Source organism: Gossypium arboreum, chromosome 12 (genome assembly GCF_025698485.1).
Source record: "Gossypium arboreum isolate Shixiya-1 chromosome 12, ASM2569848v2, whole genome shotgun sequence".
NCBI lineage: Eukaryota > Viridiplantae > Streptophyta > Magnoliopsida > Malvales > Malvaceae > Gossypium > Gossypium arboreum.
The window spans coordinates 30,187,229-30,259,317 of NC_069081.1; the positions used below are offsets into that span (position 1 = coordinate 30,187,229).

A 72,089-nucleotide genomic window follows, 5' to 3' on the forward strand; every position below is an offset into this window, starting at 1 on the left:
CATCCTCCGTAAATGGCTTTAGTAACTCTTCATTCATTTCATTTGAGATTCTCTTATCAACCAAATCCAACAAACGAGCATCATCCCCAAATGCTCAAAATACCTTGAAGCATGCTGAAGCATTTCCTCATTCGTTGATACTCGACTTCCATCCTCACGTTCCAACCCCAAAATTCGATTGAGATAAAACCTCTGAACAGCGGCTTTGTGAAAGAAACTGGTATTTCGATCACCATGTTTCAACCAATTTGTCCGAGCTCGTTGTTCCCAAAAAATCTCTTCCTTGTCAATCTCCAAATTAAGATCAAGTTGAACCTCTATAATTTCTTCTAAAACCTCATCGGAAGGGTCCATGCCATAAAGCTCTTGGAGACGTTTCTCTATATCCGACTGTGAGAAACCTTCCTCTTTATTTTTTAACTTGCTCCAATGTTGTAACTGTTGTCCCATGAACTGGAGTTTATCTGGGATACTTCCATCAAAGCTATTCCAATTCGAAAGTACCACCTCTTCAAAGTTCTGTTTTAAGCACCACCTAGCCTTAAAACGAAAAATTCTGGGCATAGATCGTTGACCTTCATGATCACAACCATAAGTATCTAAAAGAATCAGACAATGATCCGAGAAAGAATGACTTAAATGCTCCAATTGGTAATAAGGAAAAAGAGACATCCATTCAAGTGTCGCAACTCCTCTGTCAAGACGTTCTCTAATGTTCGTCGATAAAAATCTCCCATGCCCCCACGTGAACCAGCTTCCAACAAACCCTACATCATTAAGTCCACAGACCTCTAACACATCTTGAAACTCAGACATTTGACGATCTGATCTAAGCCTGCCCCCCTTTTTTTTCATGAGAGTGCATGATTTCATTGAAGTATCCGACTACAAACCAAGGAAGCTTATAGTCATTGCCCAACCTTCGAAGTAATTCCCAAGACTGACTTCGATTCCTTTCCTCGGGATTTTCATAAAACCTAGTAAAATGCCAAACCTCTCCACACTCCGCATCCTACACCTCAATGTCAATATGAAAAGAAGAATAACTTTTAAGCCTAACAAGCTCATTACCTTTCCAACCAAGAGATAAACACCCTTTAGAACCAATCGCATCAATATCAATGCCATTTACAAAACCACACTTCAAACGTAATTTTTCCATTCGCTTTGAACTTAATTTTGTCTCCATAAGAAACAAAATCCAGGGATTAATGGCTCGAATTTTGTTTTTGAGCTTACTAACCGTTTGAGGTCTCCCCAAACCACGAATGTTCCAACTTAGGACCCTCATTGCGACTGGCTGCTCTGCCCTGCAGAGCCAGCCGATAAAACATTAGAATCTTCTTCATAATTGCTAGTCACAATTGCTGCGTCCCCTACTAGCCTTTGTCTTTTCTTTCCCTCGATAGCAGTGAGAGGGTCATTTTCCTCAGCTAAAGTCAAATCCATGCGCCCACTAGAATTAAAGGTACCATCTTGCACCATAATACTCATATTGCGCCGATTAACATCCCCATTAAAGGAAAGATTATGACCAGATTCATTAGCGATTGACTGGAAGTTTAACGAAGGAAAATTCGAAATTCCCCTTAAATTATGCCCAAAATCAAAGGCATTTCCCAAATTATGATCTTTGGGATTTCTTACCATAACCTCCTTCCCGCACACAGAACCATCCGCCTCCCGTAACCACCTACTCGTCGTAGAATTCCACCGTCTCCCAACTACTTGTAACGAGATATCCCACCCAAATACAATTTTAGCTGGGTCAATGCGGATACGAAACGGGCAAAAACTTTCTCCATGTCCTAATTTACCGCAGATAAAATAAAATAAACTCAGTTTTTCATACTGAAAACGAGCATATAGAGTTTTCTCTGAACCTATTTGTATCTTCTTTTTTCGCTTCAACGGAAGGGACACATCCAACTTAACACGGATACGCATAAATTTGTAAAAGCCCGTTGTCGGTATGGACGTATCATACTCAATAAACTGTCCTACAAAATCACCAAACTGTTTTGCCATAGTTGCCGTTATCATTCCTGGTGGAAGATCATGTACTTGTATCCAAAAATCAGCAAACAATAATGGGACTTCAAGAGGGTCTTCGCCCCCTTGGATTTGATGGAGAATCAACAAATGGTTATTGAAAAACCAAGGAGTACCAGATAGTACCCGCTGCACATCCACTTCATGGAAAAACTGAAAAAGAAATCTTTTATCCCTTAGATCCGAGATACAGATCTCTCCAATTGGATGCCAAAGATCAGCCATAGTATTGCGCAAAGAAGGAAAATGTACCACAATATCCGTCAGACAACACCAACTAAACAAAGCCGATAACCCCGTTCCACCACCGACGCCTCCTCAGTGAACGCCTCTTCCTCGTCGTCAAGAATATTCAGTTTAACCAAATCATCTTCCATTTCCTCAAAAACCCAACCTTAAAACCCCACCCACAAAGACCAAGAGACACACAAAAAAAGACAGACCCCACCCCAAGATCAATGAAATGGAAAGAGACAAAGACAAAAAACAAAAAGAAAAACAAGAGAACCACAGTCACCATCGTGTCAATAGACAGACTAAATTTCGTGTCAATAGACAGACAATTTTCTAATAATTTTTTTTAAAATTTTAGTCTAATACTACTTATAATATATTTTAACCTTTAAAAAACTATATATATTTTTTATTAAGTATTGAGTTACAAAGAGATTGCATTAATTATTTTTGTCAAAAAGAGAGATTCCATTTTGATCTTCCACGGTGTTAAATTTTTAATTTGACTGACAACGTTATTAGGTTTTTTTTTCTTTTTTTTTTTTGTAAATTATTATTTGAATGTCTACAACGTTATAAACAAGAGTCATTACAACTTACGAGAGACCCACTCATTGAAAATTCGACGGCGAAGATCTGAAGTGCACCAAACAGAAAATACTCTACGTAGCAGCTGATAATTTGAAAAGTGTCTATTACGAAAAGATCCCAATTCCCCAACCAGCGAGTGACCTCACCACCATCGAGAATCTATTAAAAAAAAGATAAAAATAAAAAAATTCCTCAAAATTCCAAAACCCTAAAAAATAATTTAAATCTGTGAACACACTATCGATTTGGTAAATGGCGGAAAGGGAAATCTAAGCAAAAAGCTAGTCAAAATCAACGGCTGTGATTGAAATAGGGTGCATTATTTAAATCACAAAATCCACTCGATTTTACTTCAGGTTCCTCTCTCAGCAGCCTCCACAGGGCCTTCCATTCCAAAACCCAGGCAGCAGCATGTGTGGAATACTTGCAGTCCTTGGCTGCATTGACAACTCTCAAGCTAAACGCTCCCGTGTTATTGAACTGTCTCGAAGGTGATTTTGAGAATTTAGATTTTAGCACTTTTTATTTTTATTTTGGATGAAAATGATCGTTGATTTTGATTGAAATGGAGAGCGAAGATTGAGGCATAGAGGTCCTGATTGGAGTGGACTACATTGCCATCAAAATTGTTACCTTTCTCATCAGCGTTTAGCTATTGTAGATCCGACTTCAGGCGATCAGCCCCTTTATAACGAGGATAAGACTGTTGTTGTCACGGTATACTTTCTTTCTTTTTTCGTCGAGACATTGATAATGGTTGGTACAATAATCATGAAAAATAAAATAATCTTTTATTTTAGTTTTATAATATTTTTCTATTTGTTTTAGCGTGAAATGTTTGTTTTGGATATAAAAGTGAATAATATTGTTCAATAATTAAATTTAAGATTATCATATTAATTAAAACAAAATGCAGGCATTATGTTGAATTGGTTTTTCATTTTCACATGGAAAAGTAAATGTATGATTTCAGTCATTCGTAGATTTATTACCTATTATTTTTTACTCTGTAAATAAGGGAAAAAATAAGTAGCAAATTTGACCATCACATGGAATCATTGATAGAATGCGATGTTTAGTTTTACTTTCATGTTTGGTTGATGATTATAGGTTAATGGAGAGATATATAACCATAAGCAATTGAGAGAAAAGCTGAAGTCTCATCAGTTTAGAACTGGAAGTGACTGTGAAGTAATTGCTCATCTTGTAAGTACTTAAGAGGTTGGATATTAAATTCCATTTTTAAAGCATTTTCCTTTGTTGCGTGGTTTTCACGTCTCAAAGTCCCATTTTCGTTAATGTACCAATTTGACTTCTTTTTCTAGTATGAAGAATATGGAGAAGATTTTGTGGACATGCTGGATGGAATGTTCTCATTTGTCCTTCTTGACACTCGTGACAAAAGTTTCATTGCAGCTCGAGATGCTATAGGAATTACCCCACTTTATATTGGATGGGGCCTTGATGGTATGCAGTTTTTCCTTCTTTACACTGGGTTTATTCAGTTGTATAATGTATAGCAAGAATCTACTTAGTTATTAGGCTAATTAGGTGTCTGTTTCATGAACCTGGTCTTGGCTCCAATGGTTGTCCCACTTCTTTAGGGAGTGACAGAAAATTAAACATGGTTCAACTACTTATCCCAAAAATGTTTATCCCCTTAAAAGTTTGCAGAAAAGGGAAATATTTGTCCTAGAGAATATCTTAGAAACCTTTTTCCTTGCTCTTTTGATTTTTTTCTTTGAAAGCTTGATGCCAAATATAGTTAAGAAACATGCAAATATGAGATAGCTTGTGCTGCTGCATTTATTCATGTTTGGATGGATGTGATGCTTTGGGCTTAGCTTCTTTTCCTTGATTCCATTTCTAGTTTTGGTTTATTTTTAGCCTCTCCACCTTGTTATGGATGCATACTGCTAATTAAATACTATTTTCTTCGCAGGTTCTGTATGGTTTGCTTCAGAGATGAAAGCTTTGAGTGATGATTGTGAACAATTTATGTCTTTCCTTCCAGGGCATATATATTCGAGCAAGCAAGGTCCTTTTCTTTGGATGTTAATTCCTAACCTGCTTAAAAATTAATCATAGTACTTCTTAAGGAGAATTGGAATTTTATATGGTATATGATGTTCTTCTACAAATTCTACAAATTCATTTTTGTTTCCCAGTGTTCCATTCAGTGCCTTTTATTTGTTGCATTTCCAAATGTCTGCAGGAGCGCTTAGAAGATGGTATAATCCCCCATGGTACTCAGAAAAGATCCCTTCAACTCCTTACGATCCCAAAGTTCTACGGGAGGCTTTTGAGAAGGCATTCTTTAAACCTTCAACTGGGATTCTTGTTTTGATTTTATTGGTTTGCTGTTAACTCTGTAATTGGATGTCATTACGTCTCTCCAGCAAAAAGAAAAAAAAATGGTGGAAAACATAACACTCACTTGAAACAATTTTGTGAAAGCAAGGCAGTATTGGCCAAGTAGTCACGAAGGCCTTATTACATAGCATTCTCATGCTATTGCATTCAAACATTGTTCAAAAATCATAGGAGTACCATAGGTGGGGTTAAAGTACCTGGTTCCTTTTGATTAGGTCTCTCCCTCCCCCTAATTGGCAAGTGTTAGCTTTGTTTTTAGGATCTATTTCTATGTTTCTTTTCTTGTGGCCACTTTTCATTAGGAAATATATGTTCCAAGTGAACAGCAACGGAGTTCAGTGTGTGGGATTCTTAGTTTTCTAGTTAACTTAATATATCCTTAGCTAGTAGGATATATTGCGCACATTAGTTCTTAAGATTTCAGCTTGACCTCTACTCAAGAACTGGAAGATTGAATGCTAACTGTATGGCTCTTTCTATAATTTTGTGTTCTTCTTTTCCAAGTAGTCATTTGTGTGTCTGTCTGCCTCTATTTCCTGGTACCATTCATCCTATTTAGTCATGACAGAGTTAGACAAACAAAATTGTAAACAAATTATTTTTTAAGATTCTTAGTAATGGATTTTCATTGTTTTGGTAACTCAGTTATTTGAATACTTGAAGGAGCATACATGTCTCTAGAATTTGTTATTATTCTCATGTTAAATTAATAAATGTTGGTATTACTTCTGTGATATGCCATTCATGTTTCAACACTAATTTCTGTGAATTTATTTTATATAGGCTGTGTTTAAGAGGCTCATGACAGATGTACCATTTGGAGTGCTTTTATCAGGAGGGTTGGACTCATCACTTGTCGCTGCTGTAGCTGCCCGTCAGCTAGCTAATTCAGAAGTTGCTTGCCAGTGGGGATCACAATTACATACCTTCTGCATTGGTTTGAAGGTCATAATACTCACTTTCATGTGGCACATTTATAGATTCCACATCCTCTTACTATCTTGGTTTCCTTCCTCCCTGTGTTACTTTATTACTTAATGTCTACAAAACATGCCTGTTGATTAGGTTTGTTGTTACCTTAAGCGCTATGATGTTTTTGATGTAGCTGATGGATGAATCAAATTATTCATTGAAGAATGCTATAGACTTGCATTATGAACTGCTGCTACTAGTAATATGTAAATTGTCTATGCAAAATATCTTCATCCAGTCTCCTTCTAGTTGTTAGGATAATTTCTGCAACTTCAGATAATACACTCGTATCTTTGTCTTAGTTGTGAAATATAACTTGGGTTTACCACTTCACAATTTCTTTTTACATTTTATTATTCAGGGTTCTCCTGACCTCAAAGCCGCAAAAGAGGTAGCAGATTATATTGGAACTCGTCACCATGAGTTTCATTTCACTGTCCAGGTAATTCCCTGCTTGTAATAAAGAAGGATGGCAAAATATGTTCATTTGCGTTTTTATGTTTTTCTTTCTCCCATTTTGACCCACCAGGAAGGGATAGATGCTCTGGAGGAAGTTATCTACCACATTGAAACATATGATGTGACGACTATTAGAGCCAGCACTCCCATGTTTCTTATGTCAAGAAAAATCAAATCTTTAGGAGTGAAAATGGTTCTTTCGGGGGAGGGGTCTGATGAAATCTTTGGAGGTTACTTGTATTTCCATAAAGCACCTAACAAAGAGGACTTTCATGAAGAAACATGTCGAAAGGTATTCAGGATGGTCATTGCTTTTTTTTCTAGGATTTTAGTAAATGAATTGGAGGTATCCATATATTAGGCGTGGTTATCTGACTATATGCTGTATATTTGTTTACCTTTTTAATGGTGTTCTAATTATTTCGACAGATCAAAGCTCTTCATCTTTATGATTGCTTGAGAGCAAACAAATCAACTTCAGCATGGGGACTTGAAGCTCGTGTGCCCTTTTTAGATAAAGAGTTCATCAACATTGCAATGAGTATAGATCCTGAGTGGAAAATGGTATTATGCTTCTATATCTGTCATTTACATTGTATCATTTAGTTTAATGTTGAGAAAATTGATCTGTGTCCGTCCATACTGGAATAACTTAGACAAAAGCTTTACTGCCATTACATGAGAAAGTACTGACACATAGAGGTAAATTTCTACCGAGTTTAACGTTTATTGCTTTATATCTGGTTTTAGCTGCATGGTGTCATTCCTGGTATCACCTGTCTAAGAGGATGGCATTTTACATTATAAGGGTGACGTCACTTTCAACTCTTAAATGCTATATATGTTCTAGCTTTTGGTGCTTTCATCTGGTGTGTGAGGTGATAATCTGTTTTGTAGGATCTTTTATTTAATAATGAGCTGATGCAAATAATACGTGGTGTCAGATTCTTAGCAATAGTAGTTTTCTATCTCATGTTGGTCAAAGGAATGGTTCTAAATTTTAATTATATATTTAGACCTTTTTTTCTTTTCTTTTCCCCCTCTGTGAATGAAGGTTCACTTATGGTTAGTGCCATACAAATTTGTTTCAGATAAGGCCTGATCTTGGGAGGATTGAGAAGTGGATCTTACGTAATGCATTTGACGATGATAAGAAGCCATATTTGCCTAAGGTTAGTATATCTTCTTTTGAAACACCGCTGCCATCTAGAAAAAAATTACTGGGGCTATATCATTTTCTTTCTGGTCCTCCATTCTTTGATTATATTTCTTCAATGTATTAATGTTTCAATATGATTTCTTACGGAAAACTTCCTGGAAGAATTTCTTTTTTTGAAACTTATTTTCCCTGTCTGTTTCAGCACATTTTATACAGGCAAAAAGAGCAGTTCAGTGATGGAGTTGGGTACAGCTGGATTGATGGTTTGAAGGACCATGCCAACAAACAGGTAGACTTATTTGTTTATGGTTCTTCCAGGAGACATTTTCCATTTGGCTGCATGTAAGAACCTATTGTTACTGAACTTGACAGGTCACTGATGCAATGTTGATTAATGCGAACTTTATCTACCCTGAGAATACTCCAACCACAAAAGAGGGATACTATTACAGAACTATCTTTGAGAAGTTTTTTCCAAAGGTATTACGTTGTTCACCTTGCTGTCTTTCTCTTTCTTTTCTGCTTGTCTAAATTTTCTCGTGGGGTATAGAAACATGTAGCAGATTTGGTTTTCCTCCTTGTCCAATTTTCACTTTTGGAAAAGAAAGCAAACCAAACTGAATATTACATTTCTCGATTGCTATGTGTTGGATGCTCTCTAGTAGACCTGACAATTTTGAAAATGGCACAATTACACGACACGATAAAAATAATTAAAACATGACTACAAAAAGAAGAACCTACAAACACACCATTAATAGATGAATGTGCCAAATCTATATAACACATTATTACCATGTCAATTTATATAAATGTAGAATACCATAAACATGATATATATGTATATGAAGACACATACAGATTGTCAAGTCTGCTTGCGAGGTTATTGTAGTTTTCCACTATTAGGAGGCCACATCATTTGTCACTTGGCACTTGCCCAAAATTGCCGGGCTTAGGAATTCCTAAATTTTTAAGGAACATGTAGGAGTGCTTTGGTATCAACGCTCAACGCAAAAGAACTTAAGTTCTTCAAGACCCCTTCACCTTGACCTCTAGTATAATGGAACTCTTAGCCAAGGTGTTGCAAGATCATAATTATCAGGCATATCAGAGACAACAAGTATGAAAGAAGCTCTATTTGATTATAAGTTCTGCAAGATTCATGAACTGAACGCTCCTATAGTGTACAATTTTATTATGTTTGTTCCTTTGTTGCTTAATAATATTTGACATTGCGGATTTAATCATCCAATTGCAAGCAGAATGCTGCAAGGTCAACAGTTCCAGGAGGTCCAAGTGTGGCGTGCAGTACAGCAAAAGCAGTGGAATGGGATGCAGCATGGTCAGAAAATCCCGACCCCTCCGGTCGGGCTGCACTTGGTGTTCATGCCTCTGCTTATGAGGCACAAAAAGGAGGAATTGCGGAAAAGATTGCAATAGCATAAATACCGTATCTTTATTTGATAGCTGACCGGCGGATTTATAGACCTAGTTCATTGCTGAAATGAGAAGGCATTTGTTTCTTTCAAATGCTCAAGTCATATGAATCCAAATGTAATGTTGTAAGGTGCCTCCTTTCATCTAGTTAAGTTCCTATCTCTTTCCCATTCCTCCCGTTTTTCTCCCTTTTGGTATTTGACTAGTCAGCTCTTGGGTTATGCTATGTAATGTTTGTTTATTATCCACCGAAACTAGCTTCTTGTTCTGGGATTCTTATGCTGGTTGTAGTTGCTTGTATCTTATGCATGTTGTTTGCAGTTGTCAATAGTGGAAATTTAAGTATTTTCTATGAGGTGGTGTTTATCATGGTTGGCCATTACAGTGAATATCGATTACTAAATAAATAGCAAGCACTAATTAAATGTTATTGGTAAAACATTTCTTCCTCTCTCAGTTCTCACCATGAAAGCTCAAGAAGGAATAGGTACCATTAGTACCAACTCCTTCTATTATAGTGTGAGATCAATCCTCTTTCAACTAACGTTTTTACAGCAAATTCGAAGGATGTGTTCTGAAAATTCAAAATTTTCGGCATAAACTGAGGCTTGAGCTAATGGAAATCTAGAAAATCCTGTTTAAAGGCCAGCGGGAACTATGTACTCCTTACCTTGAAGCTAAGAGCAGTATGTACTTTCTTTATGACAACACTCAGAAGGCACAGAGTGCTCTTTCATGATTCAATCATAAAGTGACGTTTAACACATTAATATTTTCCCATCGTTTTTTAACCAAATGAAAATATTTTTAAATTTGCAACTCTTCAAAAATGAATATGACTAATATGAAATGAAAATATGATTCAAGAAGTGATTTATTACTCTCCAAATTGGGCCCTGTAAATGAGTAAAGATTGGATTTAACTTTGCTGAAAATAAAATATATTGACTTGTCCATATATTCTCAGTAACATTTAGCCACAATTCAGCTTTGATGCCGGAAGTATATACAAGTCGAGCATAATTAAACAGTGAAAGGATATATACAACGAAATATTCCAAATCCAGTTAATTATGTCGACACTCGGGAAAAGGATGATTGTACCAAATGAGAAATCATCAGAACTCACCCAGTAGTCGATGATCACAAGGAAGAAGTAAAATAGCATCATGCTCAAAGGGTGTTTTACCATCGGCAAATTCCAGGCATCTCTGTTCTACTTAAAGCAAGTATTTCATCATATTTTGATCATATACAAAGCCCCACAACTGTAATATAAGGATTAAGTTAATGAAGCATAGCATCATGCTCGAAGGGTGTTTTACCATCGGCAAATTCCAGGCATCTCTGTTCTACTTAAAGCAAGTATTTCATCATATTTTGATCCATATACAAAGCCCCACAACTGTAATATAAGGATTAAGTTAATGAAGCATCTATATGATAAAATTATAAACAAGCCAAATATGAATTCATGAAGCAAACAAAACAGTGACATGGTTGTAGAATGGAGAAAGAGAAAGATAGACAGGCGTACCTCAATCTCCTTTACTTCAAAATCTTCAGATAATGCAAGACAGGGGTTTCCGTAGGTTTCTGAGAATGAGCTAGATCCGTTCAAGCTTTACATAAAATTTGGGACATATCAAAAAGCATTGTTTCGTATCAAACTTATTGTAATTAACAAAAGAATTCTATTTTAAAGGAGAAGAAAGAAAGAAAAGGAGGGGGGGGGGTTGAGGGCTTCTGATTTTTTAAATATAAAAAAGGAACCAGAGAGGACATATATCTCACAGATCACAATCTAGATAGAGTGCAAAATGGCTACCACCACCAATTGCCAGAAACTCAGTGGAACACAGAGTGAAATATCGATTTGCACCTGTTCCACATTTGCAGTTAGATATATCAAGTTTCCTTAGACAGGAACTGTTTTAAATACAAAAGAAAGCCAGAAGAGCCAATCATCAGTTCAAGCCCCCAAGTAGACCAGATTAGTATACTTATGTTATTTCAGTAGTCAATATACTTATGTTCTAAAACACAAACATCATTCCATAGTAACATTTTCAGCACTAGCATACTCTGATGTTTGAACAGCTTGTAATCAATACACATGACAATGGAAACGGTAGACAAAGATGGGAATACCTGTAGGACGGAATATAACTGGGTCCCCGGGTCTATCCGTGAAAACAAAGGTACTATTTGTTCCCTGTTCAAAAATCAAAATAAAATGTGAATATATTTATACAAAATATTGGTGGATACAAAAAAAAAAAAAAAGGTGTTTTCTAGCATCACCTGGTATTTCTTATTAGTTGGTTTTAGGGGTGCCTCAACCAGACCACCAAACACTGCACCTTTACGGTCTCCAACAACCTATAAGATAAAACAAAATGCTTTGAGCCCTTGACCTAAGTGCTCAAAAAATATGAATGATTTCCTTGCCTAAGGAATAGCACTGGGAAAATAACCTCGATAAGGAATCTGACATCAAGCATGTTTATAGCTTATGAAATTCCTTCTTCAAGCATAGATAAAAGACAATTGGATTTGAAGTCAACACATCATTGGTATAAAAGATGAAATGCAAGAACTGAATATGAATTGGAAAAAGAGTTCAAGAATACAGAGATCTGTAGACATAGCCACATAACATAGAATGAGTTCTCAGAATATATAAATTCATTAAGTTAACGATACAGGCATGTCCAACTAATATTCGGACCATGGGTCCATGGCAATGACATTCCTGATAAGTATTAAGTATGACTGCATTGAAGACTTAAAATAGGCTGCGAAAGAACAGAAAAAAGAAAAAAAAAAAAAGTAACAGGAGAAAGTCATTTAACCATTACCAGCAAACTGAGACCAGGCCAGAGCATGCTTCTTCGGTACAATGTTGACAGTGATATACCATGCCTCCATGTACTATGAAGGCCAACAGAGATATATCAATGAAGGAAAAATAACTATTTCTCAGTATAAGCAAAATTATATATCCAAATGAAACACCAAAGTCGATCCATGAAACCGAGAAACAACAGTATTCACCTGTAGAGCAATAACCACTTTCTCCCTTGAACAATTGCAGGAAGTGATGCATAAAGGGCATTTCTTGTTTTCTCTGTAAGAAGCAATGACGGTTCAGAAGCTTCAGGAAGTTCTCCCAAAGCCAAAGGCTCCTTAACATTTTGCATATGTCTCATCTTGAGCCCATCGATCTTAGCATCACCCTCATCGTCACTTTTCGTGTCAGAATCGCCCTTGTCTTTATTTTTGTTTCCACTGATCCTAGTAGCTTGGTAAAGAGCTCTAAGTGATTGCTTACCCCTAGAAAGTAAGCTTTTCCTTCTACCATTCTCTTTCATTATGTTGTCGGATGAATCACCAGTTTCTTCTTGATTATCATTCTGCTCATCCTGATTCAAATCTTGACCTGATTCCGAAGAAGACAACAGTGAATAGAGGAATGCAGTAAAAGAAGACGTATCAGGGCCATCAACTAGATCCCCATCCTCCTCCTTGCTGATTAACTCTTTCTCTAGTTGGCTTCTTTTCGACCTACTCACATTTTCCTACCACAAAGAAATCGTATGTGATTGCAGGCTTTCAACAGAGTAACTTAGTAATACTTCAAAACAGATTAACTACTCAATAATCATAGACCTTTTTATTCTTTGACAAGGTTGAGATTCTTAATGCAAGTTTTTTCAATGGAGATAAGTTTCAAATCACAATACAATAGAACTTGCACTTTTAAACCATCGCTGAAGTTCAAACAAAGAATTTCCACAATCAGTTCAATAATCCTAATCTCAAGAAAGGATTAACCAAGACCCAAAAAAGAAAGGGGAAAAAGAGAAGAAAACAAACAATAATGATAATAAGAAAGGAAAATAAAAGATGTAACCTTGCAAAACCCAATCAAATACATTGAAAACATGAAAAATCAAAACAATCTACTAAAGCATATGAAAAATCTATATCTAGGCTGCCCACAATTAAACATTATTTGGGATATTGACTAAACAGATGAACAATGGCAAAGATCATCTTTGATGATCATAATTATGATAAGCACTCAAAAGCATAAATAAAGAGGGGTTGGGGGGGGGGAGGAGGAAGAAGCATTCTCAAGATAAAGCAAAGAGAGAGAGAGACTTACAGGAGGAGGGTGAAGAGGCGAGGAGGATTTATCAGAAATGGGGTTAAGAAGGCCAGTGGTAAGATCAGTTACAAAGTGAACAGCTTTGCTCCTCAAAGACTTTTTCATTCCCATTTCCTTCCTTTTAATATCCAATCCAATTCACCCCCGAAAGACAAAGATATTTTACACCACAGCTTCCTAGCTTTTTTGTCTGTCGATTTGAGTGGTGTCTGATTCTATATTCCATTCATATTCTCAAAAAAAGAACAAAGAAAACAACTTTTTTTTGGCTGGCTTCTACCAAATTCAGCTAAATTAGCAGCATAATTGAAATAATTATAAAATATCACATATTAAAGTAGAAACCATATTACCCACTTCCTTTCCCTTCCCTTTCATTTTGCCAGCCGGAGCAAAGGGCAAAGACTACGCCTAAAGTAAATCATTATGGGCAGATAGCCTGGTTTCGGTGCTTTTAAGTTTATTTATGAAGTTTTATTCTTAGATATAATGAAAGGACGCCATGGCCCAATGGATAAGGCGCTGGCCTGCAGAACCAGAGGCTCTGGGTTCGACCCCTGGTGGAATCGTCAAGACTGTGTTTTTTCATTTAACAACTTTTTTTTATTACCAAAATTAATAAACTGACCCGTCTCATAAAATCAAGTCGCCATGGCTGTGTTTTTCCATACAAAAACTCTTCTTTTTACCAAATTTAACAAAATGGCCTGTGTCATAAAATCAGATCTAAATTTATGTTAATTTCAAAATTCAGCAAGTAACAACAATCAATCACGATTTTAATATTCTTTTACATAATTTTGATCTTTATAATAATAAATTTATCTTCCAAAATTTATCTATTTTATTAATTTGATTTCAATTTAATAAATTTATCCAGTAAAATTTGTGTAAATGTGTAAATGTTGAAGTTAAATTTATTAAATTTTTAAAATTATGACTAAAATGACAAAATATATAAATATTGAAAATTAAATTTATTTTATATGAATTAAAATTATGTATAATTGACGGAAGACATTAATATTGTAATTAATTATCCTTAGTTGTTTACTTTTAAAATTGGTAGAAATTTAAATGCTTTAATTTTTTTTGAAAGGAACTAATTTACTCTGGTTTCAAATTAAAAGATATTAAAGAGGTTTTTTTTTTATTTTATTTAATGAAAACCAAAAGGAAAAAATAAAAAGGAAAAAGAAGGAAAAGCCACTCAAGCAATAAATCGAGGAAGTGGTTAATGAAATATAATCACAATGATGATGCACAGTTCACACCAACGAGGTGTGTCTAGACTCCATTTTTGTTCAATCTCACAACTATCTTCCCTTTGGATGATAGCAGTGGAGTGAGTTTCATCCACTGAAACTGAAATTTTTTACTTAACCTTTTACCTCCAGTAAACCCATTGGCTTTGCATTTCACAAACATTGGCTTCTTATTTGACAATTATGACCCTGCTTTTGTTCTAACAGTAATAACCCAGCCACACAATGCTTCATTTTTCTAATAAAAGTAATAAACATTTGTATCTAAAATTCATCAAGTTAATAAATTTGTATAATTTTGGTAAAAAGAAAGTGAAATAATTGAGAAATGCATATCCCACCGTAGTTTAATATTTCTGTATATAATTCATCAAATAAATAATCTTATAAAATTCATAAAATGGTTTTAATATTTTTAATTGTTATTTAACAAAAGTTTAATTTAATATTTCATATAAAATGCTTTTAAATAATTATTTATTATATTATAGGATGAGTATTTTAGTCTTTGTTAGAATTAAGTGACCGAATCCTTATTTAAATAAAATACGGTGATAAAATAAAATAAAAGAAGAATCTATATAAAATTACACTTCTTTTATTTTATTTTATAAGAAGGTTTTTAAACCTTATTAAATTCCATCTATTTGATGTTGATTAGAATAAGATGTTTCAGTCTTACTAGAATATGACTTTACAAGCTTATAAATAGACATAGTCTATTCCTCTTGTAATGATTTGAATTCGACATAGTGAATTTTCTTTTCCTCTGCTCGTGGTTTTTTCCCGAAAGGGTTTCCACGTAAAAATCTGTGTGTTATTTTATTTTATTTTTTTACAAAGTGGTATCAAAGCTTTCGGGTTGTTCATCTCAATCACGGTAATGTCGTCTTTGAAGTATGAAATTCCGCTGTTAGATCGCAACACTAGATTTGTGTTCTGGCTAAGATGCAAGCAGTTCTTGCGCAGATGGATCTGGAGGATGCCCTGCTAGGGATAGATAAGATGCCTTCGACATTAACAGATGAAGAGAAGAAGCGTAAGGATCGAAAAGCGTTAACACAATTATATCTGCATTTGTCTAACGAAATTTGAAGGATGTGATGAAAGAGAAGACTGCCGCTGTATTATGGAAGAGGTTAGAACAAATATGCATGTCAAAAACTCTAACAAGCAAGTTGCATATGAAGCAGCGTCTTTATGCTCATCATTTGGAGAAAGGTGCGTCAGTACACGTACACTTAACAGTGTTTAAAGAAATTCTCTAAAACTTGGAAGCCATGGAGGTTCAGTATGATAAGAAAAATCTAGGGTTGATTCTACTTTGTTCGTTGCCACCGTCTTATTCAACCTTTAGAGACACGATTTTATATGGCCGCGAGTCTCTCACAGTTGATGAGGTTTATGATTCCTTGACCTCGTATGATAAGATGAAGCATCTTGTAGTTAAACTTGACTCTCAGGGAGAGGGTCTCATTGTTCGTGGGAGACAAGATCGGAATGTTGATGATAATCATGGAAGGAAACAGGAACGGACTCCTCGTGGTAAATCTAAGGGTAGATTAAAGTCTTCAAACAAAGGTAAAACTTGTAACTTCTGCAAGAAGAAAGGGCACATTAAATCTGAGTGCTATAAGCTACAGAACAAGATTAAAAAGGAGGCTGCGAATCAAAAGGTAAAACAACCAGAAAATTCCGGTGAAGCTGATGTTGTAGAAGACTACAACGATGGTGAACTTTTAGTAGCTTCAGTCAACAATTCTAAAGTGAGCGAGGAGTGGATACTTGATTCAAGCTGCACTTTCCATATGAGTCCCAATCGGGATTGGTTTACAACTTATGAAATAGTGTCTGAAGGTATTATTTTGATGGGAAATAATGCTTCGTGTAAAATCGCAGGTGTTGGAACAACTAAAGTTAAGATGTTCGATGGAGTTGTCAGAACATTTAGTGATGTACGACATGTTCCAGAATTGAAAAGAAATTTAATTTCATTGAGTACTCTTGATTCAAAAGGGTACAGATACACAGTTGAAAGTGGGGTTTTAAAGATTTCCAAAGGTTCCCTTGTTGTGATGAAAGGGCAGAGAAAGACTGCCAAGTTATATGTTTTGCAGGGTTCTACTGTTACTGGTGATGTAGCTGTTGCTTCCTCTTCCTTGATAGATGATGATATTACTAAAATTTGGCATATGCGCCTAGGGCATATGAGTGAGAACGGCATGACAGAATTGAGAAAAAGAGGACTTCTTGATGGGTAAGGAATTTGCAAACTGAATTTCTGTGAGCACTGTGTTTTTGGGAAGCAAAAGAGAGTTCGATTCACCAGAGGAATCCATAACACGAAGGGAACGTTGGAGTATATTCATTCTGATCTGTGGGGGCCATCTAGAGTGCCTTCGAAAGGTGGAACTAATTATATGCTAACCTTTATTAATGATTTTTCTAGAAAAGTTTGGGCGTTCTTCTTGAAGCAGAAAAGCGATGTGTTTTCCGCATTTAAGTCTTGGAAAATTATGATTGAAAAATAGACGGGAAAAAAAATAAAATACCTCCGCACAGACAATGGCTTAGAGTTTTGTTTTGATGAGTTTAATAGATTGTGCAAGTTAGAAGGGATCGTGAGATACTTGACAGTTTGCCATACTCCACAGCAAAATAGCGTTGCAGAACGAATGAACAGAACGATCATGGAGAAGGTTCAATGTATGTTGTCAAATGCCAACTTACCAAAGTCATTTTGGGCCGAAGCAGCCTCTACTGCAGGTTTTTTGATCAACCGATCCCCAACCATTGCCATTGAGAAAAAGACTCCACAAGAGGTATGGTCTGGTAATCCTACTAATTATTCTGATTTAAGGATTTTTGGGTGTCCTGCGTATGCTCATGTTGATAATGGAAAATTGGAACCGAGATCCATTAAATGTGTTTTTCTTGGTTATAAAGCTAGTGTAAAAGGGTATAAGTTATGGTGTCCTAAAAATAGAAAAGTTGTGATTAGCAGAGATGTTGTTTTTGATGAAACTGCTATACTACCTAACTTATCTCTTAAAGACTCTTCTAATAAAGAAAATCAAAAGCAGGTGGAGCATTAGATTAATACAAAGTCGACTCCTCAAGCCAGTACAAAAATTGAGAATAGAGTTGCTTCTTCACCGCAATACTCTATCACCAAAAATAGAACTGGAAGAGAAATTAAACCTTCAAAGAAGTATGCTGAGGCTGATCTAGTTGCTTATGCTTTAAATGTGGCTGAAGATATAGATGTGAATCAAGAGTCATCTAATTATTCTGAGGCGGTTAGCTGTGAAGACTCAGAAAAGTGGATGTTTGCTATGGAAGGGGAGATGGAATCACTCCACAAAAACAAAACATGGGATCTTGTGAAACTTTCTAAAGGTAAAAAGGCTGTTCGTTGTAAATGAGTGTTTAAAAAGAAAGAAGGGAATCCAGGAGTTGAAGAACCTAGATATAAAGCAACGCTTGTTGCAAAGGGTTACAGTCAAATTCCAGGAGTGGACTTCACAGATGTGTTCTCCCCAGTTGTTAAGCATAGTTCGATTCGAGCTTTGCTTGGTATTGTGGCCATGCATGATTTGGAGCTTGAGCAGTTAGATGTAAAAACTGCATTTTTGCATAGAGAACTTGAGGAGGATATTTACATGCAACAACCAGAGGGTTTTACAGTCTCAGAAAAAGAGGACTATGTTTGCTTGCTGAAAAAGTTCCTTTACAATTTGAAACAGTCACCAAGACAGTGGTACAAAAGGTTTGATTCCTTTATGACTTCTCATGATTTCAAAAGAAGTAGTTTTAACATTTGTGATTACTTTAAGAAAAACAATGATGGTTCTTTTGTGTATCTACTTTTTTATGTTGATTACATGTTGATAGCAGCAAAAGATAAAGGAAAGATAAGAAAGGTTAAAGCCCAACTAAGTGAAGAATTTGAGATGAAAGATTTAGAACTAGCAAAGAAGATACTTGGTATGGAGATTCTCAGAGATAGAAAAGTAAGTAAATTGTACTTAAGTCAGAAAGGGTACATTGAGAAAGTTCTTTGCAGGTTTAATATACAGAGTGCTAAGCCTGTTAGTACTCCATTAGCAACCCATTTTAGACTTTGATCGGCTTTGTCTCCACAATCAGATGATGAGATTGAGTACATGTCACATGTTCCATGTTCCATGTTCCATACTCTAGTGCAGTGGGATCTCTCATGTATGCTATAGTTTGTTCACATATAGATTTATCATATACAGTCAGTGTAGTTAGTAGATACATGGAAAATCCCGGTAAAGAACACTAGAAAGCAGTTTAGTGGTTTTAAGATACTTAAAAGGTACTACTGATGTTTGCTTACAGTTTGGAAGAACTAGAGATGGAGTCATTGGGTATGTTGATGTTGATTTTGCTGGAGACCTTGATAGAAGAAAATCTCTCACAGGTTATATCTTTATAATCGAAGGTTATGCAATCAGTTGGAAAGCCACTTTGCAAACTACAGTCATTTTGTCTACCACTGAAGCTGAGTACATGGCAATTACTGAGGCTTGTAAAGAAGCTATCTAGTTGAAGGGACTATTTAGTGAACTCAATAAAGACCTTCAAATTAGTACTGTATTTTGTGACAGTCAGAGTGCAATCTTTCTTACAAAAGTTCAAATATTTCATGAGAGAACAAAACACATTGATGTTCGGTATCATTTTGCTCGTGATATTATTGCTCGTGGTGATATTGTTGTGAGCAAAACTAGCACTCATGAAAATCTTGCAGATATGATGACTAAGTCACTTCCTATAACCAAGTTTGAGCATTGCTTAGACTTGGTTGGTGTCCATTGTTGAAGCTAAACCCTTAAGCGGTTTTATGGAAGAGGTGGAGAACTTGTTCATTGAGAGTTCGCGATGAAGAACTTGTTCATTGAGAATTCATGTCAAGGTGGAGATTGTTAGAATTAAGTGACCCGAATCCTTATTTAAATAAAATACAGTGGTAAAATAAAATAAAAGAAGAATCCATATAGAATTAATCTTCTTTTATTTTATTTTAGAATAAGGTTTTTTAAACCTTATTAAATTCCATCTATTTGATATTGATTAGAATAAGGTGTTTCAGTCTTACTAGAATATGGCTTTACAAGCCTATAAATAGACATAGTCTATTCCTCTTGTAATGATTTGAATTCGACATAGTGAATTTTCTTCTCCTCTGCCCGTGATTTTTTTCCGAAAGGGTTTCCATGTAAAAATTTGTTTGTTATTTTATTTTATTTTATTTTATTTTACCAAGACATTGACAATATACTTTTTTATTACACTAGCAGTCTTAAAAATTTGATATGTGTCTCTTTTTTTAAAAATATTTTTTTAATATTTTACTATATCCTTATAAGACACTTTTCAACCCTCTAACATTACTTATGGAGTCTAAAAACTCTACTTACAGTATATTAAATAATTTCTCTATATTATAACTCCATTTTAAACTAATGCCCTTAATAACTATAACTCCATTTTAAACTAATGCCCTCAATATCCATTTCTTATTTTCACCTCACCGCTACAATTGTGTTTGAATACAAACACTATTCTACCATTGATTTTAATCTCACCATTACACTGACTAATCTCATCATTACTACTTTTAATGTCACTGCCCATCTAAAGGATATCTAGCATCATCCAAATCAACCATTTGGGTCTCCCTAAATATTATAAACTGAACGATAATTCAATTTACATAAAGTGTTCCTTTTGTTTTCTCCCAAAAAGAAAAGAGTTCCCGTCACTCTCTTTCAGTCTCAGTCTAGCCATTAACCCACTAGAAACAAGTTACGTAATCACTAACAAGTCATATCCAACAATCCTTTGAGACCCATTTAGTGATGGTTGGTTTCCTTTTGCCTTTTTTTCTTTCCACCTTACAAAGCATGTCTTCAAGGCTTGCCTCCCAAACACTCACTTGGGATGAAGTCATAGTTTTCATTCATAATAAAAAGATGCTTATGGTAACTTCAAATAACCCCTTTTATTGGAAATGCAATGACTGATCAAATTTAGGGTCTACTAGAGGCCAAATATTAGGGTCATTGAAATCACTTCATAATGCCAATTTTGCATGTCATTTTTTATGTTCAAATTGATGCTCTAATTTTAGGTTCATGTTTTACTTTGTGAGCTGAAAAACTTGAAAGAATTTCATGTTAAGATATAAACTCCAATCTTATTTTCTAAATGAAAAGCTCTATCAATTGACATTTTAATGTAGAACCATGCAGTAATGATATGCTTTGCATGTTGCAGATCATATGAGTACATTTATAATATGAACTAGACTCATAAAATAACAAATACAAAGTCACTATGTACTGAAGCATTTAACTCCCAATGCTACCTTGCTAATGAAAGCTTAACAAACTAAACACTTATGTAAATGACAATCCATGAATGGTGTTGCTAAGAACTGTCGATACAAGTGTCAACAAGGGAAGAGGCAAGGAGAGGAAGGTGGTGGTGCAAGGAGGGTCGATTCACTTAAATAGGTAGAGTGCCAGAGAAAGAAGGTAAGACAAGGAGGCTAAGAATGTTGAATACTGAGAGTGTTTAAGGTTGATAAAAGGCTAAAGGTCTGATACCCCTTTCATTGTGGTACAAGGTATTTATAAGGAATGAGGTATCGTGCCCAATAAGGCCACGTCAGCAAAAAATCTGGGACATGGTGATCACGTGGTCGGCAAGATGGTAAGGCCATTGTACATGGGTTATCCCCATGCTTTGTACTACTCTGATATTCCCTTGGCTGAGGTAGTATGAGGTTATTTTACCTAATGGTCCCTTGGTGGTCCCTTCTTTAGAGGTGAGTGCATGTAACACCCTTAACCCATTTCTGTCGTCGAAATAGGGTACAGAGCATTACTAGAGTTTATAGAACAAATACAATTATTTCATGTCATTTATTATTCATATCTGAATTCAAACATATTCAATCATATTGCCCCTTAAATGGACCCTCGAGACCCAATATATGTATTAGAAACAAGTTAGGACTAAATTGAGAACTCATAGAATTTTTTGCAAAATTTCAAAAAAATTTTCTTAGGTGCAGGAGACACACGCCCTTGTGGGTAGGCGTGACACGCCCGTGTCTCAGGCCGTGTGGGTATTCAATGTAAGGCACACAGCCGTGTCTCAGCCCGTGTCCATACCCATGTACCTCTCTGTTTGTGTCACACAACCAACCACATGCCTCTGTGCTAGGTCGTGTGGAAAATTTAATTTTCAAAAATTAGGTGTAGAGGGCACACGGCCAAACCACACGCCTGTGTGCGTAGCCTTGTGTGAGACACACACCCGTGTCTCTACTCGTGTGGATGAAAATAAGTCATTTTCAAGGCCATATTTCTCACCCAATCTGCCTTCCACCTACAACAACATTTAAACACATTCACCAACCAATTCAAGACATTTAATTCAAGCCAAATACAAGTATTATGCATGACATATCATCACATATGTTCATGTATTCAAACTTACCTAATTTTCATGTAAATTTACTAAAATTCAATTCAACCATACTAAATACACATATATCAATCATAATATAGCCTCATGCATATAAATACCAAACACATCATCACTAGCCATTTCAATGGCTATTTACAACTAAAACATTTCATCATTTGGTTTGACATAGCCTATACATGGCATTATACCAAAGGTAGTATTACTAATTATACCAAAGTGAGCTGAAGGATAGTGTGATGTTGCTTCGACCCACGTCCAAACTTTACGAGCTTTCAAGTACTATAAAACAGAGGAAAGAAAATCGAGTAAACATTTAATGCTTAGTAAGTTCACATAACAAGAATTTAACTTACCACTCAAGTTCATTTAAATTTAACATAGAAATAACATGCATCTAAAGCAAATTGACCAATTGCCTAAACACATATATTCATCAAGCAAGTTAGTCATGAATTCCAAGTAATTTTCAAGTAATAAAGATGAGCTCATTGTATAGAAATTTCCATATATTTTTAGGTAGATACAATTTTTGATTTATTCAGATTTTGTCTTAACTTATATTGGAACTTTGCCCATTGAACGTTATGGAATATCGATAGATATCGGGTAGTACACATGAAGTGTACGAATCTATAATCTGTCAATTCATATTCAGGAATGTTCATGAGAACGCTTAAACGGGAAGCACTCTCTCGAGCATATAACAGAAAGCTCATGTGAGCCATATAACAGGAAGTTTATCTGAGATATATAACATGAAGCTCATAAGAGCCATAATCGGGAAGCTCATGCGAGCCAATAACCAGTAGCTGCGAAGAGCCATTTATTGGAGAGCTACGGGTAGCCATATATCAAGAAGTTCAAGCGAGTCATATCAGGAAGCTCACAAAAAGCCATATACGAGATGCTCATAAGAGCTAAGGCGTGTCCACAACACATGTAGGATCACAACCTATAGGGACGCTCTAAAGAGCTTTAACGGGAAGCTCGCAAGAACCATTTAACAGGAAGCTCGAGAGGGCTAATGTAACACCCCTTATCTGTATCCATCGCCGAGACGGGTACAGGGCATTACCGGTCTAAAACGTAAACATTCATATAGAACTGAGCCACAAATTTTCTTTCGAACAGAAAACTATATATACACATGCACATCGTCCCTAATACGGGCCTACAAGGCCCAAAGCATACATCGGTGGTGATTCGGGATTAAACGTGAAATTTAGGAATTTTTTCATAAAACAGGATCACACGCCCGTGTGGACACTAGGACACGCTCGTGTACCCTTAACACGCCTGTGTGACAGCCCAAAATTGACCCTAGTCGGAATGTGGTTTCGGGACCACAAAACCGAGGCATAAAAATAATTAAAAATTTATTTTGATGCCTATAATATGTGTGTGCTCATGTATGACATTTTATGATGATTGATTTAGTGTTATAAAGGTGAATTCCACTAGAAAGGACTTAGTAGTGAACTTTGAAAGTACGATAGGAAATGTGTGATGACTAATTAAAGCATGCATGCAAAATAATGGACTTGCATGTCAAATTCCCTTTTACAAGTGATGGCCGGCCATGACAAAGAGATATGGGCTAAACATGTCATGAAACATGTTTTGTTGGGCATTAGGGAGAAATAATAAACAAATAAGCATGGGTAAGAAAAGAATGAAAAAAAATGTGTGAGAGAGTAGCATTCCCCCATTGCTGTGCAACCAAGAAGAGAAAACAAAAAATTGTTCATCCTTGTTCTCTCCTTTTGGCCAAAAATACTAAGAGGAAGAAGGATTTTGCTTCATTTCCTTTGTTTAGAAGAGATCTAGAAGGTGATTTGGCTAAAATTGCATCAAGAGTAAGGTATGTATGAGGTTGTGTTGGGAGTTTCATGCATGTTTTGGTTGCTAATTTGATGTGCATGTTAGCCATGGCTCAAATCTTTGTTATGCCATGGAAATGGCATTTGGCCAAAGTTGTTATGGTGATAAAGCCATTGCATGCTAAGTGTGAAACTTGATGATGATGCATGCAATGATGGATTGTCTACTCATGAGTAAGATTTTGAGCTTTCTTTTGTTTTATCATGATTGAAGTTGAAAAGAAGCATGATTGTCATATTCGCCATGATGCATTCTTGAGCATGATTCATGCTTCTTGCATGTTAGTTAAAATTTGTGTTTTGGATGGCTATGGACACCTTGAAATTGCCATGCTCATATATGCATATATATGATTGCACATTATGTTTTGGTTATGAACTAAGTGATGAATATATTGGTTTAAAGAAGAAGATGTGGAAGAATGCTTGTGAAATTGCAAGCACAATTGCCTAGCACACATGTAGGTGCTTGATGCTATATTATAAGTTTTGGGCCACAATGTGCAAAGCATTAATTAGTAAATTGCATGCTGTTTTTGTGAGGTATTAAGTGCAAAATTGACCTCAACATGTACATGAATATTCGCCTTGGGTAGCCTATTGAAGGCCTTAGCATTTCCTTGATGCTCGAATAAATTGTATTGAATTGCTTGATGTAGTATAAAATGTGCATGACCATTGTGTATTCAAGCTAAAGGGTGGCCATATGACCATTTAAACTCCTTGTCATATTCGGCCAAAAGCTAGCACAATGAGGTTTTAATAAATTGAATTTGTTTGAATTAGCTCAAGAGCTTAGAAGACCACAATTGGACAAGGGGAAGGAAAAGGTGATCGAATAGCCGAAAAAGCCGTTCGACAACATCCGAGGTAAGTCCTCAAGAAGTGACCGTACTTGAATTGTGTGAAATAAAGTATGGATGTGTATTGATTATTGATTGTGTATGCATGAGTATTTGAATTCTACCGGGCTAAGTCCCGGCGAATATGCTTGTGACTATAATTGCGTTTGAGCCTTAGTAACGAAAATGAATTATGTATGTCCAATGATAATTGATGTATGTGTTCATGGGAAATTGAATGATATCCGGCTAAATCCGAAGACAATTATGCTGAAATTATATCCGGGTTAAGACCGAAGGCAATTGTGCTAGTGGCTACATCCGGGCTAAGACCAAGGCATTCGTGCGAAGTCATTCTATCCGGGCTAAGACCAAGGCATTTGTGCACGTGGTTATATCCGGTTATATTCAAGAATCTTGGGCTGGAGGTGAGTGTTGGTTGCTGTAATGAATTCAATTAGCACACTCGAAAAGCCCAAAGGATAAGGTACGTTATATGTGCATTGGAAAGTCGACATGTTTGAGCAACATTCGCTCAATCGACTAATGAATTTCAGTTATTGAATTGATTGATACTTTGTGAAATTATATAATGATGAAGTGTGAAGTAGGAATGTGTACAAATGAAATGATGCATTTGGCTATGTGAATGTATTGCTGTAATTAGAGTTGATTATATTCCTTGAGACTTACTAAGCATAAAAATGCTTACCCCATTGCTTTGGCTCTCAGTTTTCTAGATTTCGCTCGAGGCAATCGGATTTGGGATCGCTGCAGTCGAAGTCATCCACACTATCAAGCCTCCATTTTGGTATAAATTTTTGGTTGAACTTGAGATGGCATGTATAGGACTACCCCTTGTTTGTTAAATATGTTGTAATGTAAGTATGTACGGCCATGCGAAAATGGCTCGAAAAGGGAAGCATGAACTTAGACTAATTGTGGGTTGTATGTATATATTTGGTGTCATGATGTGGCTATGGCTTGGAAATGGGAATGTTGGTCATATGATCAGCCATTGGCATGGTTAAAATGATCATATATGAACCTATGTATGGCAAGACTAGTTGAATCATGGAGACTACCAAATAGGTAAGTCCTACCTTAAAACAGATGCTGCCAGCTGCAGTGGCGTGAATGTGAAAAATCACCAAAATTCATAGGAATGGAATTAAATAGTGAATAAGCTATTTAAATGAACCTTGATGAGTCTATTTTCATATGGAAGAAACGAAATGGTCATAGGAGTTACAGGTTAAGAGATATTAAAGCTATTGTGAGACAGGGCCAGAATGGTTTCTGGGTTCCCTGTCGCAACTTTAAAAATTCACTATAAATTATCCAAAAAGAATTAGGAGACATACCTTATATGTACAGATTCCATTTTGAGTCTAGTTTCATTAGAAACAAACGACACCAGCATTAAAGCCCTGTACAGAGAGATATTCAAGTTATACCGCGCGAAGGTCAGAGCAGACGGTCCCTGTAACATGGGTAACTTTAACTAATAAACTGTACCAATTGGCCCGACCAAAAATCCTAGAAATAAAACCATGGATGGATACATGAGTCTAAATTCAGGAAAATTTACGAAACCAGTTTCCGAGTTTTGAAACTCGAGATATGATTTTAAGGCGACAGTGACGCAGTTTTCCAGCCTGACTGGAAATGTCAAATTGGTGGGCAAAAACATGTGAACTTGGCTTGTTAACCCCTCGGGTCCGACACGGCGATGGTCTCGGGTTTGGGGTGTTACAATTTTATTGGTATCAGAGCCACGGTTTAGTCGATTCTAGGACTACCGTGATGTGTTTGGGGTCTAGCTATACATGCCATTAAATGATGAATCGATAGTGTGATGATTACGACAATTCGACTTTGTGTTTGTTGTAGCAATGGATCCCGATCCCAACCGAGCGATAGCTGATGATGTGGAGAGTGTGGCGCCTGCCTGCGCAAGAAGGGACAGCACCGGCGGACTCTCAACCTATGGCCAGCAATCCTAATGACGAGGCTAGGCAAGCCTTTTATAGTGTGATGAGCGAATGGTTTAATCAATACATTCGAACCAACACTACTGTTCCACAACCTCCATTCCCGACAAATGCAGCCCCTCAAGACCTACAATACCTCCGGTGACTGACCAAATAAGGTCAAGTAAGCCCCAATCGATAGGATTGAAAACATGGGGCCACTGAATTTAAGGCTACGGATGATGATGATGCCGAAGCGCTGAATTTTGGTTAGATAACACTATCCGGTGCTTGATGAGCTATCCTGTACACCCGATGAGTGCTTGAAGTGTACCATCTCCTTGCTACATAAGTCCGCCTACTATTGGTGGAGTACTCTGACTTCTGTGGTGCCTAGAGAGCAAGTGACTTGGGAATTCTTTCAAACCGAGTTCCGAAAAAAGTATATCAGTCAGAGATTCATCGACCAAAAGCGGAGGGAATTTCTTGATCTTAAGCAAGGTTCTATGTCCGTTATCGACTACGAGCGAAAGTTTGTGAGGCTTAGCCGATCTGCGAGAATGCATTTCGTCCGAAGCTATTATGTGTAAACGCTTCGAGGATGGGCTGAATGATGATATAAGGATGTTTGTTGGCATTCTCGAGATACGAGAGTTCGTAGTACTTGTTGAGCGAGCTTGTAAAGCCGAAGAGCTTAGAAAGGAGAAACAAAAAGCTGATGTGGGGATTGGAGAATTCCGGAAGAGGTCCTCGGAAAGTCTCTTCAACAAGCATCGAAGAGATTTCGAGATGATGCGAGCCGGTCTAGAGGCGTTTGGGCTTTTCTAGACGAGGACGCGATCGACCCCTGTGACCACACGAGTCACTTCGATCGCCGATGGTGGAAATGATCGCCGAGAGAGGCGGAGTGTCCACATTGTGGCAAATGGCATTCGGGAGCTGTTGGTTTCGTGATCGCTCTCGCTATAAGTGTGGATCGGCCGACCACTTTATGAAGGATTGCCCGAGGATGCATGAAGCAGAATGTAAGTCGAGTGCAAACCGGGTGCTACCATCGCCGAGGTAGGCCACCTAGAAATATGGGCAATGTCGATTGGCGGTCGAGAGGATCTAGAGATGCTACCATCGGATCGAGGCTCGTGCTCTGCTAGGACTTATGCCATATGCGCACGCCGAGGATGCCGCCTCTCCGGATGTTATTACCAGTACTTTCACTCTTTTCAATACAAATGTGATTGCTTTGATTGACCCCGGTTCTACTCATTCATATATGTGAAACCTTAGCATCCAAGAAGACTTTGCCTATTGAGTCTCTCGAGTTTGTAATTGGTGTCAAACCCTTGGGTCATTACGTGCTTGTTAACAAAGTGTGCAAGAAAAGTCCCCTAGTGTTCCGAGGTTCTTGTTTTCCGCGGACTTAATGCTTTTGCCGTTCGATGAGTTCGATGTTATTCTTGGTTTGGATTGGTTGACCATGCACGATGCGGTTGTAAATTGCAAGAGCAAGACTATCGATTTGAGGTGCGAATAATGAAATAATTCGGGTTGAGTCCACAGACTTAAAGGGGTTGCCACCGTAATATCGCGATGTTGGCCCGAAATATGTAAGAAAAGGGTGCGGCGTACTTTGCTTACGTGCTTCGATGACAAGGAATCGAGAAGAAACCCGAATCTGTGCCGTGGTTTGTGAATACCGGATGTTTTCCCGAAGAATTGCGGGTTTACCACTGTTCGGAAATAGAATTTGGCATCGAATTGGTACCGGTACCACTCCAATTTCGATAGCTCCGTGATCGTATGGCACCAACGGAATTAAAGGAGTTGAAAGCTCGATTGCAAGAATTGGTGGATAGAGGTTTTGCTCGCCCGAGTTTTTCGCCTTGGGTGCGCCGGTGTTGTTCAGTAAAGAAGAAGGATGGAACCATGCGACTATGCATCGACTATCGTCGACTTAATAAAGCGACGATAAAGAACAAATATCCGTTGCCACGTATTGATGACTTGTTCGATCAATGAAGGAGCCTCGGTGTTCTCGAAAATAGATTTGAGATCGGGCTACTATCAATTGCGAATCCGAGATTCGAGACGTGCCCAAGGCGCCTTGAGCGAGATATGGTCACTATGAGTTCCTAGTGATGCCGTGGGCTCACTAATGCCCTGCGGTATTTATGGATTTAATGAATCGGATCTTTAGACCATATTTGGACCGATTAGTAGTCGTGTTCATTGATGACATCTTGGTCTATTCAAGAAATGAGACCGAACATGCGAACACCTGCGGTTAGTGCTGCAAATTTTACGGGACAAGCAATTATATGCTAAGTTCAACAAGTGTGAGTTCGGTTAAGAGAGGTTAGCTTCTTGGGTCATGTGGTATCTGATCGGTATTCGAGTCGACCGAATAAAATTTCAGCCATACTAAATTGGAAGCCTCAGAAATATTATCGAGGTTCAAGCTTTTTGGGGCTTGCGGTTATTACCGACGATTTGTAAAGGCTTCTCAACGATAGCCACGCCGATGACGGCTACTCCAAAAGGACGTTAAGTTCGAATGGACGGAGAAATGCCAAAAAGTTTCGATCAATGAAAACTTATTTGATGAAGCCCCAATTCTAGTGCAACCCGAGTCCGGCAAAGAGTTTGTCATCTATAGCGACGCCTCTTTACTTGGGTTAGGTTGCGTATTAATGCAAGAAGGTCGAGTTGTGGCCTATGCGTCGAGGCAATTAAAGCCACATGAGAAAAATTATCCGACTCATGATCTCGAATTGGCCGCCATCGTATTCGCCTTAAAGATTTGACGACATTACTTATTTGGTGAAAGGTGCCATGTATACTCGGATCACAAAAGTCTCAAGTATTTGATGACCCAAAGAGACTTAAATCTGCGACAAAGACGTTGGCTCGAGTGTTAAAGGATTATGAGTGATCATTGACTATCACCGGGAAAGGCGAATGTGGTTGCGGATGCCTTGAGTCGTAAATCGTTATTCACATTACGAGCGATGAATGTGCACTTGTCTATCCGATCCGACAAGTGTGTTAGTGGTGAATTGAAAGCCAAACCATTATTGACACACCAAATTCGAGAAGCTCGGAAAGTCGATGACGAGTTGGTTGCAAACGGGTGCGTGTGTTCGAACAAGGACTCGGAGTTTCAAATCGACGATGACGATTGTTTGAGGTTCAAAAGTCGTCTGTGTGTCCCAAAGAATTGAACTCATTTCGATAATTCAATGAAGCCCATTGTAGCCGAATGGCAATCCACCCGGGAGTACGAAGATGTACAATGATTTGAAACGTCGGTTTTGGTGGCATGGTATGAAGCGAGACATCTCCGACTTTGTTTGAGATGTTTAATATGTCAACAAGTGAAAGCGGAACATCGGTGCCTTGAGATTACTTGACCAATCACGATACCCGAGTGGAAATGGGATCGAGTCACAATGGACTTTGTATCCGGACCGCCATTGTCGCAAGTAAGAAGGATGCGGTTTGGGTCGTGGTAGATCGATTGACTAAGTCGGCCCACTTTGTCCCCGTGACGCACGGATTTTCAATGGACAAATTAGCGGAATTGTACGTTTCTCAGATTGTGAAATTACACGGGTGCCTATTTCTATCGCGTCGGATAGAGATCCGAGATTTACCTCGCGATTTTGGAAAAAGTTGCAAGAAGCTTTGGGTACCAAGTTGCATTTCAAGACCGCCTTTCACCCCAAACCGATGGTCAATCCGAGCGGATAATTCAGATACTTGAGGATATGTTAAGATGTTGCGTCCTCGAGTTTAGTGGTTCATGGGAGCGGTATTTGCCGTTAATTGAATTCGCTTACAACAACGACTTTCAATCAAGTATTAAGATGGCACCCTACGAGGCCTTGTACGATTCGTAAATGCCGACGCCATTGTTTTGACCGAGCTCGGTGAAAGCAAGATTTACGGGTGGATTTGATTAGGGATGCTGAGCGAAAGTGAAAGTAATCCGTGAAAGTCGAAGATAGCCTCCGATCGTCGAAGTCGACGCGGATCTGAAGCGTAAGGATGTCGAGTATCGTGGGTGATAAAGTGTTTCTCAAGGTATCGCCTTGGAAAAAGATACTCGTGTTCTACCGTAAGGGCAAGTTGAGCCCGAGGTTCATTGGACCATATGAGATATCGAGCGAGTCGGTCCAGTGGCATATCGCTTGATTTTGACCCCGAACTCAAAAAGGTTCACGATGTCTTTCATGTTTCGATGCTTGACGCTATAGATCCGATCCATCGCACGTGATTAGTCCATCGAAATTGAAATTCAAGCCAATATGAGTTATGAGGAAGAACCGATTCAGTATCCTATCACGGAAGTGAAAGAGTTGCGAAACAAGCGGGTTCCACTAGTGAAAGTGTTATGGCTCAAGCACGGGATAGAAGAAGCTACTTGGGAGACCGAGAACTCTATGAAAGAGCGATATCCAAACCTATTTACCGGTAAGATTTTCGGGGACGAAAATTTCTTAAGTGGGGGAGAGTTGTGACAGCCCAAAATTGACCCTAGTCGGAATGTGGTTTCGAGACCACAAAACCGAGGCATAAAAATAATTAAAAATTTATTTTGATGCCTATAATATGTGTGTGCTCATGTATGACATTTTATGATGATTGATTTAGTGTTATAAAGGTGAATTCCACTAGAAAGGACTTAGTAGTGAACTTTGAAAGTACGATAGGGAAATGTGTGATGACTAATTAAAGCATGCATGCAAAATAATGGACTTGCATGTCAAATTCCCCTTTTTACAAGTGATGGCCGGCCATGACAAAGAGATATGGGCTAAACATGTCATGAAACATGTTTTGTTGGGCATTAGGGAGAAATAATAAACAAATAAGCATGGGTAAGAAAAGAATGAAAAAAAATGTGTGTGAGAGAGTAGCATTCCCCCCATTGCCGTGCAACCAAGAAGAGAAAACAAAAAATTGTTCATCCTTGTTCTCTCCTTTTTGGCCAAAAATACTAAGAGGAAGAAGGGATTTTTGCTTCATTTCCTTTGTTTAGAAGAGATCTAGAAGGTGATTTGGCTAAAATTGCATCAAGAGTAAGGTATGTATGAGGTTGTGTTGGGAGTTTCATGCATGTTTTGGTTGCTAATTTGATGTGCATGTTAGCCATGGCTCAAATCTTTGTTATGCCATGGAAATGGCATTTGGCCAAAGTTGTTATGGTGATAAAGCCATTGCATGCTAAGTGTGAAACTTGATGATGATGCATGCAATGATGGATTGTCTACTCATGAGTAAGATTTTGAGCTTTCTTTTGTTTTATCATGACTGAAGTTGAAAAGAAGCATGATTGTCATATTCGCCATGATGCATTCTTGAGCATGATTCATGCTTCTTGCATGTTAGTTAAAATTTGTGTTTTGGATGGCTATGGACACCTTGAAATTGCCATGCTCATATATGCATATATATGATTGCACATTATGTTTTGGTTATGAACTAAGTGATGAATATATTGGTTTAAAGAAGAAGATGTGGAAGAATGCTTGTGAAATTGCAAGCACAATTCGCCTAGCACACATGTAGGTGCTTGATGCTATATTATAAGTTTTGGGCCACAATGTGCAAAGCATTAATTAGTAAATTGCATGCTGTTTTTGTGAGGTATTAAGTGCAAAATTGACCTCAACATGTACATGAATATTCGGCCTTGGGTAGCCTATTGAAGGCCTTAGCATTTCCTTGATGCTCGAATAAATTGTATTGAATTGCTTGATGTAGTATAAAATGTGCATGACCATTGTGTATTCAAGCTAAAGGGTGGCCATATGACCATTTAAACTCCTTGTCATATTCGCCAAAAGCTAGCACAATGAGGTTTTAATAAATTGAATTTGTTTGAATTAGCTCAAGAGCTTAGAAGACCACAATTGGACAAGGGAAGGAAAAGGTGATCGAATAGCGAAAAAGCCGTTCGACAACATCCGAGGTAAGTCCTCAAGAAGTGACCGTACTTGAATTGTGTGAAATAAAGTATGGATGTGTATTGATTATTGATTGTGTATGCATGAGTATTTGAATTCTACCCGGGCTAAGTCCCGGCGAATATGCTTGTGACTATAATTGCGTTTGAGCCTTAGTAACGAAAATGAATTATGTATGTCCAATGATAATTGATGTATGTGTTCATGGGAAATTGAATGATATCCGGCTAAATCTCAAGACAATTATGCTGGAAATTATATCCGGTTAAGACCAAGGCAATTGTGCTAGTGGCTACATCCGGCTAAGACCAAGGCATTCGTATGAAGTCATTCTATCCGGCTAAGACCAAGGCATTTGTGCACGTGGTTATATCCGGTTATATTCGAAGAATCTTGGGCTGGAGGTGAGTGTTGGTTGCTGTAATGAATTCAATTAGCACACTCGAAAAGCCCAAAGGATAAGGTACGTTATATGTGCATTGGAAAGTCGACATGTTTGAGCAACATTCGCTCAATCGACTAATGAATTTCAGTTATTGAATTGATTGATACTTTGTGAAATTATATAATGATGAAGTGTGAAGTAGGAATGTGTACAAATGAAATGATGCATTTGGCTATGTGAATGTATTGCTGTAATTAGAGTTGATTATATTCCTTGAGACTTACTAAGCATAAAAATGCTTACCCGTTGCTTTGGCTCTCGTTTTCTAGATTTCGCTCGAGGCAATCGGATTTGGGATCGCTGCAGTCAAGTCATCCACACTATCAAGCCTCCATTTTGGTATAAATTTTGGTTGAACTTGAGATGGCATGTATAGGACTACCCCTTGTTTGTTAAATATGTTGTAATGTAAGTATGTACGGCCATGCGAAAATGGCTCGAAAAGGAAGCATGAACTTAGACTAATTGTGGGTTGTATGTATATATTTGGTGTCATGATGTGGCTATGGCTTGGAAATGGGAATGTTGGTCATATGATCAGCCATTGGCATGGTTAAAATGATCATATATGAACCTATGTATGGCAAGACTAGTTGAATCATGGAGACTACCAAATAGGTAAGTCCTACCTTAAAACAGATGCTGCCAGCTGCAGTGGCGTGAATGTGAAAAATCACCAAAATTCATAGGAATGGAATTAAATAGTGAATAAGCTATTTAAATGAACCTTGATGAGTCTATTTTCATATGGAAGAAACGAAATGGTCATAGGAGTTACAGGTTAAGAGATATTAAAGCTATTGTGAGACAGGGCCAGAATGGTTTCTGGGTTCCCTGTCGCAACTTTAAAATTCACTATAAATTATCCAAAAGAATTAGGAGACATACCTTATATGTACAGATTCCATTTTGAGTCTAGTTTCATTAGAAACAAACGACACCAGCATTAAAGCCCTGTACAGAGAGATATTCAAGTTATACCGCGCGAAGGTCAGAGCAGACGATCCCTGTAACATGGGTAACTTTAACTAATAAACTGTACCAATTGGCCCGACCAAAAATCCTAGAAATAAAACCATGGATGGATACATGAGTCTAAATTCAGGGAAAATTTACGAAACCAGTTTCTGAGTTTTGAAACTCGAGATATGATTTTTAAGGCGACAGTGACGCAGTTTTCCAGCCTGACTGGAAATGTCAAATTGGTGGGCAAAAACATGTGAACTTGGCTTGTTAACCCCTCGGGTCCGACACCGGCGATGGTCTCGGGTTTGGGTTGTTACAGCCTGTATCCCCAGGCCGTGTAACTTTCTGTTTATGATTTCAGCATAAATTTAAAATCATACGGCCAAGTCACATGCCCGTGTGCTAGGTGTGTGGCAAATTTAATTTTCACATTTAAGGTGCAGACTTGACACGGCTTGGGCACATGCCTATGTCCTAAGGCCATGTCCTCCACACGGTTGAGACACACGATCGTGTCTCTGCCCATGTGTTTACTACCATGCATACTGACTTGTAAAACTAGGGTGTAGGGGACAAACCACTGAACTACACGCCCATGAGGCTGACCGTGTGTCACACACAGCCTAGACACATGCCCGTGTGTCTACCCGTGTGGACAACTTTGAGGCTATTTTCCAAGCCCTCTTGTCACCCTTAACCACCCCAACACACACTCACATGCCAATGGTGGTTGTCATGGCATAAAAGGGTTACTTAGACATCCGTAGCTTTAACTCATGCATGATAAATTCATATCAAGTATACCTAATTGGGACTCCTTGACTTGTTAAGTTCATTCAATACATTTTTTTTACTTTTATTAATATAGTGACCATGCCAATTGACATCATTTATCTGTCAAGCATAAATTCCACATTTTATCAACCATTTGGCACACACCACAAAAGTAATAACACATCTCATACATGTAACAATATTTAGGGATTTCAACCTAATAATCAATATGAGCCATATTTCATGGCCATATACAAAATGGAATAATATACCAAAAAGAGCCATCACTTTGGCTAACAAATATGACACATATAACAAAATCCTAAGTCCCCTATACATGCCATACTTAAATGTATCAAGTCAAATATACCCTAAAAGAATCGTTGATAGTGTGACTTGAACTCCGACGTCCACGATCCCCGAGCTAGCTTGGCGATGCTATAAGAAAGAGAAAAAGAGAGAGAGGTAAGCATATAACTGAGTAAGTCGTGTGCAAATAATAAACAACTTAGGTTATGAAACTTATGGATTACACATACTATCAATTACCACCATATTATCATATTACACATAATGAACATATTGAGAATTGATAACAAACGTATTTGAACATTATGCTTATCTTACTCTTTCATGCCCGTACCAAATTTCCCAACATGAATCAAGTCCAAAACTCACGAGGTTTACGTACATACCTGTACCATGCATTATTACACATTCTACCCCACATTCCTTATCATAATCTTGAATGGCCCGTTGAATTACTTGGAATACTAAAGGACATTCAAAATCATCATACACCACATAAAATGCCAAAGCCATGTCCTTGACATGGTCTTACATAGGTCTATATACCGATGCCATATCCTAGATATGGTCTTATATGAAGTCTTATGTCGATGCCGATGCCATGTCCCAAACATGGTCTTATACGGGACCCCATATCAATGCCATGTCCTATACATTGTCTTACATGAAGTCTCATATCAATGCCATATCCCAGATATGGTCTTACATGAAATCACATACCGAGGCCGATGCCATATCCCAGATATGGTCTTACATTGGCACACATATCAATGCCGATGTCATGTCTCGGACATGGTCTTACACTGGCTCTCATATCCACGCCGATGCCATGTCCCAGACATGGTCTTATTTGAATTGATTCTAAGTGATTTACTAGTATCAAAGAACGATATATATATATGTGTGTGTGTGTGTGTGTGTGTGTGTGTGTGTGTGTGTGTGTGTGTGTGTGTGTGTGTGTGTGTGTGTGTGTGTGTGTGTGTGTGTGTGTGTGAATGAATTCGGCATTTGAGGATAAGACAACAATATAATTGGTTAATGTAAGTCACCATATGAAAGAATGTGATTAAAGATATTAGTATAATCTATGTAAATAGTGAAATATGTGCAAGAAGTCTTGTGTATACATACATACATATTCGGCCAAGGGGTTTTGTAACTAATGTACTGGTGTATATTTGGTCAAGTGAATTACAATTAGAATACAAGTTTTGTGATACTCAATGTTCAATTTTAATGACAAGCCTTAATAGTATGAATTGCTTAAAACTTACTAAGCCTCGAAAGCTTACTCTGTTTCTTATCTCTCTGTTTTATAGATTGTTGACTTTGGCCACCGGCTCAAAGATCGTCAGCAGTTCATCGTACTATCGAACTTGTTGGTACAGTTATTTTGGTCTCGATATGACATGTATAGGTTGGACTGTTAAATAAAAAAATATGTTTTGTAATTGTAAATATCTTGGCCGTATGAAAATGGCATTTATGACTTATAAATCTGTATGTATTCAGTTCGATTTATACTTGTGTTGGTAGATTATGTGATTGAAATTAAATGTTTAGCTTGGTAATACCTCATAGCCTAAATCGGCAATCGGACACGGGCTAGGGGTGTTACACCAACCTGTAGGGTGACATCCCTAAAGGTGTCTTGTATGCTGTCTTGTAAGCCCATAAAGCATCCTCTAGTCTTTTGGACCAATCTTGTATGGTGTCGGTTTGAGCAAATTACCTTCTCAAGTATGCTTTTGATCTCCTTATTTTCCAGTTCAGCTTGCCCATTCGTCTACGGGTTGTAAGCTGTAACGACCTTGTATTTCACTCCATGTTTATCTAACATCCATTTCAACCACTTATTCACAAAATAGGACCCTTCATCACTGATAATAGCTCTTGGGTTCCAAACCTTGTGAACACGTGTTTCGACAAAAACTTTATTACAACCCTAGCATTGTTTTTTGGATAAGCTTCAGCCTTGACCTACTTAGACATGTACTCTATAGCTACCAAGATGTACTTTGGCCAAAAGATGGAGGGAAAGGACTGAGGAAGTTAATGCCCCAAACATCGAATAATTCTACCTCAATGATGTTTGTTTGGGCCATTATAGGCCAGCGAAGGAAAAAAGTTTTTCATCCCATTTAGTATGCAAGTCAAACTCTGACAGAAGCTCATCTAAATTATACGGTAACAAAAAAAGGGTTACTTGCTATTGTGTTTACTTTTGACAAGTTTCGATCTTATCTTATAGGTTCCAAAGTACTGTCTATACGGACCACTTGGTAATTAAGTACTTATTCTCTAAGAAAGATGCTAAGCCGAGGTTGATCTGATGGGTACTTCTTCTTCAAGAGTTTGATCTAGAAATTCAAGATCGAAAGGGAGTGGAAAATCAAGTAGCAGATCACTTATCCAGGTTGGAGCCGCAAGAAGGGAACTCTCATCTTATACCAATTCAAGAAACATTTCTAGATGAACACATACTAAAGGTAAATCACGTCCATAATACCCCTTGGTTTACTGATATTTCTAACTATTTAGCTTGCTGTTTGATGCCGATTGATAAGACGTATCATCAAAGGAAAAAAATTCTTCACGATGTGAAGTACTATTTTTGGGAAGAACCATACTTGTTCAAGAAGTATGCAGATCAAATGATCAGGAGATGTGTGGCAGAAGATGAAGTACAAAAGATTTTATACCATTGTCACTCAGCTCCAAGTGGGGGACACTTTGGAAGTACTCGTACTGCTACCAAAGTATTGCAAGCCAGATTCTTTTGGCCAACACTATTCAAGGACGCATACGCGTTGAAAATTTGGAGAAACCATCTGTATGGCGAGAAGTGTCGGGTGTTCACTAATCATAAAAGTCTTAAGTACTTGATGACTCAAAAGGAGTTAAATTTGCGGCAACGTCGATGGCTAGAGCTAAAAAAAGATTATGAGTTGATTATCGATTACCATCCGAGAAAGGCGAATGTAGTCACCAACGCTTTGAGTAGAAAATCAATATTTACATTGAGGGTCACGAATACTCAGTTAACAGTGTCTAACGATGGTTCGATTTTAGCAGAGTTAAGAGCTAGACCGACATTTCTCCAAGAGATCTGCGAAACACAAAAAGGCGATGAGGAGTTGCAACCTAAAATAGCTCAATGCAAGACGAGGAAAGAATCTGAATTTCGTATTGGTACCGATAGTTGTAAAATGTTCAAAGATAGAGTTTTTGTACCCAAGAACAACGAGTTGATCCAGAATATTTTAGATGAGGCACATAGCAGTTGTTTGTCTGTCTACCAAGGTAGTGTGAAAATGTAAAACAACCTGAAGAAAACGTACTGGTGGTTGGGAATGAAAAGAGACAATTTAGAGTTTGTTTCCAAGTGTCAAGTGTGTCAGCAAGTGAAGGCTGAACATTAGGTACCTTCGAGTTTTCTTCAGCCAATCACAGTCCCCGAGTGGAAGTGGGATCGGATTACGATGGACTTTGTGATGGGTTTGCCATTAACCCCGAAGAAAAAGGATATTGTTTAGGTTATTGTGGATAGGCTAACAAAGTCGACACATTTTATACCAGTGCGTACCGACTACTCCCTTGAGAGATTGGCCGACTTGTATATTTCTGAGATTGTGAGGCTACACGGGGTGCCCTTGTCGATTATTTTGGATAGAGACCCGAGATATACCTCGAGGTTTTGGAAAAAGTTACAAGAGGATTTGGGGACTAAGTTGAGTTTAGCACGACATTTTACCCGCAAACCCACGGTCAGTCAAAAAGAGTGATTCAGATTTTACAAGATATGTTGTGGTGTTGTGACCTCGAATTTCAAGTTAGTTGAGAAAAGTACTTGCAATTGGTTGAATTTGCTTATAACAACAGTTATCAAGCAAGTTTGAAGATGGCACCTTATGAAGCTTTGTATGGGCGAAAGTGTGGAACGCCCTTACATGGGACCGAGCTTATAGAGAGCCAGATTCATGGGGTCGATTTAGTCAAAGAGACTGAAGAGAAAGTTAAAGTGATTCGTGACTGCTTGAAGGCTGCCTCAAATAGATAAAAATCCTATGCGGATTTGAAACGAAAGGAAATTGAGTTTCAAGTCAGTGATAAGGTATTTTTAAAAGTACCTTTGTGGAAGAAATTGAGTTTCAAGTCGGTGATAAGGTATTTTTAAGGAAATTGAGTTTCAAGTCGGATTTGGTAGAAAAGGCAAGTTGAGTCCTCGTTTCATAGGACCTTATGTGGTTACCGAGAGAATAGGGCCAGTTGCCTACCGATTGGATTTGCCACCGGAATTGGAAAAGATTCACGATGTGTTTCACGTGTCCATGCTACGTCGATATAGATCAGACTCTTCGCATGTGATTACACCGTCAGAGGTCGAGATTCATTTGGACATGACTTATGATAAAGAGCCGGTCATGATTTTAGCTCGTGAAGTCAAACAGTTGAGAAATAATAGTATAGCACTTGTGAAAGTTTTGTGGCATAGACATGGAGTTGAGGAAGCCACATGGGAACCCAAGGAGACTATGAGAGATCAGTACCCGAACTTATTCACCAGTAAGATTTTTTAGGATGAAAATCCCTATTGGGGGAGAAATGTAACAGCCCGATTTTGGGGGCTAGTCGAAATAGTGGTCTCAGGAAAACAAATCCGAAGTCATAGAAATTATTTTATTATTAAAATAGAGTAAGAGCATGTTTCTAATAGGGCATGAAAAATTTGGTGATCTAATTTTAACGTTTGTGAGCCCAATTGCGAAAAGGGACTAAATCGCATAAAGTGCAAAAGTCTTAAATGGAAAACTAAGGGTGCCAAATTGCCATGTATCATAAATTGAGGGTTTTTAAAGTGAAATTGAGCCATTAAATACGTTATGGCCGGCCATGGTTGATGGAAATGTTGAAAAGTCAACATTAGATGAAATTTGATGACATAAGGTGTATTATAATAATACCTAAGCCTAGCTATCATTTTTTTCTTTCATTCTCTCTTCATTCCACCGATTTTTTTAGCCATTGTTAAGGGTTTTGAACTTCAAAATTTTCAGCAACTTATTCCTCTCACAAGTAAGTGATTTTATAAGTTTTCTTGAAGATTTTTACATTTTTGAGACCCTTGAAGCATGAGCTTTCAAATGAGGGGTCTATGTTGCAAAATGATTAAGAGTTTTGGGTTTGACCATGAGAGTATTTAGGGTGTTTTCTGAAATTTTATGGAAGAAAATGAGTCTTGGGTGTCTTATAAACAACTTTTGTGAAAGGTGTTAGCATGAAAACACCTAATAGGACCAATGTGCATAAGTTGTAAAATAGATAATAAATGTGTGAAATAGTGGAAATTTGGAGTTGCTATAAGAGTCAAAAAGGTTCAGCTAGTCTTGAGAAATAAAGAAATTTGATAAAAATTGATTTTCGGACCGAGGGATAAAATGGTCATTTTGTAAAAGTATAGGGGCAAAATGGTCATTTAGACCAATTGTGAATTGTTGAGTGCTTAGGTTGATAAAGTGACTTAATAAGTGCATTTTGTTATTATAGATCAAGAAATACCAAGTCCGGACCTAGACTGGGGGAAAGCCAAGCAAACTGACTAAATCGGCTTATCGCCACATTTTGTAATCCAAGGTAAGTTGTACATAAATAATACAACTATATTGTTAATTATATGTGCTTGAATTATTACAGCTTAAATTGCTTGATTGTGAAATTGAGAATGTATAGTGATAAATGAGATAGTAGAATTTCCGTTGGAACCTTAGGAAGTAAATCGAATATTCATGCCATAACATTTGGGTCATTCGTGTGTGAGCTAGTGTAAGAAATGTCTTGGACATGCATCGGCCACATTACGAGAGCCAGTGTAAGACCTTGTTTGGGACATGGCATCGGCATTGAGACGAGGGCTAGTGTAAGACATGTTTGGGACATGCATCGGCCTCGAGACATAAGCCAGTGTAAGACATGTCTGGGACATGCATCGGCTACGAGATGATAGTTAATGTAAGACCATGTTTGGGACATGGCATCGACACCTTACCCTATGCTTGAGGCTTATGTAATATCCAGTATTATTCCAAATGGTTCAACGGTGAAAGTTATGTTCTTAAGCTAATGAGGAAAGTATAACCGTGTTGTGAGTGGTACAGGTACCTAATTGGTACTTATGAGATATGAGTTCAATATATAATATGTGACTTGTATAGATGGTAATGAGTAAGTTATGCTTATGCCTACCTTGGTGTTATGAGCATGTTGATTATTGATAAATTGTTGTTGTATACTTACTTATATGCAACTTACTAAGTTGTTATGCTTACTTCCTTCCCTTTTCATTTCCTTACAGTGCCGCCTAACTAGCTCAAGGATCACCAGAAGTTAGAGATATCGATCACACTATCAACTGAAGTATTTAGTATAGTTGGATTTATATTTTTGAATATGGCATGTATAGGACTTAGACTTTATTATTTTGTATCTTGAGATTTGGAGATATGGAGTGGCTTGGGTTGGAAACACTTCAATTTGTATTAAGCCTTGAATGATGGCTAACATTCATTTTGAATTTATAAAAGATGCGTTATCATGGTTGAATGAATATCTATTATGGCTAATTTGGTTGTAGGAATTATGCTTGTTTTGGTATTGGTTGGTATTTGTATGGAACTACATATGTAAGGGTGGCAATGGGCCTTGGTAAATAGCCTTATATTGTACACATGGGTAGGCACATGGGTGTGTGTCTGGGCAGTGTGTGATTCACGGTCTACCCCATGGGCGTGTGGTCCGACCGTGTGTCCCCTATACGTAAAAGATTTCAAGTCAGTATGCATGGTAGTAAACACACAGGTAGAGACACGGTGGTATGTCTCAGCCGTGTGAAGGGCACGGCCTGGCACACGGGCGTGTGACTTGGCCATATGGCCCTTAAGAATTGTTGATGTCAGAAATAGAATGTCCAAGTTTTTGCACATTGGTTAGGACACGGGTGTGTCATGGCTGTGTGAAGGACAAGGGGCAGAGGCACGGACATGTGCCAGTCCGTGTGAAAACCCCTGTAGTGTGCAGTTAGAATTAATTCCACACGGGTGGAGATCATGGGCGTGTCCCTGTCTTGCGTAGCCCGTGTGAGACATACAGTCTATCAGCACAACCATGTTGGAATGCTCACACGGGGGTGTTGCCCCTCCCACATGGGTGTGGGCCCCTGTGTCAAGTGAGATTTTTCTATAGTTGGAAAAAGGACCTAGATTGATCCCGAATGATTTTTGATGTGTGTTTTGGGCCTCGTAAGCCCATATTAAAAATATATTGATAAGTTTAAGAAAGTTTTAAATTTTCCAAGTCACGAAGACTCGAAATTGGTTGTAAGTATGAGTTCAAGTTAGGTAACGCCTCGTATTTCGCCCCTGCGTTGGATACGGGTATGGGGTGTTACATTTAATGGCATCAGAGCTATAATTTAGTCGGTTCTAGGACTAACCTAGTGAGAGTATGAGTCTAGCTATACATGTCATAATTATATATTGATAGTGTGACGACTTTTGACGATTACAAATTGTATTTTCATATAGTAAATGGACCTTTTTAGAGTTACGATGGATGACGTGGATAGTAATGCACCGGCTCCCGCTGAAGGGACCGCACCAGTTAAGAGTGAACCCGTAACTATGGGCCAAGGCGGAGGGGCTAGAGAAGCCTATCTTCGAATGATGGATGTTTGGTACAAGGAGTTCGTCCGTGCGAACCCGAACACTCCACCTCCCCTACTTCATTTGATCCCTCAGTATGCACCAGTAGCTCCGCAAGGCGCAGACATGTTTAGGAGGGAGAAACCTCTAGTGGATAAGATTTGAAAACAAGGGGCTGAGGAATTTCGGGCTAGTATAGATGATGACCCAGAAAAAGCAAAGTTTTGGTTGGAAAATACCATTAGGGTATTCGATGAACTATCGTGCACACCTGAAGAGTGTGTGAAGTGTGCAGTGTCACTCCTATGGGATTCGGCATATCAGTGGTGGAATACTCTCGTGTCCATTGTACCTACAGAGAGAATCACTTGGGAATTCTTCCAGGAAGAATTCCGGAAAAAGTATATTAGCCAAAGATTCATAGATCAAAATAAGAAGGAATTCCTAGAGCTAAAGCAAGGCCGAATGGCGGTGACGGAATATGAGCGTGAATTTGTGAGGCTCAGTAAATATGCACGGGAGTACGTGTCTACAGTAGCCACTATGTGTAAGAGGTTCGAGGATGTTCTTAATGAAGATATCTGAGTATTTGCTGGCATCCTAGAACTGAGAGAATTTGTAGTACTTGTTGAGAGAGCATGCAAGGCAGAGGAGCTGATAAAAAAGAGAAGGAAAGTGGCTATCGAGTCGCGAGATTCCAAGAAGAGACAGATGGGGAAATCACATCAGTATTCATCTAAGAGATTGAGGGAATTCACTACCCGATCGAATGCTTTGGTAGGGTTTTTGAATAGAAATAAGAATCGGCAGAACGCAACTTCTAGAGCACAGATCGTTTCTGTCGCGAGTGTCGACAGTGCTCGGCCAAATAGGCCAAAGTGTTCATAATATGGCAGATGCCATTTCGAGGAGTGTTGAGGTAAAGAAAAATGGTGTTTTAAATGTGGGTCACTGGACCACTTCATCTGAGACTGCCCTGAAATGTAAGAGGGAGAGAAAAAGCAAGAAGCGAAGGCAAGTAGTGCCTCATTGAAGGGTAGAGCACAAAAGAACCCTAGAAGCGAGGCTACTAGCAGAGGTGCACCAAGAGATGCTGCAGTGAGGTCCGAGGGTAGAGTGCCTGCAAGGACTTACGCTATTCGTGCCCGTGAAGAGGTAGAGTCTCCCGACTTGATTACGGGTACCTTTTCTATCCATGAAATATCTGTTGTTGCTTTAATTGACCCAGGGTCAACCCACTCCTATATTTGTATGGAATTGATACCTCATATGAGCATGCTAGTAGAGTCCACTGAGTTTGTAATAGAAGTGTCCAATCTTTTAGGTAGACATATGCTAGTTGATCAAGTGTGCAGAGATTGTCCTTTGTGTATTGGGGGTCATTGTTTTCCGGCTAAATTGATGTTATTGCTATTTAATGAATTTGATGTAATCCTTGGGATGGATTGGTTGACTGCTCATAGTGTTGTAGTGGATTGTGGGAGAAAAGTTATTGAGTTGAAATGTAAAGACCGGAATGTCTTTCGGGTTGGACCAAATGAACCGAATAAAACGTCTGTGGTGATATCGTCTATGTCGACTGAAAAATATTTGAGGAAATGATATGAGGCATATCTTGCTTTTGTTTTGAATACTCAAGTGTCTAAGTTGAAGATAGAATTGGTACCAGTGGTTTGTAAGTTTATAGATGTATTTCCGGAAGAATTACCCGGACTACCACCAGAGAAGGAAATTGAGTTTAGAATCGAGTTGGTACCGGGCATGGCACCCATTTCTATTGCTCCGTATAGAATGGCCCCAATAGAGTTGAAAGAGTTGAAAGTACAGCTGCAAGAGTTAACAAATAAAGGTTTTGTGAGACCTAGTTATTCATCGTGGGGCGCACCAGTGTTGTTTGTGAAAAAGAAAGACAGGTCGATAAGGTTATGTATAAACTATAGACAGCTCAATAAGGTAACGGTGAAGAACAAGTATCCTTTGCCAAGGATAGATGATTTATTTGATCAGTTGAAGGGAGCCACGGTGTTTTCCAAGATAGATTTGAGATCTGGTTATTATCAGTTGAGAGTTAAAGAGCAAAATGTACCGAAGACTGCTTTTCAGATGAGGTACGGGTATTATGAGTTCCTCGTCATGCCCTTTAGTTTAACTAATGCCCCAGCGGTGTTTATGGATTTGATAAACTGCATTTTTCGGTCTTTATCGATGACATATTGATTTACTCCTGTGATGAGAGTGAGCATGCAGAGCATTTGAGAATTGTGTTACAGACCTTGAGAGACAAGAAATTGTACGCCAAGTTCAATAAGAGTGAATTTTGGCTTAAGAATGCCGGATTTTTAGGACAAATTGTGTCAGGTGATGGGATTAGAGTTAACCCAAGCAAGATTTCAGCTATTGTTGAGTGGAAACTCCCAAAGAATGTGACTGAGGTTCGAAGCTTCTTGGGCTTGGCTGGGTACTATAGAAGGTTTGTTCAAGGGTTTTCTATGATCGCTACTCCAATGAAGAGGCTATTACAGAGAGATATCAAGTTCAAATGGATAGAAAAGTGCCAACAAAGTTTCGAGAAATTAAAGACTTTATTGGCCGAAGATCTAGTGTTAGTACAACTAGAGTCGGGTAAGAAGTTTGTGATATATAGTGATGCCTCCTTGAATGGTTTAGGGCGCATGCTTATACGAGAAGGTAAGGTCATAGCTTACGCTTCAAGACAGTTAAAGCCACATGAGAAAAATTACCCAATGCATGATTTAAAGTTGGCTGCCATCGTATTCGCGTTGAAAATTTAGAGACACCATCTGTATGGTGAGAAGTGTCGGGTTTTCACTGATCATAAGAATCTTAATTACTTAATGACTCAAAAGGAGTTAAATTTGGGGCAATGTCGATGGTTAGAGCTAATAAAAGATTATGAGTTGATTATCGATTACCATCCGGAAAGGCGAATGTAGTCGCTGATGCTTTGAGTAGAAAATCGCTATTTGCATTGAGGGTCATGAATACTCAGTTGACTGTGTCTAACGATGGTTCAGTTTTACCAGAGTTAAGAGCTAGACCGACATTTCTTCAAGAGACCTGTGAAACTCAAAAAGGCAATAGGAGTTGCAAGCTAAAATAGCTTAGTGCAAGACGGGGAGAGAATCCAAATTTCGTATTGGTACCGATGGCTTTATAATGTTCACAGATAGTGTTTGTGTACCCAAGAACAATGAGTTGATCCAGAAGATTTTAGATAAGGCACATAGCAGTTGTTTGTCCGTCCACTCGGGTAGTGTGAAAATGTACAATGACCTGAAGAAAACCTACTGGTAGTAGGGAATGAAAAGATACATTTCAAAGTTCGTTTCCAAGTGTCTAGTCTGTCAGCAAGTGAAGGCTGAACATCAGGTACCTTCGGGTCTACTTTAGCCAATCACGATTCCTGAGTGGAAGTGGGATCGGATTACGATAGACTTTGTGATGGATTTTCCATTAACTCCAAAGAAAAAGGATGTTGTTTGGGTTATTGTGGATAGGCTAACAAAATTGGCACATTTTATACCAGTGCGTATCGACTACTCCCTTGAGAGATTGGCCGACTTGTATATTTCTGAGATTGTAAGGCTACACGGGGTGCCCTTGTTGATTACTTCGAATAGGGACCCAAGATTTACCTCAAGGTTTTGGAAATAGTTACAAGAGGCTTTGGGAACTAAGTTCAGTTTTAGCACGGCATTTCACCCGCAAATCGACGGTCAGTCAAAAAGAGTGATTCAGATTTTAGAAGATATGTTGCGGTGTTGTGTCCTCGAATTTCAAGGTAGTTGGGAAAAGTACTTGCAATTGGGTTGAGTTTGCTTATAAAAATAATTATCAAGCAAATTTGAAGATGGCGCCTTATGAAGCTTTGTATAGGAGAAAGTGTCGCACACCCTTATATTGGATCGAGCTTAGAGAGATTTAGATTCACAGGGTCGATTTAGTCAAAGAAACTGAAGATAAAATTAAAGTGATTCGTGACTGCTTGAAAGCTGCCTCGGAAGACAGAAATCCTACGCGAATTTGAAATGAAAGGAAATTGAGTTTCAAGTAGGTGATACGGTATTTTTAAAAGTATCTTCGTGGAGGAAAGTCCTCAGATTTGGTAGAAAAGGCAAGTTGAGTCCTCGTTTCATAGAACCTTATGTAGTTACCGAGAGAATAGGGCCAGTTGCCTACTGATTGGATTTGCCATCGGAATTGGAAAAGATTCACAATGTGTTTCACGTGTACATGCTATGTCGATATAGATTAGACCCTTCGCATGTGATTACGCCGTCAGAGGTCGAGATTCTTCCGGACATGACTTATGATGAAGAGCTGGTCAGTATTTTAGCTCGGGAAGTGAAACAGTTGAGAAATAAGAGTATAGCACTTGTGAAAGTTTTGTGGCATAGACATGGAGTCCACATGGGAACCCGAGGAGACTATGAGAGATCAGTACCCGAACTTATTCACCGGTAAGATTTTCAAGGATGAAAATCCCTAAGAGAGGAGAAATGTAACAGTCCGATTTTGGGGGCTAGTCAAAATAGTTGTCTCGGGACCAAAAATTTAAAGTCAGAGAAATTATTTTATTATTAAAATAGAGTCATAACATGTTTATAATAGTGCATGAAAAATTTGGTAAGCTAATTTTAACGTTTGTGAGCCCAATTGCAAAAAAAGACTAAATCGCATAAAGTGCAAAAGTCTTAAATGGATAACTAAGGGTGCCAAATTGCCATGTATCATAAATTGGGGGTTTTTAAAGTGAAATTGGGCCATAAAATAGGTGATGGCCGGCCATGGTAGATGGAAATGCTGAAAAGTCAACATTAGGTGAAATTTGATGACATAAGGTGTATTATAATAATACCTAAGCCTAGGTATCATCTTTTTCTTTCATTCTCTCTTCATTCCACCGATTTTTTTAGCCATTGTTAAGGGTTTTGAACTTCAAAATTTTTAGCAACTTATTCCTCTCACAAGTGATTTTAATGAGTTTTCTTGAATATTTTTGCATTTTTGAGACCCTTGAAGCATGAGCTTTCAAATGAGGGGTCTATGTTGCAAAATTATTAGGAGTTTAGGGTTTTACCATGAGAGTATTTAGGGTGTTTTCTAAAATTTTATGGAAGAAAATGAGTCTTGGGTGTCTTATAAACAACTTTTGTGAAAGGTGTTAGCATGAAAACACCTAATAGGACTAATGTGCATAAGTTGTAAAATAGATAATAAATGTGTGAAATAGTGGAAATTTGGAGTTTCTATAAGAGTCAAAGAGGTTCGGCTAGTCTTGAGAAATAAAGAAATTCAATAAAAATTGATTTTAGGGCCGCTGGGTAAAATGGTCATTTTGCAAAAGTCTAAGGGCAAAATGGTCATTTAGCCCAATTGTGAATTGTTGAGTGCTTAGGTTGATAAAGTGACTTAATAAGTGCATTTGTTTATTATAGATCAGGAAATACCGAGTCTGAACTAGACCGGGGGAAAGCCAAGCAAACCGACTAAATCGACTAGTCGCTACATTTTGTAATCCGAGGTAAGTTGTATGTAAATAATACAACTACATTGTTAATTATATGTGCTTGAATTATTACAGCATAAATTACTTGATTGTGAAATTGAGAATGTATAATGATAAATGAGAAAGTAGAATTTTCATTGGAACCTTAAGAAGTAAATTGGATATTCATGCCATGACATTTGGGTCATTCGTGTGTGAGCTAGTGTAAGACATGTCTGGGACATGCATCGGCCACATTATGAGAGCCAGTGTAAGACCATGTCTGGGACATGGCATCGGCATTGAGACGAAGACTAGTGTAAGGCATGTCTGGGACATGCATCAGCCTCGAGACGTAAGCCAGTGTAAGACATGTCTGGGACATACATCGGCCTCAAGATGATAGTCAGTGTAAGACTATTTCTGGGACATGGCATCAACACCTTACCCTATGCTTGAGGCTTATGTAATATCCGGTAGTATTCCGAATGGTTCAACGTGAAAGTTATGTTCTTAAGCTAATGAGGAAAGTATGACCGTGTTGTGAGTGGTATAGGTACCTAATTGGTACATATGAGATATGAGCTCAATATATAATATGTGACTTGTATGGATGGTAATGAGTAAGTTATGCTTATCCCTACCTTGGTGTTATGAGCAAGTTGATTATTGATAAATTGTTGTTGTATACTTACTTATATGCAACTTACTAAATTGTTATGCTTACTCCCTTCCCTTTTCATTTCCTTACAGTGCTGCCTAACTAGCTCAATGATCACCGGAAGTCAGATATCGATCACACTATCAACTGAAGCATTCGGTATAGTTGGATTTATATTTTTGAATATGGCATGTATAAGACTCAGACTTTATTATTTTGTGTCATTGAGGTTTGGACATATGGATTGGCTTGGGTTGGAAACCTTTGAATTTGTATTAAGCCTTGAATGATGGCTAACATTCATTTTGAATTTATAAAAGATGCATTATCATGGTTGAATGAATGCCTATTGTGGCTGATTTGGTTATAGGAATTATACTTGTTTTGGTATTGTTTGGTGTTTATATGGAACTACATATGTAAGGGTGGCAATAGGGCTTGGTAAATAGCCTTGTATTGTCCACACGGGTAGGCACACGGGCGTGTGTCTAGGCCGTGTGTGGTACACTGTCTACCCTATGGGCGTGTGGTCCAGTCATGTGTCCCCTATACGTAAAAGATTTCAAGTCAGTATGCATGATAGTAAACACACGGGCAGAGACACGATCGTGTGTCTCAACCGTGTGAAGGGCATGGCTTAGTACACGGGCGTATAACTTGGCCGTGTGGCCGTTAAGAATTGTTGACGTTAGAAACAGAATGTCCAAATTTTTGCACACAGGCTAGGACACGGGCGTGTACCAGGCCGTGTGAAAGCTCTTGTAGGTGTGTATTTAGAATTATTTCCACACGGGTGGAGAACATGGGCATATCCCTCTTTTTCTTAGGCTGTGTCAGACACACGGGCTATCAACACGGCCATGTTGAAAGCTCACACGGGCGTGTTGCCCTTTCTATACGGGCGTGTACCCCTGTGTCAAGTAACATTTCTCTATAGTTAGAAAAAGGACCCAGATTGGTCCCGAATGATTTTTGATGTGTGTTTTGGGCCTCTTAAGCCCATATTAAGAATATATTGATAAGTTTAAGAAAGTTTTAAATTTTTCAAGTCACGAAGACTAGGAATTGGTTGTAAGTATGAGTTCAAGTTAAGTAACGCCTCGTATTCTCCCCCGGCATAGGATACGGGTATAGGGTGTTACAATACGTTTGTATACGTTTAGTCCAGTAACATCTCGTATCCTATTCTTGTGTCGAACTCGGGTAAGAAGTGTTACATTTACTGGTATCAGAGCTATGGTTTAGTCGATTCTCAGACTAACCTAGCATTAGTACGAGTCTAGCTATACATGTCATAAATATATTGTGATAGTGTGATGACTTCTGACAAATTTAAATTGTGTTTTCATATAGTAAATGGATCCTGACGGAGCAATGGCAGTGATGTAGAGAGTAACGCGCCGGCTCCCGCTGAAAGGACCGCACCAATAGAGAGTGGGCCCTTGACAATGAGTCAGGGCAGAGGTGCTAGAGAAGTTTACCTCTATTTGATTGATGCCTGGTATTAGGAGTTTGTTCGTGCAAATCCTAACACTCCACCTCCCCCACCCCCTCTAATCCCTTAACCTAACCCCATAGCACCCCAAAGGGTAGAGATGTTAAAAAGAGAGAAACCTCCGGTTGACAGAATTAAAAAGCAAGGGGTCGAGAAGTTTAGAGTGAACATAGATGATGACCCCGAGAGGGCCGAGTTCTGGCTAGAAAATACCATTAGGGTATTCGATGAGTTGTCTTGCACACTTTTGGAGTGCATGAAATATGTTGTGTCACTCCTACGAGACTTGGCCTACCAGTGGTGGAACACCCTTGTGTCGATTATACCAAGGGAAAGGATTACATGGTAATTCTTCTAAGAGGAATTCCAAAAGAAGTATATTAGTCAGAGGTTTATAGATTAGAAGAGGAAGGAATTTCTAGAATTGAAGCAAGGTCGAATATCAGTAATAGAATATGAGCGTGAGATCGTAAGGCTCAGCAAATACGCTAAGGAGTGCATATCTACCGAAGCCGTTATGTATAAGAGATTTAAGGACAGATTGAATGAAGACATCCGATAATTGGTTGGCATCTTAGAGTTAAGAGAGTTTATGATGCAGGTTGAAAGAGCTTGCAAGGTAGAAGAATTGGCCAAAGAAAAGAGAAAAGCTTATATTGAGTCTCGTGACTCAAGGAAAAGACAGATGGGGAAATCACACCAGTCCTTATCTAAGAGATTGAGAGAGTTCACTAGACAATCAAATACTTTAGTGGGATTCTCGAACAGAAATAAGAATAAGCAGTACACAGCCTCTAAAGCTTAAACCACTTCTATTGCGAATATCGGTAGTGCTCGACCAAACAGACCAAAATGTTCACAGTGCGGTAGATGCCATTTTGGTGAGTATCGAAAGAATGAAATGGGCTGTTTCAAATATGGGTCGTTAGACCATTTCATCCAAAACTGTCCTGATATGGGTGAGAAAGACGAAAAGAAAGATGTGAGAGTGAGAATGCTCCTTCGAGAGGTAAACCACAGAAGAATCTGGGAAGAGGGACTAGCAGCAGAGGTGCGCCTAGAGATTCCGCTGTGAGGTCTGAGGGCCAAGGGCCTGCAAGGACTTATGTCATTCGCGCTCGCGAAGAGGCATCGTCATCGGATGTGATTACGGGTACTTTCTCACTTCATGATATTTCTGTTATTACTTTGATAGATCCGGGGTGTACCCATTTGTATGCTTGTGTGAAATTGTTGTCTAGCATGAATATGTCTATCAAGTTTACAGAATTTATGGTAAGGTTTCAAACCCATTAGGCAAGCATGTATTAGTTGAACAAGTATGTAGAAATTGTCCCTTGACAGTTAGAGGTCATTGTTTTCCAGCTAACCTCATGTTATTACCGTTTGATGAATTTGGCATTATCTTGGTATGGATTAGTTGTCTACCCATGATGTCATAGTAAATTATGGGAAGAAATTCATTGAACTGAAATGTGAAAATGGGGTTATTCTTCGGGTTGAATCAGGTCAACCGGATAGCTTACCTGTAGTGATTTCTTCTATGACTGCTGAAAAATATATGAGAAAAGGGTATGAGTCTTATCTCGCATTTGTGTTGAACACCCAAGTGTCAGAGGTAAAGATTGAGCTAGTACCAGTGGTATGTGAGTTTTCGAATATGTTTCCAGAAGAGTTGTCTGGACTGCCTCCAGCTAGGGAAGTCGAATTTGGTATTGAGTTAGTCCCTAGTACTGCGCCTATATTGATTTCCCATATAGGATGGCACCGTCAGAGTTAAAAGAGTTGAAGGCTCAGTTACAAGAGTCAATGGATAAAGGTTTTGCGAGACCGAGCTATTTTCCATGGGGTGCTCTTGTACTTTTTTGTGAAAAAGAAAGATGGGTCGATGGGGTTATGTATAGACTATAGACAGCTCAACAAGGTGACGGTGAAGAACAAGTACCCCTTGCCAAGGATCGACGATTTGTTTGATCAATTAAAGGGAGCCATGGTGTTTTCTAAGATAGACTTGAGATCCGATTATTACTAACTAAGAGTTAAGGAGCAAGATGTGTCGAAAACTGTGTTTCGGACAAGATATGTGCTTTATGAGTTCCTTGTCATGCCCTTTGGCTTAACAAATGCTCCCGCTGTGTTTATGGACTTAATGAACTGTATTTTCTAGCCATACTTGGATAAATTTGTTGTAGTTTTATTGATGATATATTAATTTATTCTCGTGATGAGAGTGATCATGCGGAGCATTTAAGAACTATTTTGCAGACTTTAAGAGATAAACAGTTGTATGCCAAGTTTGGTAAAAGCGAGTTTTGGCTCCAAGAGGTTGAATTCTTAGGACACATTGTGTTGAGTGATGGGATTAGAGTTAACCCAAGTAAGATCTTAGCTATTTTTGAATGGAAACTACCGAGGAATGTATCGAAGATTAGAAGCTTTCTAGGCTTAGCGGGTTACTATAGAAGATTCGTTAAAGGATTCTCCATAATTGCTACTCCAATGACGAGGTCGCTACAGAAGGATGTCAATTTCGGGTGGACGGAAAAATGCCAACAGAGTTTTAAGAAACTTAAGGCGTTGTTGACTGAAGCCCCAATTTTAATGCAACCAGAATCGGGAAAAGAATTCGTAGTATATAGTGATGCATCCTTGAATGGATTAGGATGCGTGCTCATGTAAGAAGGCAAGATGATAGCATATGCCTCGAGACAACTGAAGCCGCATGAGAAAAATCATCCAACTCACGACTTAGAGTTAGCAGCCATAGTGTTCGCACTGAAGATTTTGAGACACCACTTGTATGGCGAGAGTGTTCACTGACCATAAATGCCTAAAATACTTGATGACTCAAAAGGATTTGAATCTACGGCAACGAAGGTGGCTGGACTTGATTAAAGATTACAAGTTAGTAATTGACTATCACCCGGGAAAGGCGAACGTGGTCACTGATGCATTAAGTAGGAAGTCATTGTTTGCCTTGAGAGCTATGAATACTCAGTTGTCTGTAATCAAAGATAGTTTGATTCTAGTAGAACTGAGAGCTAGACCTATGTTTCTTCAAGAGATTTGTGAAGCCCAGAAGATTTGCAAGCCAAGATGACTCAGTGTGAGACAGTTGACAAATCAGATTTTCGAATTAGTACCGACAGTTGTTTGATGTTCTGAGATAGAGCCTGTGTACCTAGAGATGATGAGCTTATTGGGAAAATTCTTCATGAAGCACTTAGTAGTTGTATGTCAATCCATCCAGGTAGTACTAAGATGTATAATGACTTGAAGAGATTGTATTGGTGGCCAGGCATAAAAAGAGACATCTCAAAGTTTGTGTCGAAATGTTTAATTTTTCAGCAAGTGAAAGTTGAGCACCAAGTACCTTCGGGTTTACTTCAGCCTGTGATGGTTCACGAGTGGAAATGGGATCGAATTACCATGGATTTTGTGACGGGGTTGCTGTTGTCACCTAGAAAGAAAGATGTTATTTGGGTCATAGTTGATCGACTAACGAAATCAGCTCACTTTATTCCGGTACGTACCGACTACTCACTCGATAAGCTACCCGAGTTATATATTTCTGAGATTGTGAGACTTCATGGAGTTCCTTTGTCAATTATTTCGGATAGAGATCCGAGGTTTACTTTGAGGTTTTGGAAAAAGTTACAAGAAGTTTTGAGAACAAAGTTGAATTTTAGCATGCCTTTCCATCCGCAAATCGACGGTCAGTCGGAAAGAGTAATTCAGATTCTTAAAGATATGTTGCGGTGTTGTGTCCTTGAATTCCAAGGCAGTTGGGAAAAGTATTTACCACTGGTAGAGTTTGCCTATAACAATAGCTATCAATCGAGCTTGAGAACGACGCCTTATGAGGCTTTGTATGGGCGTAAGTGTCGAACACCCTTGTTTTGGACTGAACTCAGAGAAAACCAGATTCACGGGGTCGATTTTGTCAGAGAGACCGAAGAGAAGGTTAAGGTAATTCATGATTGTTTGAAGGTCGCTTCGGATAGACAGAAATCCTACCCAGATTTGAAATGAAAGGAAATTGAGTTTCAATTTGGTGATAAGGTGTTTTTGAAAATATCCCCGTGGAAGAAAGTCCTCAGATTTGGTAAGAAAGGAAAATTAAGTCCACATTTTATTAGACCTTATGAGGTGACAGAGAGAATTGGATCGGTAGCTTGTCGACTAGCCTTGCCATCCGAGTTAGAAAAGATATCCAAAATGTTTTCCATGTGTCGATGTTACACCGTTACCGTTCTGACCCTTCGTATGTTCTTTTACCAACAGAGGTTGAGATTCGATCAGACATGACTTATGGCGAAGAGCCGGTTAAGATTTCAACTCAGGAGGTTAAACAATTGAGGAATAAAAGTATAGCATTTGTAAAGGTATTATGGCATAGACATGGGATAGAAGAGGCCACATGGGAGCTCGAGGAGACCATGAGAGACCAATACCCAAACCTTTTTAATGGTAAGATTTTTGGGGACGAAAATTCCTAAAGGGGGAGAATTGTAACAGCCCGATTTTGGGCCTAGTCGGAATAGTGGTTTCGAAACCACTATCCCGAGGTCAGAAAAATTGTTTTTAATATTATTTTATGTGTTATAGCATATTTATATGAGTGCATGAAAATTTTGGTGAAATAATTTTAGAGATTGCATGCTTAATTGCGAAAAAGGACTAAATCGCATAAGGGACAAAAGTTTTATCTCATTAGCTAAAGGTGTCAAATAGCTAGAGAACCAAAATTAAGGGTCTTTAAAGAGAAAATAGGCCTTTATTAAAGGCATGGCCAGCCATAAGGACAAAGAAAATCAAAAAGGCAAGATTAGGTGAAATTTGGTAACCAATTTGGCTAGAATAAAATAAAATAAGGAAAAGCTATCATCTTTATTTTTTTTATTTCTTCTCTTCTCCACTGATTTTCTTCAAGAAAGAGGGTCATGGGAGCTTGAAATTTTCAGCAACTTTAGATTCTTGTAAGTAAGTGATTTTGATGGCCTTTCTTGATAATTTTTGTACTTTTGGGGCCCTTTTAGTATAATCTAGCTAATGAAGGGACTATTTTGCAAAATGATTAAAAGTCTATGATTTTTCCATGAGAGTATTCATGTTGTTTTCTTAATTTTTATGGAAGAAAATGAATCTTGGTTGTTAAATAAACAACTTTTGTGAAGTAGTTTTCATGAAAACCCTAACTAAGGACCATTTTGCATAAGTTATAAATTATGTGGTAAATGTGTGAAATAATTGAAATTTTGAGATGCTATAGGCTTAAAGTAGTTTTGGCTAAGCTTGGTTAATGAGGAAATTCAATAAAAATCGATTTACGAGCCTAGGGGTAAAATCATAACTTTTGTGAAAGTCTAGGGGTAAAATGATCATTTTACCAAAATATGAATTATAAAATGTATTGATTAATATGATGATTAAATTAGTTAATTTTTATCATTTTAGATCAAGAAATACAAAATTCGGGCCTAGACTGGGGGAAGGCTAAGCAAGTAGATTAAATCCAACTAGTCGCCCATTTTTTGTATACCGAGGTAAGTTGTACATAAGTAAGGCAATTTTATCGCTATTATGTGTTGAATGATCGATTTTGCATAATACGATTGAATATTATTATGAATAATGTATGATGAAATTAATGTGGTAAAATCCTGATTGAACCTAGGAATAGATTGGATATCCATGCCATGACATTTGGGTGATATGTGTGCTAGTGTAAGACCATGTTTGGAACATGACATCGGAATGTAATGAGAGCCAGTGTAAGACCATGTCTGGGACATGGCATCGGCATTGATATGTGCGCTAGTGTAAGACCATATCTAGGACATGGCATCGGCCACATTATGAGAGACAGTGTAAGACCATGTCTGGGACATGGCATCGACATTGAGACGAGAGCTAGAGTAAGACCATGTCTGGGACATGGCATCGGCCTCGACATGTAAGCCACTGTAAGACCATGTTTGGAACATGGCATCGGCAATTCACCCTCTTGTGTAAAGCTTGTCAGATATCTTTTAGTATTCCAAATGGTTTCACGGGCTATTTTAAAGCTTATGACAATGATATGGAATGGTATAATCATGTTGTGAGTGGTACAGGTTCTTATTCGAAACTCATAAGATATGAGTTTAGCTATGATGTCTTAATGGTAAGAATAACATTAGTAAGTTCTATTTATGAAAATGATTTTGAAATCCTTGGCTTATATTTGTGATGTATAGGTATGTGGTGATATCTACTTTTGTGCACTCAAGAATGTTGTGTTGATTTATTATATGCTATATGTTTTAAATAAGTGTGGTTGACGTTGTTATTTATTTACATGCAACTTACTAAGCTTTATGCTTACTCCCTCTCCTTTCTATTTTCTTATAGTGCCGCCAAGCTAGTATCGGGGATCAAGGGACGTCGGAGGCATCGATCACACTATCACATGAAGCTTTGGCATAGCTAGTTTAATATTTTGATTGTGGCATGTATAGGGACTTGAATCTTTTGTTTAGTGTCTTGTTAGTTTAGCCACAAGTGTTGGCTCATATGATGGATGTGATATTCATTTTGTATAGGCCATTAATGTTTGCTAATATTGATTATTATTAAATACATGGTTATGGTTGTTTTGGTTATATGTGTTATGCTTGGATTGGTTTTGGTTGATGTTGTGTAGGTTGGTGCAAATAAGGGTGGCAAAAAGGCTTGGTAAATAACCTTGTTTTTATCCACACGGGTAGACACACGGATGTGTGTCTAGACCGTGTGTGAAACACGACTTGCCCTATAGGCGTGTGGTAAGGTCGTGTGTCCCCTGCACCTAAAGTTGGCAAAACAAAATGCCCAGTAGTAACCACACGGGCGGAGACACGACTGTGTGTCCCAACCGTGTGGAGGACACGGCCTAGTACACGGGTGTGTACCATGGCCGTGTGCCCTTAAGGGGTTGTTGACGTTAGAAACAGAATGTCAAGGTTTTTACACAAGGGCTAAGATTTGGTCGTGTCATGGCCGTGTCATGGCCGTGTGGGAGACACGGGTCATGGACACAGACATGTGCCAAGCCGTGTGAAATCCTCTGTAGGTTCGAACCAAAAAATAAATTTGCACGGGCTAGAGACACTGGCATGTCCCGAAAAGTTCAGGTCGTGTGAGCCACACGGGCCTTCAACATGGCCATGTTAAGAAGACACACGAGTGTGTTACCCTTCCACACAAGCGTGTGTCCCTGTTTACTTGAAATATTACAAAGTTTTCTAGAGTGCGTAGATTTGTCCCAAATCAACTCCAATGTGTGTTCAGGGCCTCGTAGGCCCATAGTAGGGACATTAGGGTATTGTTAAAAGTTTTAAATTAGAGCGAAATTTCATGACTAGTAAATGTAAGTTTGTATGTGTTTAAGTCCGGTAACACCTCGTATCTTATTCCAGCGTCGAACTTGGGTAAGAGGTGTTACAAGTTTAGTATAAGCCTATTCAAGCATAATCGAACACACATATTAATAGCACACATATTAATAGGTTTATCACCAACACATATAAACTCATTTACATCATAAATAGAGTTTCGTAAGATACATTACATAAACATCAACCCTTTGATATAGTCATGAACCTTTCCATTAAGTCACTTACCGTTCCATTCCTTTTCTTACCCGTTGAACCATCTAGAATTACATCGGATACTCAGGAAATCTCACACAAAGTGTGCCTTTACATATAACCATAACATTTCCTTTACATCAATGCTCACACGAGTTGTGAAATGGGCCTGCTCACACAAGCTGTGGGTCAGAATGTAAGCTACACGATATTGCTCACAGGAGCTGTGGAGAATCCGCGACAAATGCAGGACCTCAGCCATCGGTAGGGCATTCAAGACCAGCACCCAAAACATGAAATCCCTAATGACATGTCATTTGTATCCTAAGAATTATTAAGGTTTAATCAAGACTTGTTATCTGTCAAATCATCATATCACCGATACATTTATAATCAAATTCATTTATATTACAACAACATATTAAATAGTTAATTTAACTAACATCAAAATGGTCATGGTTCATACGAACTTACCAGACTAAATTGCAGCAACAACTAAGTACATGATCTATTTGGTAATTTTCTCTTTTACTCGATTTTTCACTCGTTCTTGATCTAAAATAATAATTCCATTTAATTCACTAATTCTAACAAAAAAAATCAATTCATTTTATGCAATTAAGCCCTTTAGATATTTTTATAAAATTACCCCTTACATTTTACTTTTATACAATTTAGTCCCTAAGCCCAAAACATGCAATTTAACCATTTTTAATTGGAATTCATGCTAAATGATTTACCTAGTTTTATAACAGCCAATATTTATCATCAATTTGTAATATTTTCCTTTATTTTTTCCTTTTGCATAAATCGGTCCTTAAACTTGAAAATCATCAAAAATTACTTAACAAAATACTTATATTTGACAACTAAGCTTTATAATCTATCATAAAATTTCAAGAACATCACAATTTCATCTATGATAAAATTCTAAACATTTAACAATTTAACAAATTGATCCCTGAGTTAGCTAAACCTAGTTGCAACGATTTTAAAAAAATAAAAATTATTATAAACAGACCTCAAAATCTCCGACATGTATTGAAGATAATTTGGCCGAATCTCCTTTTCTCCAAAAATGGAGTTTCTCCCGTCGAAGAAGAAGAACCTAAGAAAATATGTTTTTGCTTTTCTTTTTCTTATTTATTACATATTATTTACTTTGTTAACATTAAAATATATCATATAAACTAACAAAAATTAGTCACCACTTGCCCACTAATTTATAGTATGATATATTTTCCATTTTAGTCCATTTAATTACCTTTCCTTAGCTATTTGATACCTTTAATTAATAGAATTTAACTTTTACATCTTTTACAATTTAGTCCTTTTCAATTAATTAACTATTTAAGCATTAAAATATCTTAACAAAAATTTGATACAACCTTAATAGCACTCCTAAATATTTAATAAAATATTTACGACTTGGTTTATAGAAACGACGTTCCGATACCTCATTTTTTAAAATTATTTGACTTTAGAGTCATACCACTTGAACCTAATTATTCATTCAAATAGCATAAATTGTCAATTCAAAATTTATTTTAATATCATATTTGAATCATAAATGCTAAATAATAAAATTTGCAAACTTAATAGTCGGATTTGAGGCCTCGAAACCACTATTTCTGACACCATTGAAAAATGGGTTGTTACAGGTAAAGTGTCAATAACCAAGACACTTGGGGAGCCTTGTAGGATGTGTTTAATTAGTGAAAACGTGTGTACATGATTACTGATTAGAGATTTACTTTGAGTGAGATTTGGACTAGAGTTAGCTATAAATAAGACAAGCCGGTAGTGGAGAAAAGATTTCTGTTTCATCTTTTCTACTCACCTTCATTATCATCGAAGAAAACCTAAAAGTGTTCTTCATCGTTAATGGATGAACTAATAGTTAAACTTGTAGAAGCTACCTTCCTTAAGTTTTCTATTGGTAAACTGTTAAATCCTTCTATAAGTTTTACTAGATAGGAAGGAGTTGTCATTAGAGCTATTCAGTAGGGTTTCCATCTGAATACTGAATAGGAAGAAAACTTACTTCTTGAAATTGTTTGCATGTTTACCTATTCTTGTTATTATGATTAAACTTGGTTGTTCTTATATTTGAAAGAGTTATTTGATTGTTTTCAGTTGAAGATACAGGAGAAGGTCCCAGTGCTAAGGGAAAAGAACCTGTCAAGTAGAAAACTCTGTATGAAGGCTTCTGTTGAGTTCCTTTGGACTTTGAGTCTGCAAATTGATATTTAATTGCCATACTGTTTGTTTAGATAAGTCGTCTTTGTTGGATCTAGTGCCCTAAGTGTAGTGTTTTCGTCTAAGCACACTTGTAATTTTTAAAAGATTTTGTTTAATAAAACTATTCATGAATTACATTAATACTTTATATATTGTCTTCACATGGTTTTTTGTATGCAAAGCAAAATGAAAGAAAATGTTGTTCACTGGTTGTCTAATGTTTAACTAATATTAAGCGGTATTACTTGGTCGGATCGTAATATAGAAGGACAACTTATATTAGTAAACGAACCTAGACACGTCCTTAGTCTAATCAGAAATGAGTAAATTGATTGAAAGATTAATATGTCGTCTATCAAGTCCAATTAGGGAGATGCTTTTTCTTGGGCATCGGAGTTTATGACTCCTAGAAGATAGAGATAAAAATGTGATTAATTGGACTAACAGTACATCGGACTGGACCCAAGAAGAATAAATATTGAACTTATTTATGGATTTATTCATTAGTGATGTTTATAGTGTGACATACCTAAATATTAAGTGAATGACGGATTATGTATGCGTGACTCATACACTTTGAGTTTCATTATTAAAATTAAGTCCTTGTGTATATTTAATTACTTTTTATTTTTTATTTTTTCAAATTTGTTTTGTTTGAAGTTTTTAAGAAAAAAAATGGCAGAGTTTTTAAATTAATGTCGACAAATTAAGAAGCTGTGGATCCCTTTGTCATGATGTGATAAGGGTAAGAATAAAGATGACTTGTAAATATTTTTTTCTTCTCTAATTTAATGTAAGATTAAGAATACACTTACCCGCTTAATAAATATTTAATGATTTTCTGATCAATTGGATAATGTATGATATGATTATTACCTACACTCACCATGAAAATTTTTAATTAAATGGAGTTAGAAATTTTGTCAAATTATTAAGTTATATTTAAAAAATTAAAAATAAATAAATAGGATATAGAAGTTACTCATTTATGATATTCTTACTTCTGATTTATAGAAAAATTAAGATTTTATTTTATTTCTTTTAGAAAATATTTTTATTTTTAAAATAGAAGATACATTTAATAAATCTAAATCTAAATTTGTTTTAAAACACATTTGATATATACTTTCTCATAAAATAATGAGAAATAAAATAAAGTAAGTTCAAAGATGATTAGAAATTTGATATTTAAGAAGGGTTGTATATATTTGAAAGAGTTACACCAATGCTAAATTTGCAAAGTTTTTTTTAACATATTTTTATTTTCATTTCTCAAAATCCAGTTTTAAATTTATTATTATTATTATTTGTTTTTCAAGAAAATGAACCTGATAATAAATTTGGGTTATTTTTCCAAGAATTCATTGTTATGGGGCAAAATTCAAAGATTGTGAAATGACTAGTCAGCAACGATTATCAAATCAGTTTTGTCTTGATTTGCCTTTCAATTTCGGGGTGAGCAGAAATGAATCAGAAATTTTGTCTCATTATTTCAACAGTAATTAAATTATCAAAGTATTAAAAGACCCACGGATTAGTTTAATTTGTAATTCACGAGGTGAGTTTAAAATTTTCATCTTTCTCTGCCCTTTTGCTGCCTGTTTTCTTTTCATTTTCAGAAATATTTAACTAAAAACTGAAACACAAATCTTTTGTTTCTCGTCAACGGTTCAATCAACAAATTAGATACGTATTTATATATGCAATATTTATAAATGAGGAGCATCTTAGTTATACTTAGAGGAGTACTCTATTCGAAAAAAATAGAATTTTAAATTAATCGAATTGAATTATTTAAATTATTTGAGTCAATTAAAATAATTAATTGAGTTTTAAGTTCAATTAAGTTAAATTTTACAATTCAAATAACTTAAATAATTCGAATAACATATTTGTATAAATACATTTTGATCCTGTTAAACTTGAAAATGAGCAAATTGGTCCTTAGTGAAAATTACAAAATAATTCAAAATAATTTTCATAAATTCAAAATATTTATAAAAATTCCAAAATTTATATTTTTTAAAAATTATATTTTATTATCATAACTTGATTTGAAATTTTCTCGAATCGAATCAAGTGAAATGAAATTCGAATTGAATCGAATATATATGTTTGATTTAAATTTTAAAAAAATAAATTTGAATCCTTGTTACCAGTGTCACCCACTTTAATCAAGTTTGTTATTAACTTTCATCTTCTCATAATTTATTTATTAATCTTTTATATATGGGTTAGCTTCTTTACTTGCTTAGTTGCTTCAATTATCTTTTTATTTTTGTCACTATGTATTTTGAAATTAAAAATATATTAAATATAAAAATGTGATTTTTAATAAAAGTTATTTTAGAAATAAAATGTGAAATTGATACCAACATAAAATGTTAACACGAATATTTTATGGCATTATCAATAATTCAATTTTAACATAAATTTATAAAGATTTGATATGATTAAACAATTCAATAATGAAAATTGTACAAAATGTGAAATTTAATTTAATAATATAAATAGTATATATAAATAAAATTATTACTATTTATATTTAAGGTTTTTTGGATGATTTTTATTTGGGGTAAAAGGTGAAAAGTAAATGTTTAGGGGGAAAATATTTATAAAAAAATTGGGGAAAATGAGTTTGGAGTAGATGGGGGTGAGATGGGAGGAGAATAAAAGTTTTGAGGAGAAAGTGAGAAGGAGTAACAGTATTGGGGAAAAAGTAAAAATATTTGGAGGTTCGGGTAAAAATATAAAATATTATAATTTGATATTTGGTTTATTTGAATTATTTTTTTGGTGGAAATAAATAGGAATAACTAATTAATTACATTCGAAAGGTTTGAGAAAAAACCTCTAGATTGTTCCAAATCTAAGAAATTCTGAACCATAAAAGGTGGAAATTCAAAAAATTGCAAATCAATTCTAGAGGATAAAGCTTCTTTTCTCATGTAATCAGCAACTTGATTTTGTTCCCTAGGAATGTAACGCAATCACTATAATTTGCCGAATTATTTGAGTTATTTGAATTCGAACATTAAACTTAATTCAAACACAAAATTTGAAAAAAAAATTAAGTTAGCTAGAATAACTTTAACAACTCGATTCATTTAACTTGAAATTCAATTTTTTATTTTTTATTTTTTTGAGTTGAATTGAGTTCTGCTCATCTCTAATCTCAAGTTGTGAATAAATTAAAAAAATATTTTTAATATACTTTACTTTCAACCGCTAAATATATACTGAATGAAAACAATATTCTAAATCAATTTAACAAAAGATTTTAAATTTGCATGATAAAAATAGATTGATTTGAGAAATACAATTATATTAATATATCCAATAAATAAATTATTAAAATATCAATCACATAAAAAGTAAAAAGTAACGTAAACGTATAAAATTATTTCTAGTTTTACACTGATTTAGATGCTGATTAACTTCTCGACTGGGAAAAAACAAATCAATCTCTCTGTTGAAAACATAAAAACTTAATGGAAAAACTTGATTTAAAAATTGAATACAGTGAAAAAGGAAGCAAAAATATAGACTACAAAACATAGAGAAGGAAAACAAATGCATGCATGATTACCCTACGTTGATATATCTTTTCTATTTAATTCAGATCATATTTATAAAATTCAATTGTTTTTTGGAAATTTCAATTATTTGTTTCTAAATTAGTGAAATAAATTATCATTTAAATAATTAATCTTTTTCAAAACAAGATGTGACACTTTAATTGATATTTACAAAATAACAAATGAATAAATAAACACATTACGACAGCTTTTTAACTCCGTTCGCGTATCAAATAAAGATAACAGGCATACAAGGGATAAAAAAATAATAATAATAATAATCTATTCCCTTGTATTTTATTCTTTAGGCAAGAATGATTAAGGCGTCAATTCTTACAACATGAATCCCATAAGAGGAAGGGTAAAAAATGGGGGAGGGAACGAAAAACCTGTACATAATCTTTCTTTATGCTCACATAGATTATAAAATTAAGATTTTACTTTGATTGTTCTCTTTTACTAATTCTTGACTAAAAATAATCTGTTCTAATTTGATTCCCCTTTCTGAATCCAGCCAATACCGCAAAGCCTGTGGTATTCCAATACCATCAAGGAAATCAGAATTATCACTACCACCTACCATTACCTTTGGCTTACCCATTGTTCGCAGCATGATAACAAATTTATCCTGCCTATAACTACATGTCAACTGATAATGTCCCCCGCACCATACGGAGCACAAACAAAGAGCTTTGTCATTGCACCATCATTGCTTGATTGAACGAAGCTCCCACTTACCCTCGCCATCAACAAGTCGTAACTCCAAAGCATGGAATGGTATTAGAGCTGGTCGCTGAGGAAACACAATAAATAACAAAAGAAATGGTTTCAATTTTAAATTAGAAAGGAACTAGTTATGTTGCTATTTGCTTCAGGAAGTGCTGCAGCAGACAATGACAAAATCAAGAAGAGCATCCCAAGTGTTCTATTATTTGTCAAATTCTGAAAATAACTGGTTGCATGCTTGTCTCTAATTCACTATCTGATCGAACTACTTGCCTGTGATGAGGTAATAACAGTAATACCCAAATCTTTTGCCAGTCTATAAAGTTGCTCCTCAACATCGACACTCGTGGCACTGCCATTGGAAGAATACCAAGGTAAATTAGACAACTAGTTACTGGTTTTTTAAAAAGAATGCATAGTCATTAGTTACATACTTTGTACACTCGTCAAGGATACCAAATTTAGGCGTGTGGAAGAACAACCTTGCCTGGTAAAACAGAAAGTTTGATATCAAAATAACAGAACTCTGTCGGAATGAAAAGTAAAATATTTTAGTCTTAAGTGTGGAAGTTAGCTTAACTCACCATGCCTAATCTCTGCTGTTCTCCGAGCGATAAGATGTCTTCCCAATTGAGATTAGCATCCCAACCACCTTCCTCCCGTTCTAAAAGATAATTCAATCGAACATTTTCAAGAATGGTTTTCAAACGTGCATCAAGAACGCTGGCACTGTCCACTGGTTTTTTACCTGAAATTTTACATGTTCAGAATTCCCAAAATCATACAGTTTCAGTACATTGTTTTCCAAGAGGTCATTGAAGAAATAAACTTTTACCTTTGACACCATCACACAATAAATTATTTGTCATTCTACCACGCTTTCTAAACTGTTATGGTATTCTTAATGAATAGTGAAGGGGAGACCAGATAAAATCTCATGTGAACCGCCAAGATCAAAATTTGAGCATTTCAGACTTAATTATAGTCTATGTCCCTTGATAAACTCATCCCCAGAGAAAAAATGCAAATGTCAGTTGCCAAAATTCCAGATAATTTTGTTCTCTTTTGTAACACGAAAACTTGATGTAGTTTTCATTATCTAATTTTTGGGGAACAGGAAGACCAAAATGTTAATTGATGAAAATTGTATTAAAAGGGAAAAAGAAAAAGGGCCTCAATCTTTACTGACTGCTAAAGTTGTATATTGAGGGAAAAGGCTCAGTTTCTTCTTGTAGCAAATTGTTAATGCCACTAGACAATTTACACATCGAAGTGGTACCTCTTTCTTTACTATATAACTCAAGAGTCCAGAAAGTAGTCAAATTAACCAAGCAAGGGCATGTTTCATGGTTATACTGTTGGAACAAAATGACTATTCAATCATTAATAAATAGTAGGTATCAAATTGGAAACTCAAAAGATAAGGAAATCGTTGCATCTTATGCAAGTAGATTACCTTGTCCATACAACTTAAATTCTCTCAGCTCTGCTTCCTCACAGGAGAGAGGATATATGATTTGATCCCTCAAAGTTCCCAAGCATGTATATGGTCGCTGAGGAACATAGAAGATGCCACCAGAAGCTGTCTCTTCATCAAAATGGTGGGATGGTTTATAAAGCCTTCCACTCACGATGGGCCACAGACCTCGAAGTACTCTGAAAACAGAACTTTTTCCGCTCCCATTGGGGCCTTAAGAGATTAAAGGTAAGTCAGATGCAAATATCTTATCAATGCATACAATAAAAATTTCCTATACTAACCAGTAACTAGCAGGCTTTTTCCTGGTACTACATCACATGTCAACTGTGTAGCCAACAGCTTCTGTGCTGGAGTAATTATATCTACCTCGGCAAAAGAAATAACATCTTCAGCAGAGAGAGCAGTCCTCTGAGACCGAGATAAGTTATCAGTGCTCAAATCCCCTAATTAGATGACAACCTTGTTAGATTAATGTGCAAAATTTAGGCAACCAAGTCAATCTTAAAATAAATAAATTGAACAACAAAAAAAGATGGGTAAGAAAAGAAGTTGATCCTAATCAAAAAGATAGGACCGGTAGCTGATCAGCAAGAATAGTTATGAAGGCCAAAGCAGATGTCTAGCAAAGAAGCAAATACATCAGAAGAAAGACTTTCTCAGGTGATAAATATTATGAGCATAAGTACGCCAACTTGAAACACAATCTACATTACAAAACCTATGTTTTGGTAAGGCCCAAAAATTCAATGTATTCTGGTTTTTGTTGAAATGTCCCAAGGAACAATGTATGCAGTGTCACATTGTAAGCATCTTATATGCACATGCACCTAACAGTTATATCAACCTACTTCAGTCGAAATCATATCAATAAATTTACAATAACTTCAATGGTCCATTGGTACCTTATCAAACAAGCAAACTAACTTCTATGCAGTTATATTGGTGTAGTTTATAAATTATTCCTTGAAGATACAACAGAAAACCTTCATCTCCAAACATGTGATATTTCAATTTTGTAAAGCTTTTTCACACTCATAAGCAGTAGATTAGAAAAGAAGACTATCAAAAGAATAATAGCAACTATGCGAATTTGACTAAAATCTTTTTATGCCATTGTTTCAACAAAAATAATGAAAATACACATAAAAAGGAAATGCAAAGTCAAGATTTTAAATATACCAGACTGAGCAGCATCAAGAAGCTCTTCAAGCTCAAAAATTCGGTTGATACTCCCAGACAGCTCCAGAAACTTTCTATGCAGTTCTAGGATGTCACCAAAGGCTAAAAAGCTTTGAGACACAACAGATGCCAGGAACCTCAGTGCATGTGCCAACTCACCTAAAAAATGGTTAAGTACTTTTAGAGAGAGATGGGGGGACCAGAAAGTACTGTAAAATTGAGTCAGATATCTCACCTTGGGTAGAAACTAAGGCTCGATCCCCCTTGTGTTCCAAGGCATATAATAAGCTCAAACCCCAAGTAACATTATGCGGAAGCTGCTTTGTGACAAAATCATCAAGTATACCAAACAGCCATTTCTTCTTCAAAAGAAGCAAAGAGTGATCAAGAAGCTCCCTAAATCTTGAGTCAACCATCTGTTAAAAATAAGAAACATAGAATAAGAAACAGGAATGCAAGTTTGGAGACATAGGAGTCTGGTAATGCTGCATAATGCATGCTTAGAAGCAAACCATGCAAGGTGGGGGGGAGGGGGGAATCAGTACTGTGATTCGTAAACACTAAGTCATGTCATTTCACTGTAAAATATTCCTTTACATCATAAAATAACAAGAGGGAGGGCGCCAATCAACCAGTATCCGCCTTTAAAATAATAGCTAAATGCATCAATTAAACATAGAATTATAGACAAGGAATGGAAATTATAGAGAAATAGGAGTCTAGAAATGTTGCATGATGCATGCTCAGCAGCAAACCATGCAAAAGGGGAAAAAAAACAGTAGATCATGATCCACAAAATATCCCTGAAGTCATGTCATTTTACTGTAAAATATTCCTTTATATAATATAAAAACAGGAGAGGGAGGGCACCAATCAAACAATATCTGCCCTAGCAATAGTAAGCTAGAAAATATTTATACCTAGCTTACTTAAGTTACACATGGAACCTGCAACATGTGGGTATCTTTTTATCAATGGATTGACATTTTGAAAAACTCTAAAAGCAAAGTTCAAGCCTGTATCAAACCAGAAAATGCCTGAGCAATGCATGAACTTTACATGTAAACTGTAAATTATAGTTGTGCAATTCAAACGCAAGGTGCATTCAAACTTGCAGCCTATAGAGAGATTTTAAACTGCTCCTTATTTCGGCCTAATTTTCCACAACAAAATTTCCACATCAGCATCAGAAATGATGGAAACAACAGTTGCCATTCAAATTTATTGGATCCTTAAATATCTTACAGCTTTTTCTCGAGCACCGCCTCCAAAGAATGCAACAGATTCAGCATGAGTGCGCAGTCTTTCATGCATGAACCTAATTAAAATATAGTATAAGTTTTTAGAATGATATATGCAGAAACATCCTGATATCCATAAATTACACAGAAGTACCTACTTGGATACATGTATTTATATTATGTATATTCACCAATAGTTTAGGAACTTAACAGGTGAAGAACTGTAAGAGTATGAGAAGACCTAAAGTTGAAAAGTTGAACCAACGCAAAACTCATTGTTTAGAGAAATAAACCTAGAAATAATTAACAATAAAAATATATAAAAAAAAAAGAAAGAAAAGAGATAGCAACATATTAGAGACTTTTAATTGTTCTAATCAATCCACTGTATCACGTAAGTCAGCTCAAAACTACAGTTTTTAAACATACCATTCTTGCCACATATCTTCACAATCTAACTTCCTGAGCTTCTCTTTTTAAACTACCAGACTAGTCTGGAATACCAGTTTAGATTGGCACTTCAGCACATCCGTGTTCATGCAAGTATCTCCATGTGTAATACATCTAGCATTCATAGTATTAGTAACATGGATTCTAGAATTACCTGAAGGTTCCCTCAAGCTGTTGTTCTCGACTTGTCAAATCACCAAAATCAGGAGTAACAGTCCTTAGAAAACCTAGACCAAGAAACATATATGCATACAAAATGGAAACACCCCTTCTCCCAGTTAAGAGCTTCATTCTCCAGGTGAACCTAAAATTTGCAGAATTGGTTAAGAATTTTTCTTAGAAAGATAAATGAGGCAGGAAAGGAACATATGCTTTCAAAGCCTAGAATCAAGATTAAACAGAAAACAAGTCCTGTGATCAAAATAATGTACTCACCACAAAATGTCAACAGATGGCTTTACCATTCCAGTAACCAGTCCTGATAAATCAGTTGTTAACTTTTCAAGATCATGAGTGATTCTTTGATCTGCATCAATATTTTTGCTTGACATGTGAAAAACCTACAATGAGATGCATGAGATGTGAATTAGTATTTCTGAATTCTCGGTAATAGTATAGACCATTATAAACATTGTGCAATGTCTGCCAGGTACACGGGCATCAGTGTATCTGAGCTGATCAAACTACCTGGTAAAATGCATTATTTCTTAAGTAGTTCTTTAGCAAATTTTGGGTCAACCTAATCCTCCACCCAAGGGCCAGCCTAGCAGTCAAGTGCCTGCAAACCAAGAAAATGGCTATTCAAAAAATTATTTTTCACTAAGAAGGCATGAAACTAGATGTGAAAAAAGCAAGGGATGAGACTAAAATTTGTGGTAAAATTCATACCACCAAAAAACAAGTATAATCAAAGTCTTTTGAGCAGTAACAACATAAAGATAATATAAAAGAAAATATTGCTGGAGATTATCCACGAAATTCTTATATGCATGACCTACATTCATTGTCTTCAAATGACCCAAAGCTCCACTCAGAAATTTACCAGCCTGGTATGAAGTAATGGAAATATAATAGGATACAAACCATGAAAAAATTTAACATGAAAGCATTTATCAGTTAAAAGTCACAAGTTACGGGCAAATACAAGCCAACAAGTTAGACAAGCAGCTCTCTGCATAGGCTACACAATCTGTACATACAGAACAAAAAACATACTGAAACACAAAATGGATAGCCTTAAAAAGCATTCTTTTTACAGTATAGGAGAAAAAGCACACTAATATGAATGAAGGTGAGATCTCTCCTATTTAGGAAAATCTCAGAAGTCAGAACTTTGTAAGATATTTGGTGACAAGTTAACTGGGAAAGCACAGTATGATAGAGAAGTTCAGAAAACTGAGAAATCAATTTCAGTAACTTCAGGAGAAAACAAGAAAACTTTCTTTAGACTTCAAGAACATGTAGACACTGGAGTTAGGGCTTAACATTCATGCTAAACCAATCACAGATGCCAGTAAGATATCACTTTCTTTAGACTTCAAGAGAATATATGCATGTCTACATATCTTATGCCTAAATTGCAGATAAGTAAAATAACAGTACTATATTAGCATAGATTAAATAGATAATTATATTGATAGATCTTTTCTTTACTAGTATCTCCCTCTTTTAGTTTACATGGAGGTCAAAACCTGCTCTTTAGAAAAAAGTACCTTAAGGAAGGTGCAATGAAAGAAGATGCACCACTTTGAAGAACACTTATACCAATTAATCGGATAAAGGCTGCCTTATTCTGCTCCAAAACATGCTTCACAGTCGTTCCTGGAAGTGTATGCATTTAAATAACTATAAAATAACCTCTCAGATTTTAAAATGGATAAATAGTAAAATGATGGATTTGTAATACCATTCAATGAAGCAATCCGATCTGATATCCATGTTCTCGAGACAACAAGAAAAGCAACTGCAAGTAGTTGAGCCCCTTGTTTGTCAAATAGCGTAGGCACCTGAATCCAAGAATTTAAGATTGTAGATAAAGAATTAAAAAAACTAGTGTTAGTAAATGAACACAGCATTTTCTCATTACTTATATTAAGGACTTTGAACCAGATTTACTCAAATTCAAACTTTGAAGAAAAGTAAAATATCGCAAAAAGAATGCTCCTCATGCTCAACAAAATGTTATACAACAGTGTCTAAGCAACTTGTATCAGCTATGTTACAGTTATCTAAGTATATTAGAGAAGATGTAGCAAATAAGGGTGGTTCCATCTTTGCTAATCCATAATGGCACTTTCAGGACAGATAAGGATATAATTTTAAACTGTATATAAATAAAAAAGGATATAACTTTAAACATTTACACTCTAGGATTCAAACTCCGTGCTTAAAGCCAATTTAATAAAAAATGTTGTTTTTACCAAAAAAAATTTCCTGGATTTTAAAAGCTAATGAAAAATCACTTCAGGAATAAGCAATATCAACTACATAAATGTCCTACTCAAGGACCAAGAAAGACATAATGATCTACATTTTTGGGGAACTCATCATTCAAATTCCATTAACATTTAGAACTTTACAAAGTCAACTACTGATACCAACTTTGGGCACAATAACAGGCAAATCATCCCCTAAGTTCACAAGGCTAGTTTACGAGAATAGAGAAGGCTAGTCCAAAACATACCAATACTTTAAACATGGCAGCTACTCTCAATGGCAGTGCTCTTGGAACCTTGTGGAGTTGAGGAACAATGGGCAATTTAACACCATGATTCACAGAGGGCGATGTTACTATAACCTCTGATATATATGATTGAGTCTTTGG

General features: G+C 36.9%; 3 protein-coding genes across 4 annotated transcripts in view; 1 reads left to right on the forward strand and 2 right to left on the reverse strand.

Annotated features, from left to right (window-relative positions):
* Window positions 1–2,977: 2,977 nt before the first annotated feature.
* LOC108479204 (asparagine synthetase [glutamine-hydrolyzing] 3) lies at window positions 2,978–9,716 on the forward strand. Its single transcript, XM_017781661.2, has 14 exons — window positions 2,978–3,368; window positions 3,456–3,594; window positions 3,988–4,083; window positions 4,203–4,344; window positions 4,820–4,915; window positions 5,093–5,187; window positions 6,034–6,195; window positions 6,584–6,664; window positions 6,752–6,973; window positions 7,111–7,245; window positions 7,773–7,853; window positions 8,043–8,129; window positions 8,213–8,320; window positions 9,103–9,716. Exons 1-14 carry the CDS (start codon window positions 3,289–3,291, stop codon window positions 9,283–9,285), a joined length of 1,707 nt encoding a protein of 568 aa, XP_017637150.1. The 5' UTR covers window positions 2,978–3,288; the 3' UTR covers window positions 9,286–9,716.
* Window positions 9,717–10,201: 485 nt separating this feature from the next.
* On the reverse strand, window positions 10,202–14,020 carry LOC108479205 (uncharacterized). The gene is made up of 8 exons (XM_017781662.2): window positions 13,449–14,020; window positions 12,335–12,858; window positions 12,139–12,211; window positions 11,582–11,659; window positions 11,429–11,492; window positions 11,072–11,159; window positions 10,815–10,899; window positions 10,202–10,682 (listed from the first exon to the last, which is right to left on the reverse strand). The coding sequence occupies exons 1-8, from the start codon at window positions 13,560–13,562 to the stop codon at window positions 10,599–10,601; spliced, it is 1,110 nt and encodes a 369-aa protein (XP_017637151.1). The 5' UTR covers window positions 13,563–14,020; the 3' UTR covers window positions 10,202–10,598.
* Window positions 14,021–64,398: 50,378 nt separating this feature from the next.
* Window positions 64,399–72,089, reverse strand: part of LOC108479180 (ABC transporter D family member 1-like) — a 17,566-nt gene continuing 9,875 nt past the window's right edge. For both annotated transcript variants that reach the window (XM_053022498.1, XM_017781628.2), the window contains exons 12-26: window positions 71,949–72,089; window positions 71,172–71,271; window positions 70,978–71,086; window positions 69,953–70,043; window positions 69,701–69,825; window positions 69,420–69,569; window positions 68,820–68,892; window positions 67,810–67,990; window positions 67,575–67,733; window positions 66,677–66,838; window positions 66,372–66,605; window positions 65,500–65,663; window positions 65,350–65,402; window positions 65,189–65,267; window positions 64,399–64,982 (exon numbers count right to left, since the gene is read on the reverse strand). The exon at window positions 71,949–72,089 is cut by the window's right edge and continues 18 nt beyond it. In XM_053022498.1, the coding sequence (XP_052878458.1) occupies window positions 64,896–64,982; window positions 65,189–65,267; window positions 65,350–65,402; window positions 65,500–65,663; window positions 66,372–66,605; window positions 66,677–66,838; window positions 67,575–67,733; window positions 67,810–67,990; window positions 68,820–68,892; window positions 69,420–69,569; window positions 69,701–69,825; window positions 69,953–70,043; window positions 70,978–71,086; window positions 71,172–71,271; window positions 71,949–72,089 (1,908 nt within the window). In that variant the 3' untranslated portion in view covers window positions 64,399–64,895. The remainder of the gene's footprint in view (window positions 64,983–65,188; window positions 65,268–65,349; window positions 65,403–65,499; window positions 65,664–66,371; window positions 66,606–66,676; window positions 66,839–67,574; window positions 67,734–67,809; window positions 67,991–68,819; window positions 68,893–69,419; window positions 69,570–69,700; window positions 69,826–69,952; window positions 70,044–70,977; window positions 71,087–71,171; window positions 71,272–71,948) is intronic.

What these genes read in the sequence shown, in the direction of transcription:
- LOC108479204 (XM_017781661.2), top strand. Translation starts at nt 3,289, where the DNA reads ATGTGTGGAATACTTGCAGTCCTTGGCTGCATTGACAACTCTCAAGCT. An exon ending in GTTATTGAACTGTCTCGAAG is followed by an intron (nt 3,369 to 3,455) that starts GTGATTTTGAGA and finishes TGGAGAGCGAAG; the next exon opens with ATTGAGGCATAGAGGTCCTG. An exon ending in TAGATCCTGAGTGGAAAATG is followed by an intron (nt 7,246 to 7,772) that starts GTATTATGCTTC and finishes AATTTGTTTCAG; the next exon opens with ATAAGGCCTGATCTTGGGAG.
- LOC108479205 (XM_017781662.2), bottom strand. Translation starts at nt 13,562, where the DNA reads ATGGGAATGAAAAAGTCTTTGAGGAGCAAAGCTGTTCACTTTGTAACT. An exon ending in CAACTAATAAGAAATACCAG is followed by an intron (nt 11,493 to 11,581) that starts GTGATGCTAGAA and finishes ATTTTTGAACAG; the next exon opens with GGAACAAATAGTACCTTTGT. An exon ending in TTGAAGTAAAGGAGATTGAG is followed by an intron (nt 10,683 to 10,814) that starts GTACGCCTGTCT and finishes CTTATATTACAG; the next exon opens with TTGTGGGGCTTTGTATATGG.